Source organism: Lucilia sericata, unplaced genomic scaffold, assembly GCF_015586225.1.
Source record: "Lucilia sericata isolate MDLA Ls3-8-SP2 unplaced genomic scaffold, ASM1558622v1 Contig000677F_arrow, whole genome shotgun sequence".
In the NCBI taxonomy this organism is placed as follows: domain Eukaryota; kingdom Metazoa; phylum Arthropoda; class Insecta; order Diptera; family Calliphoridae; genus Lucilia; species Lucilia sericata.
In genome coordinates, this window is record NW_023994681.1 from 187,093 (window position 1) to 256,451 (window position 69,359).

Genomic DNA, 69,359 nt, shown 5'->3' on the forward strand with positions numbered 1-69,359 from the left:
ATTTCGTGTCTAGTGAACCAACTCAATTGATTTGGATAAAATTTTCACCAAGACTATTAGTAGGCCAGACACAAGTTTTAAGCACTATCGGTCAAGAACTGTCGGAGTTCGAAGGGGTCAAAGTTGGACATTTTAGTCATACAGGGTTTTTAAATGAGTCTAACATTTCACCTAACGACTTTAGAGAGCTATTTCTTCATTGTATTATTTATTCAAAATGGGTATTTTTTTAGCTCAAAAGAAAGCTAACACAATTTCCTTTAAGGGCTTTATAGTCGCTTAATGGGATTCGGGTGGGATATATATCAAAAAAATAATTTTTTAACTCTAGAATAAGATTTTTTCAATATTTGCAACTTAATTTTCCTCTATTTTTTTCAAAATGGTTTGATGATTTGCAAGCAAAATTAGCTTAATAGTCCTGCCCTTAAAAGGAAAAATGTCTTTGAATCTAAAATTAACCGATAAATGTTAACCCAATCGCAAAAATCAAAAGCGCTAGTAGTAGTCGGCAAGAGGAAAACAATTTTAGAAGGCGAAAATAGACTGAAAATAAAAAAACGAAAAGTTATAAACTTACTTGGCAAAGTAGTTTTCTATTAAGTTAGTTCTGGCCGTTGATTTACAATTGCTTAAAATGTTGTTTTGATCTATGACGTTATTTGATAACGATTCTTCTGGAGATTCCAATAATTCTTCTATGTATGAAAGTGGGTCTTTAGCAATAATAGTAATATTGTACTGCACAAGCCACAATGACAGCCATTTTAGTCTTGTTTGTCAATTTGTCGAATTTGAGACTCGTAATTTTGAAAATGACCGTCTTCCATACGAAATTTTAATCGACTATTTTTAAATATATTGCTATCGTGCTCTGATCCTGGCCACCTAGCAACCACCTAGCAAAAATCAATATATCCCTGGAAAATAATTTTTGATTGAAATCGTGATAATAGAATATGTAAAATAGTTGTTTAACAAGTGATGATACTTTCACATTCTTCTACAAATTTTAGCAAGAAAAAAGTTTAATTGTTCCCTTGTAAAAAAGTCTCTAGAAGGAATTCTTTATTCTAAAGATTTCTTGATATATGACAATTCAAATTATTTTAATAGGTATATTATAAAAGATCTTGTAAAGTTGACAAATTCCAATATGTATTCATAAAAATTTAAGTCCAAATATAAAGCTTAATTTTAAGTTTAAATTCTAATTATGGCCCGTCTTCAGAAAGAAGAATCTAATATGTCATTTACACCTAATCAAAAACTAGTTGGTTTTCGAAAAACAAAATTTTAAAAACCAATACGTTTATACCGAGAGTTTTTGATTATTTCTGACGTTCACTTAACTATACATACACAAAATAATGTTATTTTTATGTTAAAGATGCACTTTTTATAACCTTCACCTTCGTGAGAAGGGTATATATAGTATAAGTTTGTCATTCCGTTTGTAATTTCTATAATATAATTTTCTGACCCTATAAAGTATACATATTCTGGTTCCTTATAGATAGCGGCCATTTAGCCATGTCCGTCTGTCTGTCAGTCTGTGTGTATGTTGAAATCAGTTTTCAGAAGAACCCAGATATCTGCGAGATCCGAATTTTCAATAATTCTATCGGAAATACGATCGAATAGAACGATATTTAAAATAAATTGACTAGAAACATGAAATTAAGTATGTAGAGCCTGGATTAGGTTTGGTACTTTTTCGTTCTACAAAAGGTACTTTTTGAATTTTCTATAATATTGAACCTAGAAACATAGAAACATGAAATTTACCATGTGGGACCTTGACTAGGTAAGAAAGAAAAAGGGACTTTTTGGTACTTTTTCGTTCTACAAAAGGTACTTTTTGAATTTTCTATAATATTGAACATAGAAACATGAAATTTAGCATGTAGGGCCTTGACTAGGTAAGAACCTATAAAATTGAACCTAGAAACATGAAATTTAGCATATAGGGCCTGACTAGGTAAGAACCTATAAAAGGGGACTTTTTGGTAATTTAAGATTAAGTTAGAGCGTATAATGGGACTTTTTGGCACGTTTTCAGTCTTTAAAAGGCCTTTCCGTTTTAAATTGGTATTTTTTGATTTTATGTAAAAAAAAATCATACTGACTGTTTTTTAATACATCATGGTGAAGGGTATATAAGATTCGGCACTGCCGAATATAGAACTCTTACTTGTTATTACTACTGTATTCCACATAGGCATCTACAAAAACTTAAACCTACAAGTCTTCTTTAAATTTTACTCAAAAATGTTTTTGTAATGAGCAAAAAAAATCAGGAAACGTTTGCGAGAATGTTTCGCTCAAAACTTTTAATGAACATGATGTGCTCAAAAGCAAAAACAATACAAAACCAAATGAGAAAGTCGATTTTTCCAATCGGATTTTAAGCCATTCGCCAGCTGCAATGTTTTCTAAAACTGCGAGCTTCGACCCAGCGCTTCAGAATGCCGAACAGCATCTCTAAGGGACTTGAGTCAGGAGATTCTGATGGACAATCAAAGAATTTGGGTCCCATTACTCGATAGCTACTCTTAGATCAACTTTGCCAAAGGTTTTGGTTCATTATCATGCTGAAAACCGCAATAAAATAAGTTGTTCTGTTCGGTGTATAAAAGTGCCAACAACAAACACAGCAAAAAAACACCAATGCATCTACTAAAATTTAGTAGATGCATTGGTGTTTTTAGTAACTAAATTAAGAAATGAGCAAAAATCTGAGCTTGTTTGAATGAATTAAGTATACAGCTAAAAATGTAGCATACTGTTAGGCATACTAAAAATTACTAAAAGGATTTTTCCATAAATTTTTGAAGCGAAAAAAATAAAGAAACAGTTAAAAGTCGGTTAACTGTTTTTGTTGGGGTTTTTAAGGGAATATTCTTTGAGAGAATTTCTCAAAATTTTTTGTAAAAGAAATAAAAAATTTGAAAAATTCAAAAATTTTGTTGTGAGGTGAATAATAATTTTATTCACTACACTTTCTGTTATTCGATACAAAATCACAATATTACCGGTAGTCTGCATTGCCATTATATTAGAACTACCTTGCCGACAAAATACCGCATTATCTATATTAGACAATTATTTTTTATTCATCAATGGAAAAAACATTTCACACCACTCTAGACAGTTTTCAAATGAGAAATTGAATGTTTTATTGTTAAAATTTATGAAATGTTAATAAATTAAAAAAATATTTGCATTATCTTTTTTTAAATGATAACAAGTATTTGTTTGGTTTTATATGCTCTATTTTTAACGTTTTTCAACACTGTTAACAAAACGACGGCCAGAGTTGTTAATTTAAGTACTAAGATATTATACAAAATAATTTAGTTTTAATGAAAAAATATGATAAATTACAGTTAATTTACAATAGTAAAATAGTTTGATTTACATAATTTATTTTTTTGTAGTTTTTCAGTATTTTGATTTGCTTTTATTCTTTTTTTAGTACTACCTACCAGATGCAACCCTGTATGAGAAAATTAACTCGGCGGCGGCGGCGCAACCATTTTAGGTCGGCGACGGCGGCTTATTATAGAAAATGGCGGCGGCTAAATTGTCGGCTCAACTTAACTTTTTCTTCAGAAATTGACCTTATACGCGTTTATTATAGTGAAAAATCTCTGTATAATAGTCTGTTATATAGAAACCTGTCTCTATATAAGTTTTTTCTGTATAAAATGGACATTATTATAGTAGTTTTCATTTATTTAATGTTAGCACAATGTTGTGTGGCAACTCTTTTCAATTTGCATAAGAATTTAAAATGGTGGAAACTCCGCTCAAATTGGTGAAATTATTTCTGAAATACATGTGCGATTCCAATCTTTATCAGCGGCTAGGTGGAAACTCCGCTCAAATTGGTGAAATTATTTTCTGAAATACATGTGCGATTCCAATCTTTATCAGCGGCTAGGTTTAAGCAGGCTTAGCTTTTGAGTCGATAGAATTCGGCGGCGGCGCAGCTTGCAAAATATTACCGGCGGCCAGCCGCCGTCGATTTGAGCCGTCTCGGCTTGTATCTCTGTGTTTATTTTTTTATTCCGCAATTGCGATTATTCATTCTGCTGCATTCGTGACCGACAGACTTTCTGAGAAGTTTGGAAAAGAAGTAATTAGTGTTTTTATAAAGTAAATTAATTTCCTATAGTTTTTTCAAGTGTTTGTTAATTAAGGATATTTTAAGGAAGGAATTGAGTAAATAATTAAAAAATGAAACAATTTAATAATGGCCTTTGTGCCATCGTAGCTGCATTTGCAGTTATTGGTAAGTAAAAAAAATTAAATGAATTGCAATAAAAGATACAAGCCAACAACAGAATAATTATACTAATTATAAAATAGGAAAGAAATATAGATATTTGTTTGTGTGTTTGTTTTAGCAATTTGTTTTATTGTGTGTTAACAGAAAAAACGAATAGCAATTTGCGTTTTAACAAAAAATTGAAAAAATATGAAACGAAAATTTAATAAAGAAAGTAAACAAGATACTTTTTCTTTTGTTAAAATTATTTCTTTTAGGTTTGGGTATTGTTGATTCATCACCCCTTAACCAAAATCGTATGTTAGGTGCTGAAAAATGCACCTGGGGTCCCTCCTATTGGTGCAGTAATATAACGTAAGTAATAAAACAACTTCTATTATTCATTTGCACTAATTTGTAGTCAATCTAGGTACTAAGGAATATAAAGAAAACTATATTAATTAACTTACACTTATTAACTTAATTTCCTCCTAAAAATATTTTAAAGCCTCCTAACAAACATTAAAAGAAAAGTAGAAAAAAATTGCATTGTCATTTTTGCAGTAAGTAGTGTAGTGCCCCCGACCGACTCGTATGGTCATTGGCTGTAATTTCTATATTTCTTGTGCAACAGCATTTTTCTTGGTCGTTTCTAGTTGTGTGTGGCTAAAAAAAGTTTCAACTAATTTCCAGAAAATGTTCGTTGCACTAAGAACTAACAAACAATTGTAAGTCAGCCAGCAAACACTTGTTGAAAAAAAATACGAATTACTGCCACAAATTATAAAAAATTAAATAAAACAAATTTTTTGTTTGCAGTTTACGTACAGTTGTTTTGTCAAAAACATTTTATTATTATTAGTGTTGTTAAAAAGTCGTATTTTCTTTGTTTGGACGTAACTATTAAGTAAAACAGCAACAATAGTATGAATTTGTTGATAAGCGGCTCGTCATCGATTCATAATCGTTCAATTTGTTTTTGTTTCCATTTCTACAAATACAAATTGAAAACAATAACAATCAAATAAATACACTCGAAAAATTATAAACAACAAACACATCAACAACCTAATGGTGCCAGATGTGTGTACGCTGCTTGTATTAGCGGTTTTACGCGACAGCATTTTCTATTTGTATAAGTGTTTTGGATAAAAATATCAAAAAATTTTAATAGTATAAATGTTATATATGTGGTATAAATACCTACTATACCTATTCGAACTCACAAAAAGAAGAAAGGTTGGTGACCTATTAGAAGGTTTAAAAGGGGGAACAGTCGAGTGGTAAAAAGGAAGCAGTTATGTCTGTTTAAGGAATTCGACTTATGAAAATATTGTCAATAACTTGTTCAAAATTATTTTTACTTATTTACTGTTTGGTGATGCGCCACTACTTTTTATACCATATACCACTATAGTGGGGAGGGTATTATACTTTTGTGCTGATGTTTGTAACGCATAAAAATATTGGTCCTAAACCTTAAACCTTAAAGTATACCGTTCGACTCAGAATTACATTCTGAGTCGTTTAAGACATGTCCGTCTGTCCTGCTGGCTGGCTGTCCATGTAAACCTTGTGCTACAGGCCACAATTTTCAAGATATTTTAATAAAATGTGGACCATACGAGCACTAGGACGATGCCTATTTAAAATGGTTGATGGTTGGTCCATTATTTCACCTATCCCCCGTACAACCTGACCTTTTGATTTCGTATTTGTAACTTATAACTACCTAAAATGTACTACTATCTCATTTATATATTTTATATAGGCATAAATGACCATGCCAATTTTTACAATGATCGGGCGTCGTTTGACCCTAGTCCCCATACAAACCCCCCTTAGTATCGCGATGAAATTCAGCATAACTAACCTTTATATAAAAATACATCCCTCTTCCCAATTTGTTGAGGATCGGCGCATATTTGACTCTAACTCCCATATAAAGCCTCTTTTATAGGTTTTGTTTTTCATCAATAAATTGTTTAAATACATCGGAATTAAGGTAATATTCAACATAAAGGTTTCTTTATGAAAAATATATACTTTTTAAAATATACCCATGGTGTAGGTTATCATATAGTCGGTCATGTCCGATTATACTTTCCTACTTGTTTATATTAAAATTTGTCATATTGGTAAACATATTGGGCTTTATTCTGGACACTTGAGAGATGAAGTTTGATAAATTTGTGGTGCGTGAACTCTCTTTGCACCGATTAACAATCGATCTCAATTCTGCGGCCCATATTCAGTATTTGGGAAGAAATTTTTTATATAGAAACACTTAAAAAATATTTTAAATTAAAAAGACAAAGAGATTCCGTCCAATATACTGAAGTTGGTTCTCACGTTCACCCTTGAACACAACAACAACAAATTAACGTCTGAGCGGCTTTTATGTGTTGGTAGCTGGTAATACAACTATTTGTCTGTCTACTCCTACTTTGTATTAGCTTTGAAAATGTATAATTTATTTAATAGTCGTCCACTATTATACGATTTAGCTATGATTGTTTGGACCTCTGGTTGGTTCTTCTAAGTTTTTATTTGGCTCTAAGATCTGTTTCATTATGAGCAATTGATATGAGCAAGTTTTCTGCCTAATTAATATGTATTAAGTCAAATGTTTGTTGCATAGTTTTTTATTGTAATTATTTTGGAAAGAAATTAGTATTAATAATAATTTTTTTGCATAAACATAAATATCTCGTTTATTACATCTTATACGTGACCGAAAACTAATTTCCTTATCAAATAGTGATAACATAGTAATTCTTTAAAAACAGGCGTTTTAAAACTTTAATCGTCACCTTTATATCGTCACCTAAAACGCAATCGGTCCTATCTATCATTTTTAAAATTTTAGGAGAAGCAAAAAACTATTGAAATTGAAAAGTTTGTTTCTATCAACGCGATTTATTTGTAGTAAATAAACAAATTGTTTAATAGTGAAACCTATCAGTTGTTATGATAGTTAACAATGGCGTATATAAAAATGAATAAATTGGACTTTTTACCTTTAATATTTAAATGTTTTTGTAGATAGGGCCTTTTGTTTTTTGTTAATAAAATCGCTCATTTTGGTCGGAGGAGTCCAATTTTTTATGTGGACATTTGTTTTGATGCAATACATTATAATCAATAAAATCTATTTTGAATTTTTTGAATTGGTTATTTAGGGCCGTTTGCGTTTCAGGTGACGATATGTACATATATACATTATAGTTATTTTTGATAGTTAATAGTGATTTTAAAACAGTTGCTTTCGTGGGTAAATTCTCTTATTAAAGAGCTTGTAACTACTTTTAAAAAAATTTGTATCTCAATTCAATTCTTTAAAATTTTGTGGTAGAAAGATTTTGCTGGTGGTAATTTTTGTAAAAATTGGAACCGCTTAAAAACTAAAACATAAACAAACGCATTATATTATTTAGCACATTTTTGTTTTTGCAAAAATGAGAAAGAAAAAAAGACATGGTACATTTTAATAACTGATCAAGCAGATAAACGTTGATGTGAATTTTTCTATTCGATTATTATTTTACCAACAAAACAATAGCAAAATATTAGCACAATTGGGATTAATGGCTTTTGTGATAACCTCCATAATGATTTAACTATAATAGTGTTTATATTTTTATATATTATGTTGTTTTTTTTTTACTATAAAAATACCATTACTCTTCTTAAGCCGCTATATAAAAAATATTTTTGATGTAAAAACATTATTTGAATAATAAGAAATAATACAAGTTGGACCATGGCTAGCCTGACGGTTCATTGTTTTTTAGTTTAGTTTATTTAATTTAATTGTTTTGCTTTATTTTACTTTATATTGTTAGTGTGTACCTTCTCATGCTCATGACTAATAAAGTTCAAATTAAATTGTCGGGACAAGAGAGGAGGTTGTTTGTTCTGTTTTATTTTTTTAATTTTCTGATAATTTTTCTTAAAACAAATGCAATTTTTGGTTGCTGCGGGTGCATTTTATTGTTTGTTTTTATCATTAATATTATATTCCCCGCGGACCAAAAAACTGGAAAAAAAAAAAAAAACAAATATGGAAAATAAAAATAAAAAGATAAAAGTTACGGTGCAGGGCCTAAATAACCCAGTACCGGCGGCAAGTGTTGATCTACTCGCGAGTCACGTGTCGTCGTCATCCTGCAATCGTGAGCAGAATACTACTACGGAGGTGGGTACCTTGGCCTCCGTGGCGGACAATGCGTCAAGTGTACAGCATGCCGCTGGCAAAAATATAGGGGTGAAAGAGAAGGATGTACTCGGAGAGAGCTCTAAGCTACCTCAGCCTTTAAATATAGGTGAGGGTTCCGACTCTGAATCCTCAGATGATAATAATAATAATACCATTATAGCAAATCCCAAAAAGGATGAAGTAGAGCAAATGGTGAAAGAGGTGAGTGATAGCATAGCTAAACTACCTATTACTAAGAAAAGACTTTCTGGAGCACAGAGGAGGAAGTTGAAAAAGATGCTTCAGGAAATCATAGTTAGTCAATCCCACGACACTCCAAAGGAAAAATCGGACTCTCTCACAAGATCTGAGGCAAAAAGGATCAGGTCTCCCGAGGAGTTGACAACTGAGAATAAGCCTAAGAAGAAAAAGAGCTCCCCGTCTTCTAATACACAGTCGAAGCCAAGCCATACTTCACTCAAAGGAATCTCAAGTGAGAATCCTGCGAGTAAGGGTGACAACGCCAAGCCAGATATTCCGAAGACGAACACGTCGGCGAAATCAACCTCGAAGGTAAGGGAATCTCAAAAGAAGCCCCGAAAAACGAGGAAGGAGAAGCTAGACGGAGGAAAAGGTAAAGAGCCGCCATCTTACGCCAAAGTTGCCAGAAGTAGGCACCGGGACGATCTCTGCTATGCAGTTTACGATGCCGGTAATCCGACAGGCAAAATTCCAATAGACCAACAGAGTAAAATAGAAGACCTGGTCAACAATAAGATAGTGGACCATGCAATAGCTTCAAAGGGCAAACAACCAATAGAGAGCGAGAGCTGCGAGTTCAGCATGGGCGTGATGTTGATGAGGTTGGCATCTCACCAATGTGTTAGCACCCTAAAGAACTTGGTGGAAAGTATCCCTCCTCCCTGGGACGGCGCTAGGCTGGGACTGGCAAAGAAGAGCGAGCTTCCGGTGCTCCTAAAGTCCACTGTCTACATAAAAGGATGGGGCAGTAAACTGGCTAATGAACGTATACTGGAAATTCTTGGAGGTCAAAATGCTGAGCTGGCCGTGGAAAAATGGGATGTCTTTTACAGGAAAGAAGAACCTGAGGGAACTTTATTTGTAATAGGTATCGACCAGAAATCCATGGCTAGTCTTGCCAAGAATAAAGGTAGGGCTTACTTCGCCTCTAAATCTGTCATATTGAAAATTGGGAAGGTGCCGATTGGAAGGGCTGTTACAACAAGCCTCGAAAAGGACACTAAAAAACCTAAGACCACAGTATCCACTACTGATAACGTTGAGGAGTCAAATCCTAAAATCGAGGAATTTACCATTAACTCGCCAGAAGAAAGTGTAGTTGCCCTTTCCAAAATTGGGAAGGCGCCGATTGAAAGGGCTGTCAAAACCGGCCCCGACAAGGACACTAAAACACCTAAGACAGTACCCAAAGCATCATTAGCAAGTACTAGCAATGTTGAGGAGTCAAATCCTAAAAGCGAGGAGGAAATCACTCACCCGCCAGAAGACAGAACAGCAATGCTCTCCAGAATTGGGAATGTGTCTATTAAAAATACTGCTATTCCTATGCCTGATAAGGACACCGCAGTGCCATCAACAGTACTCACTGCATTAATAGCCACTTCAGGCTATCCGGAGGAGTCAAATCCAAAGAGCGAGGAGGTGACCACCAACTCGCTGGAAGACAGTTTAATGGATGACCATGATTGAGGTTATCCAAATAAACCTCCATCGGAGCGAGACAGCTACCAACGCTCTGATGGCTAAAATCAACACAGGTAAAATACATATAGCTTTAATCCAGGAACCTTGGACGATTCGCAACAAGGTTTCTGGATTAAATCACGTAAATTTCCAACTTTTCTACGCTGATACAGGATCTCGCCCGAGAACATGTATCTTATGTCACAAGAACTTATGTTTTCTCCTCTCAACAGGATTATCAACATCGGATGCAACGGTGCTGAAGCAAGGTCGAGGCAACATATTCCTTGCATCTATTTACCTGCCTTTCGATTCTCCGACCCTACCACCAACGTCGGATCTGATGAAACTGGTTGAAGAGGCACAAAGGAAAAATAAGAAAATTGTAATAGGTTGTGATGCCAACTCGCATCATGTAGCTTGGGGTAGTACAAACACCAATCGCAGGGGACAAGCCCTCATGGATTTCTTTAATACTAAAGACTTGATAACATTGAACTTAGGTAATAAAGCTACCTTCGTCAATAGAATCAGAGAAGAAGTATTAGATATAACTATATGTTCAGAAGAGCTTATAAACGAAATTCAGGATTGGAGAGTTTCGGACGAGCACTCCTTTTCTGATCATCGGTACATAAGATTCAAAATACTAAGGCCACCACCAAAGCCGATAAAGTTTCGGAATAAGTCTAAAACTAATTGGACAATGTTCGGGGCCTTACTAAAGAACCGTTTAGGTCAGGATACTTTTCAATGTCGAAATAAAGAGGATATAGATGCCAAAGTGGAAACGTTCACAAGTGCCCTGGTTGAATCGTTCGAGGACAGCTGCCCTCTGCGAGAGCGGAGATCTGCCCAGGAAAAACCCTGGGTAACTGGGGAGATCCGGAACCTTGGGAAGACTCTTCGCAAACTATTTAACCGGGCACGGCGTAAAAAGACCGCAGTATACTGGGATGAGTATCGTAATAAACTTGGTGAATATAAGAAAATCGTTCGAAAAGCCAAACGAGACTCCTGGAAACTTTTCTGTGAACAGGTAGATAGCGTAAATGACGTATCGAAGATAAAAAAATTCCTATCCAAAACTCATGTCCAACCGGAATCTATGATCGATGACACGGGCAGGAGGCTTGAGGATATGGAGGAGACAATGAAACTCCTAATGGATTCTCATTTCCCACCCGGTATATCGAATAACATAGATGAACCGATATTGGAGGAAGGGGAGGGTAACACGGAAATAGTTATTACAACTGACATGGTTAAAGGGGCAATCAAGAGCTTTGCTCCCTATAAAGCTGCAGGGCCGGATGGAATTTTCCCGGCACTTTTGCAGATGGAGGCGGGACTGGTTTCCGTACATCTGTCACAGATATTCACTGCATGCTTAAAATTCGCATATACCCCAGTTAAATGGCAGGATGCAAAGGTAATATTTATACCCAAACCAGGGAAACCTAGCTATGCGACACCTAAGTCCTATCGACCGATAAGTCTTACGTCCTTCCTACTTAAAACCTTGGAACGGATAGTCGATAGCATGGTTAAAAGCAGCATACCATACAATGACCTTAAATATAAGCAGCATGCTTATGTAAAGGGACGATCGGTGGAAACCGCTTTAAATGAAGTTGTCCACTACATAAGTGAATCTTTCGATAGCAAACTGTATACACTGGCAGTATGCATTGACATCGAAGGCGCTTTCAATAACGTGCACACTGATACCCTTATCCAATCCCTAGACCAGTTTTATGTTGACCGGGTGCTCCGTAACTGGATCAACTACATGCTAAGGAACAGATGGATAAGCTGCGAGATGTACGATATAACTATCAGGAAAAAGGTATTTCGCGGTATACCACAGGGTGGCATTTTGTCACCTTTACTCTGGGTCACCACGATTAATAGCCTCCTAAGGACCCTAACCGAGAAAGGACTTAGACCTGTCTGCTATGCAGACGATGTCGTAATACTTTTAAAGGGAAAGGATCCAAATTACTTGTGTAGAAGAGCTGAGGAGGCTCTGAATACGGCCTTGAGCTGGGCTCAACCGAGAGGCCTCAATGTTAACCCGGCGAAGACGGAAATCTGTCTTTTCACAAGAAAGACAAAAATTTCTACATATACTGAACCTTGCTTCTTGGGCAAGAAGATACCGGTGACAGACAAAGTTAAGTACTTAGGTGTAATACTTGACCGGAAATTAAAATGGAGACACCACATAGAGGATAGGATCAACAAGGCACATCGGTGCTGGGCGATATGTAGGAGAACCATAGGCATGAAATGGGGTCTTAGTCCTACTATGACAAACTGGCTTTATAAAAGTGTAATTAGACCAATTCTAGCTTATGCTTCAATAATTTGGTGGAGTGCTTTGGACAAAAAGTGTAATATCAAACTACTGCAGGGAGTTCAGCGTACATGCTGCTTGGGTATAAGTGGTGCCATGTGTACTACTTCAACCAAGGCTCTGGAAACGTTGCTAGATATTCCACCCATTGAAACATATATAAGATATGAGGCGGCGCTTACAGCCGAACGGCTCTTTACTTTAGGCGAACTGGCCAAAAACGGTTATAGGACACGTCATCAATGTATACTGGACACATTGGAAGGTTATACACATTCATCGGACGTGCCTGATCGCATACCAGACACTGAATATGTCGGAAACTTTGAAACGCTAATCCCAGATAGAATGTCTTGGTCAAGCGGAACATTAGAGCAAATACCAGTAGGAATCCGTTGCTACACGGATGGCTCTAAATTAGGGGACAAAGTGGGTCTGGGGTTCTATATTGAAGACCCAGAAACAGAAATATACCACCGTTTACCTAATCATAACACAAGCTTCCAGGCAGAAGTACGAGCAATAACGGAATGTGTAAATTGGATTAGAATAAATATGGCGCCCACAGGGCTTAATATATTTACCGACAGCCAGAAGGCAATTTGTGCGATATCAGGTGATAGAATTAAATCTAAGACTGTATTGGATTGTAAGAAAGCTTTAACTGAATACTCTCCCAGAGGTAAGGTTCACATCATATGGGTACCAGGCCACTCGGGAGTAGTCGGCAACGAAAGGGCGAATGTAATAGCTTTAAAGGGAAGGGAGCTCGATGTAGTTAACCTGACAAACGCAAAACCATTCGACGCAACAAAAGCTGAATTAAAAATATGGATGAGAGAATCCCATAAGGCCTCTTGGAATAATGAAACGGTGGGTAGAACCACAAAGATTCTATGGGGTGACCCTGATGAGAGCAAGACGAGAAATCTTCTCAAAATGAGCAAGTCTGAGGTTAGTATGATGGTACGTATTCTCAGTGGACACACAGGATTACGAGCACATCTATACAAAATTGGACGTGCGAATTCAGACGAATGTAGAGCATGTGGAGAGGACAGTGAAACTCTGGAGCACTGTCTTTGCCATTGTCAGGCATTCGTCGAAGTTAGATCCAAGTATCTTGGAAGTGATGTTATTCCAGAAATAACATTCTTAACCAACACCGATTGGAAGATTCTTAGGAATTACGTCCAGGAAACTGAGTTTCTGAACATGGAAAAATAATACATTCAGTGAACAATTTTTTTTTTTTTTTTTTTTTTTTTTTTTTTTTTTTTTTTTTCTTGAATTGGAGCGCACAACAGGCCCGATAGTGGCCTAGGTGTATTTCTTCGGATTTGATGTAGTATACATCCTCCTATCAACCTACCTACCTACCTACCTATCATTAATATGTATGTATATTTAGTTATTTTCTGTTTGTTTTTCATTAGTTTTGCTTTGTTTTTTGAGTCACAAAGAAAACTACGAATTGAAATTGTTTTGTGTGTTTAATAATATTACCCGGCTTAATTCTGAGAAGGGTGTAACCCATACCAGACTTATTGCTAAATACATATTTTGTGATAGCAACAGCACTTTACATGTTTGTGGCTTTAAAATGTATTTATCAAATATTTTAAAATATTTCGTATTCGTGTTCGTTTATTTACATGACCTTTGTGTATTTGAAACCCAATTCTAAACAGATTTTAAATATTTTTTATAAACAATTTTATTTCTTTGTGGGAATATTTTTCTAATAGTGTGAATATAAATGATAGAATTGGTTTTGAGAAATAATTACAGAAAATTGTTTGAATAAAAGTTTAGTAAATTAAATAAAATAATCTGAAGTAATATAATAGAAAGTTTTAATTTTCTTGTAAAATTTTTGTATAAAACACATATCAAAGTTAAGTGTTTACCCACAAAAGATACTTACAACCTTAGCCTTAGATAAATTAAATTTTATACGTCCATTATAATCAAACATGTAAATTATAATCGATGAATATCTGTATTAAGAACCAATAAGTTTCTTAATTAAGAGGGAAACTTGCTCGGAACTATTTAGGGAATACTTACTTAGGATTTGACATTCCTATAATCTATCCATTCAAATATGAAGAATATTCCTAAAAATATCTACCGATTCTGAAATCATCAAAAAGATTTTATGTACAAATTCATAAAGACTTCATAAAATATTTCCGTTAAATTAAAATAAAAATTTCTGATTAAAAACAAGTTTAGGTCAAAGTTTTATGAATAATATTCAAATTATGTATGTCTACTGATAAAATTTTACAATTAAATCAAAATTTAAAGTGTACAACAAGCTCATGCCATTTTTTAAGCAAAAAGTTAAAGGCGTGGGCAATGCATGTCTTTGATAAAAGAATTTAACTTCAAATTGATAACATTTTGCAATAATGAAAAAAATTAAAAAGTCGTACAGTTTAACTCCACTTAAAACTTAGACATAATTTTGTTTTATCATTAATATTTCAAGAAATATGTATTTCTATATTATCATGCGGCAACAACATAAAGTCAAATCTTTACTTTGCCTTTAAAAATATAAAAGAAACTTAAATAATGCTTCCATATGCATAATTGTTCACACAAATCAAAGTCCACTGAGGATTTAATTACAAGGCAATTAAATGTTAAGAAGAATGCACTAAATTAATGGCATAATAAAAAAAACTATTTTTAAAATATTGATGACTAAATATATTATGGTTTGTTCATATTTTTTCGTTTAAGTTTTCAAGTTTAAAGTAATAATAGTATTTGCTGATTAGTTATTTTGAAAATAAATATGCATGTTAAATTAATTGTTTGTTGACATTTTTATAGTTGCATTTTTGTTTTCAGAAATAAATTATCATTTTCATTCATATTAAAAAATAATACTTGACAACAATTCTAAGGAATTAATGTATTGTCTGTCAGTCTGTTCAAATGCGGGTCATTTGAGCTTGGTTTAATTTTGATTAAACATAAAACAATAATATCCACTATTTTGTTTATCATAATAGCATTTGTACTTTGATTTGTTTTTATATTAAGTAAACTTTCTATAATTGTAATATTATGCCGTATTTATACTTCTGTATGTATGGAAAATCGAATATGTAGATTTGTTTGTTTAGAACTTTACCCTGTAGGAAATCGAACTATTTTTAAAGTAACTTTAAACTGGTTTTTTAATAAGCACATCTAGTGGTTAATGTGACGTTTTTTCTTGTCGCCGACAAATTATTTTAACATAGGCATGTCATAGGCGGTAGTCAATTGACTATCACTGCATGACTTTTAAATTGTAGTTAAATTCTTATTAACTTAAAAAAAAACACTTTTTTAAATTCGATTTAAAAAAATTTTATATAAGTTAATTTTTGTCAAAATATATTGTTATTATTAAGTGCCTTTTCCTATACATTATTTATTTTAATGAACTTTTTTGTAAAAAACAATATCACCTCTTTTAATTTTAACACAAACTTTTAATATTTGACTGTTTTTTCTTGTTATTTTTATTAAAATTGAGCACCACCTAAAAGACTTTGTTCGCTTTGATTGCCATTTGATTTCATGGCATACTTCTTTTGTTTTCATATCTTTTTTTTTTTATTTTCTTTTTTTGCTTTTATTTCTTTCTTAAGTTTATTTCTAAGCAATATGTTTGGTTGATATCTGCATGAGATTTAAACCAATTTGAAATCATTTGCAAAATAGTTAATTTATAATTAAGGTTTTTATCAACCTACTATTTTATTTCCTACAGGGTTGATTTTCAAAGAAATTGAATTCTATAAAAAACTATAATAATCTTAGCTTAAAATGTATACATAGCTAAATATAATTATTCTTCAAACTAAAACAACATTTTGGTATTTATTACCTAATTTTGCACAACAAACGTCTCTATTACAATTCCAAAACTCTAGATTATATGTAAATACTTTTGAATGACAAAAAATATGTATAATTTTTAAAGAACATCAAATAACTGGATACAAATTTTAACAATTTGAGACAAAAAATACTTTAAGGATTTCAATAGATAAAGTTTTTTTTTTTTTGTACATAACAACCAAAATTTTCTAAATAAATATGCCTGAATCGATAAAATTCCTAAAAAATAACAAAATTGAAATTCAATAACTTTACTTCTGATGTGGCTTTTTGTCCGATCGGAATGTTTTTAATTTCGTAGTTATTATTCCGATCGATTTAGTTATTTATTATTATTAATTAAAACAGCAAAATGCGAAAATAATTTAAACATCGCAGTATAAAATATACCTTTGCAAAAAACCGCGATGCATCGCCACGAAGTGAGGGATATAGAACCCACGACATCAGACCGGATGTCGTGGGTTCAATTCCCACCTGAGACACTGTGCGACGAGCGCACAATAGGCCCGGTGGAGGCCTTATTCAATTCAAAAAATACGTAAACTGGATATTGAGGCTTAGTTTTAACACGCCTCAAGTAATAAAAACATCGCACAAAAGGGAAATAATTTTCAAAAATTCAAAGACTTTTTTATAAAAATGTGCCAAAAATAGTTTTTCGTTGAATTCTAAAAAAACAAAAATTTTAAATAAAATGTCTATTTATGAATATTTTTGAAAGTGAAATTTGTTATCACGAATCTCTCAATTCCCAAAAAAAAGTTTTGAAAAATTATTAAAATTGATTTTTTTAGTTTTTTGGCCATAATATCTATGACTGTGCGTCGTTAAATGGCAATGAGGGCATCAGTTACAAAGTTGTTGATTTAACACTTAATTTTTAAATGAATTATAATTTGGAAAAAACAATCAGCTTATTTAGTAAAAAATATTACATCACCTACATTTCATAATGTCAAAATTAATCAAAGAGCATCTAATAAAATGAAATCATTTCAACGGTTAATTATTTATTTGTTCATGAAAATTTACCGCGAAGTTTTCAAACTTCATATAAATTCTCGCGCAAAACAGAATCTACAGAACTTGTATATAAAATATATAACGATTTCGAGCCAAAATGAAATGACTTAACCTTGTATTCGATATACACTCAAACCTCGTTTTATGCGAATTTATTTTATGCGAATTTGAATTAGTGCGGTTTCAAAATTCTAAAATTTTTCATTGCAAAAATGATTTTGTATTTCAAAGTCATCCAGATTGTTGCAAAGTAAGAAATTTTGAAAGTCTTCAACTTTGAAGGATCCAAATTATATAAATGTATGTATTTAGTTTTTTCATGCCTTGCGATTGTTGCAAAATTGTATTTTTTGCTTTTTGGGTCTTGAGCCCACTCTTTCATCATATCAAGTCTAGAAAACTTCCAAGTTTTTTATTCTTAAGGATAATTTCTAATACATATTATGAATTGGAACTTTTCAACAATTTTATTCAATTGTTATATTTTCTCTGTTAACAAAACAATAAATGGTTATAAATGAAAAAGTTTTTATTTACTCTAGATTTAGATAAATACGCATTTTTGGATTGTTGCAAATTCCTATCAATTTATCAAATCAATTTTGCTTTTAATAAAATGTTTACTTTTTTAGCTAACAAAAAACTTTCTTTGTTGTTTTCTTTTAAAATAAAAAACAAATTTTTATCTAATCATTATTTGTATTTATACTTGTTTTACTTTTGTTTTATTAATCTTATCGTCCATTTATATTAATTGTTTTACCTTCTTTGTAAAATATATTTTTATTTTTATAATTCTAATTTTAGTTTTAATAACAAAAGCATATTTTATACTCTTTATATTTTTCTTACATATTTTACAGCAATGCTAAAGGTTGTAATGCTGTTCGTCATTGCATACAAACCGTTTGGGAAAATCATCAAGTGCCCGTTGATAATGATTCGATTTGTCAAATTTGCAAAGATATGGTCACCCAGGCCCGCGATCAATTGCGCAGCAATGAAACTATGGAAGAATTGAAAGAAGTATTTGAGGGTTCCTGCAATCTTATTCCAATTAAGGTTGTGAAAAAGGAATGCTGCAAATTGGCTGATAATTTTATACCCGAATTGGTGGAGGCTTTGTCATCACAAATGAATCCCGATGTAAGTTTTAATAGACTGCAAATGTTGACCTATAAGTTAATTTTTAATCACAAAAATTCTTTTAATTTGTTAACACATTTTAGCAAGTTTGTTCCGTTGCTGGTCTTTGTAACAATGCTGAAATCGATAGATTACTATCCAAACACTATGCTTCCGCCTTGGCTGGTACCCTTAAGGAGGAAGACGATGTTAGTGATGAGGAAATTATTGTACCCACACATGCAAAACAAGTGTCGGTTGAAGCTCCCAAAAAGCCTCTCTTAAGCTGTGGCAATTGTTACAACATGGCCACCTTAATGACCAACAAATTCCAGTCAACCAATCGTGATGATGTTCTAGAGAATATTCTTCATATGTGTGGTGAAATGTCTTCATTTTCGGATGCTTGTGCCAATATTGCTCTCACCTATTTCAATGATATTTACGATCATATTAAGGAAAATCTACAGCCAGCTGGTGTGTGTCATATTTCTGGTGTATGTGCTGCTAAATATCATCAACATCCCGAAGATCCTAAAGAGGAAGAACCTGTTGATTTAATGGCAGCCGGTAATGATGATATACCTTGCGAGTTGTGTCAACAATTGGTTCGTCATTTGCGTGATGTTTTAGTGGCCAATACCACAGAGACCGAATTCAAACAAGTGATGGAAGGTTTGTGCAACCAAACCAAAGGTTTCCGTACCGAATGTTTGAGTATTGTCGATCAATATTATGACTTGATTTATCAAAGTTTGGTTAATAATTTGGATGCCAATGGCGCTTGCTTCCTAATTGGTGTGTGTCCCAAGGGTTCGGATACCATGTTCAAAGGTGATATTATGCCACTTTTGCCTGTACTTCCACCAGCTGAAATCAAAGTAACCATACGCAAGAAGTTGGGTGCAAATGAACCTAAATTTACACAAGAAGATCTCAAAGCCATGACATTGCCCATTGACCATCTAATGGGTGCTGCTAATCCGGGACAGCTTGTAGAAGGTGGCGAACTTTGCACTATTTGTGAATATTTGTTGCATTTCATTCAAGAATCCTTGGCTACACCCTCAACTGAAGATGAAATCAAACGTGCTGTCAATAATATTTGCGATAAATTCCCCAACAGTGTTAAGGGTCAATGTCACAATTTCATTGATATGTATGGTGATGCGGTTATTGCTCTTTTGATTCAAGGTTTAGATCCTCGTGAAGTTTGCCCAAAAATGCAAATGTGTCCTCCTAACCATGAAAATCATAACGATATGGAAGTATTTGATCCTCAACCATCTGATGAACAAGATAAACCCACCTGTCCCTTATGTTTGTTTGCCGTCGAACAGGCCCAGGAAAAAATCAAAAATGATAAATCAAAGGTATTTAATAACAATTAAAATTTCTATTTCTTAATTTTTTTACATTTTTGTTATATTCCAGAAAAATATTGAAAACGTTTTGAGTCACTTATGCAATCATTTACCACAAAAACTACAAACCGAATGTGTGGACTTTGTCCAAACCTATTCATCCGAATTAATCGATATGTTGATAACCGACTTCAAAGCTCAAGAAATTTGTGTGGCTTTGAAACTGTGCCCCAAGTCCAAAAACTATTTAGATGATATGGGTATTAGTTTAGAAAATGAAAGCGATGAAGTCGAAGATTTAGGTTTGTGTTATTTTTTTTTTGTATTATATTTCTTGGCAGAGTTTAATTGTTGATTTTATTTCTCTTTAGCTTTTAACGAAATCGGCGATAGCGAAGAAGAAATGCCTGTTGAAATTGTATTCCAACAACATAACGAGGGCAGTTCACCAAATTGTATTTTATGCATCGAAATTGTAAAATTGGCTGAGAAACGTTTAAACAAACATACCACCAAAGTGAGTATTAGGGGCGTTTTTATTATTCTTTTCTTATCTGTTTAAAATATAAATTTTTATAAACGATGACTGTCGTAGTAGAAACAGATCAAAGTTTTTAAGCGGAATCGAACCCACGATCCCCATAAGGAACTTATTTCTATTTGTAACCTTTTAATTGCCCTAGCTGAGAAATGAAAGAGGTTGTAAAATATTTCCCCAAAAATTTTCTGTCTTTGTACCGTCGAAATAATACGAATTTTGACCGACATAGAGTCATGATTCATGAAGATTAGCAAGATATAGATTGTGGCACGTGGCACGTCTATTTAATCATGAATTTATGAATTCGATAAACGCTTGTCTGCCATAAAGATATTTGGCGATCCAGCGTTTGTTATACGTTTTATTTAGTTTGTTTTGTGTATACCGTTAACTTTGTTTTTCCTTAAGTTGTGCTGTAAAATTATAAGAAAAAACCTTTTATTTTCTACTATGTAATCACTAATGTTTCTTATGATTTTTGCAGGACGACATCAAGAAAGCTTTAGAACAATCATGCCTTAAATTACGCAAAAATTTGCAGCCAAAATGTCATCAATATGTTGATAAATACGGTGATAAAATTGCCGAATTACTATTGAAAGAAATGGAACCCAAATTGATTTGTGCTGAATTAGGCTTGTGTCTATTCAGCGAACAAGAAGATTGTAAGTAGAAAGATTTGGAAATTATTATAAAGTGAATATATTTTCAAACCAATTTACAAATTGCAGTGGAAATTGATGAAGCTTTGAAATACGATGTCATTGCTATGCCAAACGATAATGCCGTATGGATTAAAAATGATCGTTTTGTGGGTATTGATGAAGCCATGACCCTACAGGAACCACCCACCTGTGTTTTGTGCGAATTTGTAATGACTAAAATGGAAATGGAATTGAAAAATAAAACCGAACAAGAAGAAATTAAACGTACCATAAAGAACATTTGTAATCACATGCCCAAGACAGTGGCTAAAAGTTGTGACAAGTTTGTGGAACAATATGCCAATGCCATTATAACTTTGGTAGGCAGTGTACCACCCAAGGAAATTTGTCAGAAATTGCAATTATGCTTTGCTGGTTTAAGTGAAGTGATTAATGGTGAGTAAAATGAGTACAAAAATAAAAAATATTTACTTAAAAAATATTTGTTCCTTTAGATGAAGTTATTGAATGTGGTGTTTGCCATGGAGCTACAATGGCCTTGTTACCTTATTTAAGAAAACACACCGAACACGATACAATTGGTGCCATTGATATGATAGATGTGGGTTGTGATAATTTGCCTGCTAAATATTATCAAATTGTAAGTGGTTTTTTGTTAAGGATTTAGTATATATTTTTCATAATTTGATTTTTTCTTTATTTCTAGTGCTCTGAAATGATACGCATATATGGCAAGAGTATTATGCATTTGTCCGAACGCATTGTTGTAGACGAGTCTCACATTTGTAGCGATATTGGCAAATGTTTCGAAAATGAAAAATCTAATTTGGCTTTTGCCAGAATTTCAGGTATTTATTTTACTTTAACATTAATATTTCAATATTAATAATGCTTTCGTTTTATTTAATTGCAGTTTAATTTCAATCATAAATTTTTAAACATCGAAGGAGTAGAGTGATTGTGAAGTGAGTTTTAATAGGAGATATAAGAAAAGGCGGGTGAATTCTCTTAATTTTATTGTGATGCGTATTGATAAATATTAATTTCTTTTTTATACACTTTCATCTATTTGAAAGAAAAAACAAATACTTAAAACACGAAAAAAAGCCTTTGAATTATGTAATTACAAACATTACCAAAAACAAAAAATATATCAAAATATCACAAGATTTAAATTAATAAATAAAAAATACAAGTTGAAAATGGGAATGAATATCGATGTAATAATACAAATTATAATCTTTATATTCTAAATAATATTTTTATAAAACTGTTTGTTAGTTGATCTTCAATCACATTAAATGCGTTTCTTTTATTTTTCTTCTTCTTTTATTCAAATCCTTATAGTTTTAGTTCTGCAAACACTTGTATTTTATTTTTTCTAGTTAACTAAGATACTGTGTGAAAAATATTTTAAATAAAATAAAAAAATTATGAAAAAAAAAAAAAATAAAAAGAATATCATGTTCCAGGACACATTGTTAATTATTAAACCTGATTATTTGGCAAAACGTAAAGCTCTTCTATTACATTTGTTGCAACAAGGATTCTTTATAAAGGGTCAACGTAAAATATGCTTCTCGCCGGAATTGGCTGCTGAATTTTATCAAGATCTGGCTGAAGATCGCGGTTTTATGATTCAAGTGATCTTATTGTCGAAAGGAAATTCGGAAGCTTTTATTTTAGCTAAAGAATGTGCGGTAGAGGATTTAATCAATGATATGGTGTGTTATTTGTAAGTAAGATTTTCATAATATTTTAAAAGTAGTGTTGAAAGATAGAATCGAAACACAAAAGCCAATTCGACACTGTTATAAAAATATATTTCCAGAGAAAGTAAAATTTTTGCTTGTTTACTTCTTCAGATTAAGAGTAAAGCGATATTTTTCGATATAAAAACAATTTTGGGTTTTGAAAAGTTATTAAAATATTGAGTTATATTCGGCTATGACGAAGTTTATACCCACCATCAAAGCAGTAGTAAATTAAGAGTGAATTTTGAAAGGCGGACCTATATATCGATCCATTTACTTACATTTATCTTATACATATCGATATTATATTGAACGTGGAGAGCATTTCGGAAGAAATCTTATGGGGCCTTAGGACAATTATAAACTGAACTTTACAAAATGTTCAATACCAAACATACCTTATCAATTAAGAATATTTGTGGAACAAGCGTTTAACTGTTGCACCGCAACACCCACCTACAAATCCCCAGAAGAAGACTTTCCCTAAATAACTCTAACGACATACTGCTTGTGTACTTCTTTCCTTTGCGGTAAATGACTCTTGATATCTCTGTTTAATCATAGGCCAGAGATTTCTTGCTCTATCCTACTTTCTTCGCCTGGTGTTCACAATAGCTCTTAGCCGATTAAAATTGGAAACTTTAGCACCATGTGAAAAGCCTTATTCCGATCGGCCCTTTTGGTTCTACTGTTCTCGTTAGTAGGAGGCGACACCACTGCTGTCTAAGCAGAGCAGATGTCACGCTGATGTTATGCTCCATCAGAGTACAGAGCCATCTTCTGATTGGTGTTCGAAGATAGTCGCAGAAAACCATCCACATCCGGTTCTCTCACCTGTTCTTTATGTTCCATAATCCTGACATAAATTTCAATGAACTGTCCATTATCCTTCCTTAGATTGCGCGTTGTGTCTGAAAGCAGAAGTGTCGATCCTTACTTTGCTTTCATTAATACTTCTATTAGTCCTGCCTCTCCCTCCTCCAGCCTTTTCTCTTAATTTTGGCTCAATTTGTTATCTGAAGAGTGTGTTCGTAAACAACGCAACATCTCATTTCATGCCTGGAATAAACAACTGCATTAAAACCGCTTATAACCCTGAATTTGAGGGGAGCTGATAGCTTTGAAAATGCGCCGAAACTCATAAGGAAATGAGAGTTAGATCACAGAGTCTATTTAAGGAAATTTACAACTTATTTAATTTGACCCTGCGACCAATTTTTGACTCAAGATATAAACAGACATATTGACCTTTCAAATTGTTAATATTTTTTACAGTAATACTTCAACAGAAATGGAACAAAATATCCATGTTACCAAATGTCTTGCCAACGTTCGAAGAGAAATTAGTTATATTTTTCCCAATTGTAAGTTTTTTAATTATAGATATCGGATTCGAAAATAATTTCTTTATTTCTCAGACATTCACGAACCCATTTACTGTCCAGAACAAATTAAATTCTGTGATAACAATCCTCTTGTTGAGTCTACAATAAATACACTATATGATATTGTAACTAATTCCGCAAAAGATCCACACAAAAGTTGGAAAGAGAAATTAGCGGAATCTTTAATTTCGACAAATACAACTTTACCACACATTTCCAATCAATGTTGTCACAATTTAAATCTAAATGCACAAGATACTGCTCAACAAACTAAAATCACTTGCTTTAAACATGAAAAGGTAGAGAGAAAAGGGTCTCTGTCATCCGATTTAGACATTAGTAGAGATTGTAGCTCACTTAATGTTACGACAAGTTCTTGTGTGTCCTGTTCGGCATTTGATAGTGATGCTGATTGTATACAACAGACTTTTGAACAGCCATTTACAGCAATAATTAAAGCTCGAACAGCGTCTTTGAAGGTGCAAGAATCGTCTAGCAGTTCTACATTAAAATCGGAACAAGAAGGTGCTTTAGAAGATTGGATAACAGAAGAACATACAGTTGGTGTAGTTGTTAATGAAATAGAAGAAGATAAAATTGTAGATGAAGATTTTAAGGATGGAGCTGACAAAGATAATTTTGTAGCATTAGATGTTCCAACAACTGAACATATGGAGGCTAATGAAATGCCTGAAATGGAATCACTTCAATCAACCAAACCAGAAGAAAATGCAATTCATGTTGCAGATGAAGATACAAATCAACAGGCTGAAGAAGACAACTTACAATCGCCTAAGGAAAACGCAGTTTCTACTGTAGACGACGAGCAATCCGGTGGAGAATTCTCAGCACCAATAAAGGAAAATGATCATGATGCTGCAGAAGATGTTATTCCAACAATATGATAGATTTAATCAATATATATATACTATATTTAGGAAATTTTCTGTTTTCATAAAAATTAACAATATAACCATACATAAAATCTAAAAATATTACCATGTTAAAGAGGAGGACCTATATTTATAATTTATCAAGTAGTTCCACAACGCAAGCATACATATATCCTAAACTCATTCAACATCAACTTTTAAAATAGGTGTGTGGAAGTGTTGCAGAGTCGAAAGTCGTTCCATATTTTTTGAAATTATCATCCTCGGAACTAGGTCTATAGAAGATTTTTAGTCCAAGTGCACCATTTTAGGAACAGTGATTTTTGTCTGAAATTTTAAAGATTAGATGAGAACCAGTTGAAGGTATTTTATCATTTATTCGATTCAGATAAATGGGCAATGCATATTGAAAAATATGAAAATAAAATTCAACTAATTATTTTATATAATAAGTGATATCAATTGAAAAATAATTACAAAAATTGCTTTGAAATTTATATTTAAATATTCCGCGATTAAAAACTATTTGTTATATTGTGCTAGTGAATAATCTTTAGGAAAGCATACTTTATAATCACAACATTATTTCAGACAAGTATGTAATGGCAAAGTTACTAGTTCTAAGTTTTCGATTCAAGATTCTGAATTGGTTCTGTGTGCATTGGTTTTTGAACTAGTTATATAACGAGTTTATATATTATATTTGATAGAATATTTAAAATTAAAATACCATTAGAACAGACGCTCGGTTTGAGAATTTTATCGGTTAAATCTACACTTTTTTCTCTCAGTTTCTCAAAGTATAGTTATTTCTTTGGAAAATACGGAACTGTAATCTACCACTAGCTCCTGTAAAATATTCTCTTTACACAGAAATTTAGTAATTTACTATATGGTTATTCATTAAGAATGAAGCATTTTGTTTTTGGCAGTTAAAAGGGCTTGTGGATTAGTTTTAGAAATGATTATTATTCCGATACGCTGTGCCAAATTTTCATGACTACAAGACACAAATCGACCTAATTACCAAAGATTTTGCGTTAGATGTAGGTCACTTCTAACACTAGCTTACTGGCCGAACGAAAAAAGTGTAAAAAGATAAAACTGCGCGTTCGTCTGATGTCTCTGGCGGTTTTGTTAACCGAATTTGACAACGAGAACTTGATAACAAAAGTTAATAAATTGCAAACGTTCTCAAACAGTGAATGCTGGCTAAATTACAAACTGACCACGTAATCCAAACTTATCTGATTTTAGCTAGTAAGGTCAGGTAAGGTAATAGCCGAATGCTCTTCAAGTTGGTAAGCTCTGTATCATGATTCATGAGGCTACCATGCCACTCGGGAATATTTGCAAAGAAACAGCGAATATACTACTATAAAGGGAACTTAACGAGTTAACCTGACGAATGCAAAGCCGTTCGATGCAACAAGGGCTGAATTAAAAACATTGGCGATAGAATCCCATATGGCCACTTAGAATAATAGAACGGGAGGTAGGACAACAAATTTGGTATGGGGTGACACCAACGAGAGGAGGACAAGAATAAGTAAGTCCGATTTCTAATACACTCGACGATATTGGACGAAGGATTCAGACAAATGTAGAGCATGAGGAGAGGACAGTGAAACGCAGGATATCGTTGAAATTTTATCTTTTTATAGTAGGAGTAATGTTATTCCAGATGTTAAATTCCTCAGAATACAGGTTGGAAAATCTAAGAAACAAAAGGAAATGTAGTTTATAAAAATCTTACGATAATAAGTTCTTTCACATAACCGTCATTATTTTCCATGTAATTGAGCTCAACAGACCTAATAGCGGCCAAGGGGTACATCTACAGGTTCGAAAAGAATACTACCCAATACATACCCGAAATTTTTTGGACCTTGATTTAAACTACATCAAATTCGAAGACACCTGACCACTTTTGGGACTGTTGTTCGCTCCTTTTCTTAGAAATGTTTTCTTGGTGAAAACATGTCCGATGTTCAGAAAATCGGTTTTCTGGTTATTATTCCTAAGAACTTTCCAATTAGTTTTCGTGAGGGATGTAATGTTCGGAATGATATCACGTCCAAGATATTTGGATCTAATTTCGACGAAAGATTGGCAATGACAAACGATTTTAAATAGACTGATTTGAAAGGGTCCCAGCAAAAAATAATTGATGTCATACTTTACAAACGACATCTTAATCACATCTAAAAATGCGATTGCATATTTTTCGCTTCTATAAACCAAATATTTCCTTACAAATAAAAACCGAGTTAAAAGTGAGGAAAGAGATGTTGAAAAGTCACTACAAATAACATTTTCGAAGTACATCAAATTTTGGTGAAAATCCAATGAAATTTACATAAGCGTGTCATTGAAAGAATGTGGTTTATTTTTGACATCCAAATATCGGATTTTTACTGCATCTATGAATAAGATTAGATGTAGTTCAAAGTTGTCAAAAATGAACAACATCCCTCCAATGACACGCTAATGTAAAATTCATAGGTTTTTCACCAAAATTGGAAGTACTTCAAGTATGTTATTTGTGGTGAAAATTCTACTTCTTTTTCCTCACTTTTTTTTTTCTGGGGTATGATAATTTTCGATCAAGGAATGCTTTATTATTTTCATGAAAAAGCATTTCCGAGTCTTTACACAATTCTATTAAATATGGAAGTCTCTTGCTACTTAAAACGACAACCTGTTGGTTCGTTAATTAACATAATCTGTAGAGTACAACATTAAAAAAACGGTATTAATCTATCTTAATTCATACATATAAATCAAAAATTAATATATTTAAATATTAATAGTATATGATACTGATGTTGTTGTTGTAATTATTATTTAATAATTTGGAGGTATTTGAAATCAAAAAACAAAAACTTCCTGTATTTTTGGGAAAGCGCATACGCGGAAATCAAGAGAATGGAAAATAGATGCACACACAAGAAAGAGACTTTACCGGAAAATGTATGAAAACAGACGAAAGTGTATGGGATCGTGTGTTTGTGTGGTCATTAGAGGCTTGCAACATGTGTTAAGCTGCATGAGGTGTAAAAGAACAACAACAAGCGCATTAAATATGACGAAGAAGAAATGCAATACCAACAGTTATAGTTGTTGCTGTTGTTGCATAGTTGCAATGCCAGTGACAGCAGCAGTAGTCGTGGTAGTATTAGTAGTTGTGGTAGTGTTGCATGGTGTAACGTAGTCAAGTGTTGGCCAATAACGGTAGTAGTGAACTTCGGTCGTGCTGTATGGGTCATACAGTTTTTATTTTCGTTTTATTCCGATACAGAAAAAATCACAAATTGAAAATAGAAAAAAAATTGAAATAAAAATTAATGTGCGGTGGGCATTATAGAAAAATATGTGCCATCAAAATAGACAAATTCCCACACACAATCGGGCACACAAACAAATACATAGACACACACACACAGATACACATATATTGGTGCATATAATTGCGGTTAAATGTGAAGTGAATAATTGCAATGTAATTTATTATTAATCGAATGGAAAAAATTAAGAATATTTTATTTTCGCAATTGCAAGTACTTTGTTTAGCAAAAAATAAAATTTTAATTTTGAATGTTTTCTAATTTAATTATAAAAGGAAAATTCTATAGAAAGAAGATGGGAAAATAATGTTTGTCTTATTTAGTTTTTATATAACAGAGATTAATAGTTTTTGCAATTGTTTAAACAATCGTTAAAAATTAATTTTATTAATTCTTGTTGGTATTGGTTGCAGTATCGATTTTTCCCAAGGTTAGTGGGTGGTCAGTTTAATGCAAACATTCTTCGCTTGTTTCGCTATTATTTTCCGCGAAAATACAGATTTTCCATTTTCCGGAAAACTGTTGTTTTCCTTTTTGCATTCGACTTCATTTTTCTCTTCGTTACGACTAACACACTCTCATAGTCATTTAAATGCAAATTGTCAGAGTTGCCATTATTTAAAATACATACATATACTTCAAGTACTTCAATTAGATCTGAATCACTAATATATAGTAGAGTATAGTGTTACTCAATCCATTCTTATAGAGTATAGTCGGACGGAAACGGAGCCCGATAGTTGCTTAGTAGGTATTTCTAACTATTATTAGTAGCCTACTGTAACTATTATGGCCATCTGTTACAGAGGAAGCTTCCTGATTTAACATTATCATCATGATTTTGAAAATAGAGTCATGATATCGAAAATTTCATCCTTTCAAAGGAGAACTCAACTATGCTGCTAATTATACCATTTTATTTTAGTGTTATTGAATTAAGAAATGTAGCTTAACTTTGTGTTATTTAAAATAGGTTTCAAATGAATTTCAAAATTGTAATTTTTAGGGACTAGTCTTATTATATTAGGGTATAAATTAGGCCTTTAAATCACTGTCCACTGTCGGTTCTTTTGTGCTCTCCTTTTGGTGGAAAACTTAATCGATTTCATGACTATTAAGTCGTTTCCAGAAGAAGATTTTATATGGGGGCCTTGGCCAACCAAGTGATTTTGAGTTGATCGGTATTTTTTAAAATGTATGCTGGTCGAATATTTTATAGCGTTATAATGATCATCAGCGCAAACTTATAATACTGTCCCCAATATAGTGGTATAAGATATAAAAATCCATACATTTAGACTTAAATGTGTGGTGTGTTAATACCGAAAATGAACTTTTACCATATTACACAAATACTGGATTAAAAATAATCAAAACAGAATTACACATCAAAAAGTCATGTTATAAATCAATTAAGAAATTATAGTCGGGCAAGGCCATGTAATACCCTACACCACTTTGGAGAATAAAATGTGTTTTACTGTTTTATAATAAAGCATTTAAGTTAAATTGTACCATATCTTCAATATATTAACGCAATTTATTGTTGAAAAACTATTATTTTGAAAAAGGATTTATATGTATGTGGGTTGGGGGAAATATGGAATTAATTAATAAAATTTGGTAGATGGATAACGACATTAGTCTTTTTATGTAATTTTCTTAAGGGCGCTTTGTTTGGGTGCTAAGGTCACACGAGGCCCGATCATTATAAAAATCATCAAGGTCATCAAGGCTAGTTAGAGTATATTAAATATAATTATGAGCACAAAAGCCCTATTTGGAAGATCAGTTGTATAGGGGCTAGGTGAAATAATCGGTCGATATTAACCATATCAAGTTTTGCAACGGACACTCAGAAAATGATACACTCAGAAAATGACTCTAAGCCGATACTTAAAGGTGCACAGAGGGAAAAATAAATATACACGCCTGGTATCAAATTAACACCAAATTGTTCAATAACATCCATTGTCAAGTATATACATACATACAACAACAACATGCAACTTTGTCAACATTGCAACAATTCGTTGTCACAGTCTAAACTTTATGCACATACGTTGTCTAAATGTTAACAAACGTGGCAAGCTCACTATTGGCAACGCATTTTGAGCTTACCACGTTTGTTAACTTTAAGACAACGGATGTGCATAAAGTTTAGATTGCGACAACGATTTGTTGCAATGTTGACAAAGTTGCGTGGTCTACATTACATGTTGTTGTATGTATGTATGTATATACTTGACAATGGATGTTATTGAAAAAATGTGTGTCAAGTTCGTACCAAGTGTCAAGTTCCCCTCTGTGTGGGTATAGGATCAATAGTATTGTGTGTTACAAACATTAGCACAAATCCAATACTACACTCCTCACTAAAGTGGTGTAGGGCATAAATACGGTTGACTATTGTAATTTTCCTATTTCACCTTAAATGGGAACATATGTATAAATATGTATAATAGTTATTATGGCAACACTGTTGACAATATGTATTCCAAAATTTGTTTCTTCTCTAACCCCGAATAATGCAATTGTTTACGATGTTGTTGTTATTATTTTGACGAATGTTTATTATTTACACTTGTTCTTTCTCTCTTTAAGTGTGAGAATATTTGAAAGCACTATTGTAAACTCATTATTTGTCTATTTACTATTTATGAGCTCTTATTTGTTTGTCAATTGAATTGAATAATGTTAATGAACTTTTAATTGAAATATATTTTAAAGTTAATTAATTTTTCGTTTCCTCTATAAGGAATTTTTCCCTTTGTTTTTAAAAGGAACGTTGAAAGGAAATTAGTTCAATACATTTCATAATTAAGACATTAATGTGAATATGAACATAACTAAATAAAATTTAAATACCGGAACTTATACCTATAAAAACAAAATTCAACAAATTTTAAAAATATCTTCAATTTGACCACAAAATATAGATTTTTGGCAAGTTATTATTGAAATTGAAAATTAAACGATTGCATGTATAAAATATTTATTTATGTTTTCTTAAATAATAATTACGTTTCCTGTTGAATTTAGTATTTAACTTTTCATATTAATTTGAAACTTCCTACTTTTTCTTTAAAATTTCAGTTAGAAAAATATTGTGATATAATTCAATTTATTATGAAACTAAATCAATGAAAGTCCATGTAATAATTTAAACAAAAACTTTGTAAATCTTAAATTAAACAAATTAAAAACCAAAACAAAACAAAATCAAAAAGACTGTGATTCAAAACTAGTTAAATTTTTTTTATAACAATTAAACAACAAGTTTTAAACGTTAGTCAATGCCGGAAAAATAGTGTAATAAATTTTGAAATCAAAATTTAAAAATAAACGAATTAGTTATGTTGAATACCGGTAATCAACAGCATCAACAACAACAGCAGCAGCATCATACACAACAACAGCAGCAACATCAGACACAACAGCAGCAGCAACATCAAACTCAACAGCAACAACACCATCATCAACAACAGCAGCAGCAACAATCACAACAACAGACCAACAATACACAATCTTTAACACACCTTCTCAATCTCAACACCCATCATTGTGATGCAAATTTAAATTTCACTTCATTTGCCGAATTATGCCGTCTATGTTCGATACGTAATGGTCCCACCAAAATTCATTTGTTCGAAAAGGAAGCTGAACAACGTAATCTTATCTACAAATTACGTTCTCTAATGCCGGTTAATGTAAGTGATTATGAAGATTATCAATATTTAATTATGTTATTAATTACACTGTTTTACAAAATGTAACGTGATATTATATATTAGGGTTTTAACTTTTTAATATTTTTGGAATATATTAAATTTTATTCAAAGTTCTATAACAAAATACTAAAAATATACTATAACAAAATACAAAATAATGTACTTACCCAGGAAAAACCTTGGTTGGTTATCGTGGTAGGTAGTTCACTACCCGCGAACTGTCAAGTAGAATCGAATTCATAGAGGAATTGGAAGACCGTTTCTTCCTTTTCCCTGCGACAGTGATCATTGAAAGGGAGCCCAAGTCGACTTGCATGTCTGCCAATTACTCAGTGTCCTGTTATTACTGCTATCAATAATATTTCAGCCTGAAAGACACTACAGTTGTTGGGAAGACGGTGGTATATACTTACCACAACTTCTTCATAGAAGACACGAGAACCAATACCGCGGTTAATTTTAGAACCACCTGTAAAGATTCGGGTGGTATATTCTCTCGGTAGGTTGCCTCTACAGGAAAAACCAACATTTAAAAGTCATAAATTAAAAAGCTAATAAAACCATTATCTCTTACTTATTCATTGGCAATTTAAGTCATTTAACAGGGCGATGACAATGGACGTTTCTGATTATATTTATGTAAGTCATTATAAGTGTACTTAATAGTAATGCAGACGGTACGGTAGTAGTAGTCATTGAAAAGAAAGTTGTTGATATTTTGTCGATCAATGATTCTTGCAATAAACGTTAATTTTTAAATTCTTGAGCATTTGTACATCATTTCTTAGACAATATTTATATCAAATGAAAGGTCTCCGAAATCATTACAAAAAACACACAATCCAAGAGATATAAAATATAGAGATATTCATTGCTTTTTCCGTAATTGTCATCTTATCTTCTACATACATATATAAATTTTGTTGGTTTTAAAAAGAAAATTTTTCGAAAACATGTTTGATGGAATAGTCTAAGATTTGGATTTAGAAAATATCGGAGGCTTCCATCTTTATTTCAACAAATATACGGTATTTTTAAGTCAGTTATTAGGGTACTAGGACCACTTATGGCCCAATTTTTATACCCTACACCACTATAGTGGGGAGGGCATTATACGTTTGTACCAGTGATGCCAGGAGAATTTTTTCAGAAATCCCTACGCTTATGAGAAAAAATCCCTTTTTTCCCTACACCCACTTTTTATTTTCCCTACATTTTTCCCTACACTACTTTTTAAAATTTTTTTCCAAGTTTATTAAAAAAATACAAAAATAACATAAAAAACTAAAATATTAGCTGTTTTATAATATACATATATATATATATATATATATATATATATATATATATATATATATATATATATATATATATATATATATATATATATTCTAGAATTTAAATTTTAAATTTTTTACTTTCAATTTTACATCATACAAATCTTCCAACCCTGACTCATCAGTTAAGATTAGAAAAAAAACAAGACAATTGAGAGATTTATAGCAGTATCACGATTGGATGTTATAAATGTATTTTATGTGCTCCCAACAAAAAAATTTCATAAAATTTAATATAATTATTTTAAATAAGGTTTACTTTTGCGTTTACTTTTTGCGGTTTACTTTTATAAATTCTCAGAACATGAAATTATTTTTTTCAATCCTGAGTTACTGCATTAAGCCCCCGACTACTCTATCTATAAGGAGTCAGAATATATCGCCCTACAGGATTGGCATAATCCAAAAAAGTAGTTTCAAGAAAAATGGATATGAATATTTAATGACATTTAACTATTTTCTTTGATAACTTTTAAACAAATTAAGGGATTTTAAAAATCCAAATTCAGATAGTTGAGGTTAATATGTTTCTCATCTAAATTGAAATTCAATTTTTAGTTGTCTAATATTCACGAAAACGTGGGTTTTAGTTTTTACGTTTACAAAAAATCGTTTTCACATCGAAAATAATAGACATATTAGAAATTTGATAAATCTATATGAAAGATTTTAGTATGTCGCATGTTTTGTAGACCTCAGTTCAAGAAACCCGAATTTTGGATTATGCCAGGCTTAAAGCGATATGTAGGTACACATATTGTAGAAATTACAAGCGGAATTTTTACTAACGATACACTTAAAATTGATTTCATTTTTAATTTTAAAGTTTAATACATGAAAGAGTATATTTTTAGTTGATAAAAACTATGAAATTGAAAAAATCCCTACAACTTGACAATAGTAAGAAATCTTTCCCTTTTTCCCTACACGTGAAATTTTTGAAAAAAATCCCTACAAAAAGGGAAAAATCCCTACACTTGGCATCACTGGTTTGTACTGCAAAAAAAATATTGGTCATAGAATCATTTTCTGAGTCGATTAAGCTATGTCCGTCCGTCTGCCCTTCGTCCGTTCATGTAAACTAAGTAATCAAAGTACAGGCCTAGATTTTAAAGAAAATTCAATGAATTTGGTACGAGTAATGCTTTTGGACCAAGGACGAATCATATTGATTTTGGTTCAAATCGGTTCAATATTTTAAATAGCCTCCATACAACCGGAACCTACGATTTGGGCTTTTTAGCTCATATTTACGTTTAATATACTCGTATATCGATAAGACATTTTGTAATGATCGGGCCTCATTTGACCCTAGCCCCCATCACAAAATGACTTAAATGTCCACAATTCGTTTAAAAATTATTATGAATGATAAATCACATTTTATTCTTATAACTGTTTTTGTTTACAGATTGCTAAAGAGGATTTTCTGCCCAAAAATATTTGTGAAAATTGTGTCCAAAAGGTGGAGGGTTTGTACGAGTGGCGTCAGTCAAGCTTACAAAACGAACATATTCTACGAAATTATGCCGAATCGATGAGAGCCGTTACAGCAACTATAAATTTTGAGGTATGTCAGTTATTATTTTAAATAAATTAATGCAACTTTTTTAATGACGAACAAATTATGTATAATGACCTATATATTGATGCCAATTCATTAAAAAAAAATAAGAATAAGCATTATTGAATGCAGAATACTTTTGAACCGATATTCACGGTTATTTGAATTAAGTTGGCGTGCTTTTGCTGAATTTTATGAGGTACACTTTCTAAGAAAAGATATAATCCATAGTTCTTGAATGCCTAAAAACCTTATGTGATATTTTAATAATTTTTATATATAAATTTATATCGAAGGATATTATGACATTTTCATCTTAAACGTTTGAATAGTGATTGATCTCAAGTGCCAGTTGTTTACTTAATGACATGCCCATAAATCTTTGACATTAAACTATATACCTTTTAATGTTTCTATTTCACATTGTTTCACCTTATTTGCTTTGTTTACAAACATTGTATGTACTTTGACATTTCATTCATTTCATAAAAACAAAGATATGCTCTAAGTGAGAGTATTTTATTTAATCCTGAAACAAAAGTTAAAAACAACAATGAAGAAAACTACTCCAATTTAAAATGACTTTACTTTTAGTACACAAATGACAACAAAATTGAAAGGACTTTCTCGCTTGATGGCCTCTCGAGTTTTTCTTAATTGCTAACATTTTTTATTTCCGATTTAATTTGTTGTGCTCACGCATATGCGGGTACATCAAGTAGACATGAGTGTGTGAGAATAAACAGTGGGATAGCGTTTGTGTTATAAAATTTAAATTTGTTTTCATATGAATTAAAATTTAATTTAAAAAAATTAAAAATATGTAAAAAATAGCAAATGTGCTTTCACTTTAATTAATTAAATGAAATTTGTGAAGTGTATGAATAATGGAACACCTTGTAAGTATATTCTAATGCAAACGGATTATAAACTTTATATGCAAGACAACGTTATTAAAATAGTTTTATTAAATTTGATCAAATATTCGAAAAATTTTAAAATATATTTAACGTTTTTATAAACTTTAATAAATGTTGACAAGAAATAACCATTATAAAGTTCCACCGTGTATAACTACCTAGTATCTGTGTGTCTGAATGCCGAAGTTACACAAAGTACTACCACACTACGATTTATGTTTGGCATCCAACAAGGGTATGGGCACGAGTGTTCTGTAATGTTTCATTCTCATTTGTTCCATCCTTCACAAAATTCCAATGCCAGCAGGTTATATTAGTGCGTGTGAGTGAGTGTTTGTTAGAGAGAAAGTGTATGAATAGAATTGGAACACCCCCATCAACAAATCAAATATAAATTCAATACAATTGTGTACGCAGTCCGACACAACAAAAACAACAAGAGCACATACAGTTTGTCGACGCCGTTTAGTCGTTTTTTACTTGGGGACTCTGGCAATAACAAAAAAGAACCCCCTGTTATACAATTACAGACATACAAACTAACTGATATTAATTTCTCAAATGTAAAATAAAAATCAAGCGCAGTTGAAATTAAAACATATACAATTCATGCCAGAAATGCCGCAATTGTACGTTTTTTGGTACTATTTAAATATGCCAATATATCGCTTTCTTACAGCAGGGAACTCACTGTGATGGGTCAGGTATGAACAGAGTAAACCTCTAAACATACTCGAACAAAAAAAGGCAACTTTATCGATAACACAAGGACAAGAATACTGAACATATATCACAATTCAAAACTTCCACTCAGACCTTTCATCCTATACATTCATTTGGAATTAATTTAATCATGCATTAGTCTTTAAACCAACATTCCCTTAAGGTATTTTCAGACTACAATACTGAGTATTAATACTTGTCAAGAATATTTGTATCATAATACAATTTACTAGTCTAAATATAATTTGTAATTTGATTTTCAAAAATATTACTTATTTTTTTGGCATACGGTCAGTGTTCATAAATTTTTTAAAACAATTCAAAAACTTTTTATTTTCAAACGTATTCGGTATGTAAGTGTAAAATACATTAAAAATAAGAACGAAAAGTGCATAAATAATTGAAAATTGGATAAAAAATATTACAAATGTTATAGTGTAAACATAAAATGTATTTTTCGGATTGATTTTTTGAAAATGCGAATTATTTTCATAATATTTTTAATTTGAAGTGTGTTAATACTCAGTATTGTAGTCTGAAAATACCTTTACTGCGATTTCGGTTTCAATCAAAATTATTAGGAGTTTCACTAAGGAACTTCGATTTCAGAATTTCATGAGTGTGTTCGGAAAACATTTATCTACATATTAGGCCTGATTTCTTTAATGAAATCCTGACTTGGCAGCGCCTGTTCCCTATGTCAAGGGCGGCTACTTTGCCTCAAAAACCCCTGTTAAAGGCAGTTAGATGGTGTGCTTTCGGTTTGGTATGCGAATAACTCTTATTGGACGGCATCACAGTTTTGGAGGTACCTATTACAAATCCATGATGCGTTTTCCACTTATTGAGCGCCATCCGGGCCTGCGTCTGATTCCAGAGGAGTGGTAGTTCCACTAAATCTGTTGTGACCACGACTAACAAGAGGGATTCCCAGGGTTTGGTAGTCGAAACTGTTACTGTATTAGGTATGCAAAGATCAAAACTTTAAGAGATCAACATGGAGTCGTTCATAACTCCTAGATCGCTAAATATAGGAAAAACTAATCGAGCTTTGAAAACTATCTGAAGAGGGAATGGAAAACACTGGCGAACTACAAGCGCTCTCTTTGTTATATGATGAAGCACGTTTTAGAGATCCGGCGTCTTTGAGGTACCATCGCATACGGAATTATGTGGAAGAAATGCTGAATATTACTGTCCATCCATCCAAACAGAGAATGTTCGACCGTACATTATCATCATGTTCGACCGTAGTCAAGCTGAGGGTAAAATTCTTGCGAGCGCTAATTGGCGAACTCGCAATTAGTAAGATTAATTAAAAGTGCCAAGATCATCGTCAAAGAAAATGTACTAGCCTTTCTTGAAAACTGCATTCGAGGAGTAGGTTAACTCTGGCCCATCAATCGTGTCCCTTTGAATAAGATCCTATAACTTTCATGGACATATAAAAAACTACCTTTAACATGCAATAAAAAAAAATTTAATGTTAATCAGTTACAAAGTTGGTACAATAAGAGTCAACAAAAGTACATTTTATAAACATAATTCCGTGTAACTTCCCAGATTCGTTAAAATATTATTTGTTTTTGTTGCTGTTGTTATTTGCGATTATTGTTGTGCTGGTAATGTTGCTGTTGTTGTAATACAATAAAAACGAAATACAACAAAAGCAACAACAAAACGATAGAATAGAAAAAAGCAACATCGTCGTCTGACTAACGACAGACAGACGAAACGATATGAGTAGCAAATCAGTTTCGCAATACATACACAAACAAAAGGTGCTGAAAATTTTCAAACGTAGCATACTTTGCGGTGCATTTAAAGAGTAAAAATAAAGTCTAACAATAAAAAATTAATTAAAAAAGGGATTTCTATTACAACACAAATTATTATTTAATAACTCCTACTAAAATAATAAACTTAAAAAAAGTCATGAGTTTATCGATAACTTAAATCGTTCTTTAACAACATCAAGTATATATATAATATATATAATGGATTATATCATATAGAAATCGTTCCTAGATTACACCATTCAATTTTTTCATACAGTAAATGTCTGTGGATGTGCGTGTGTTTGTAAGTGTTTGTGTGCGAGTGTATTTGAATGCTTAATATAAAATGTTTAATACAGCGCGAAAAATCGATTAAAAGTGTGTGTAAATTGAATATAAAGAAAGCGAAAAAATAATACAAATATCATCGAAAGACTCTTTTTAAGACTGTGTATAAATAGAAAATATTTAATAAAATAAATAATTCCAAAAGAACTGAAAATACTTAAACTGATTGAAAGTACCCATTTTCAAATATATAATAAATGTTAAACAATGTATCTTTAAATGTCTACAGTGGATTATTACTTTAAGGATATAGTGGTAAAAATAAATTATTTAAAAGAATTGCTAATACCTTGTTAAAAAAACTTCCAATTTTATTTTAAACAAATATATTTTTAACAATGTTGTATCTAGAAATAATAAGACAATCACGCAATGTTAATTGTTAATAAGAAAAATTATGACGTTTTTTATACCAGTACAAAATGATTCAAATGAAGATTTTTTTGTTCTTTAAAATAATGCACAGTAGAATGTCTAGTAATATTTTCATGGTGAATTACATACATGTGTTTAAAAAACGTCATTCAAATAAGATACGATTTACAGTTCCTTTTTAAGAAGTTATTTGACATCGATAATTAAAAAAATTTTGGAAAATAGCCTTATAGAGAATTTGATAGAGTGAAAGATTCATGAGTGAATTCTGAAAAATGTAAAACGACTTTCTAACCCATGTTCCAAAAGATACATATTGGGTCCAGATATAGGATATTTATATTTATGTTGGGCCAAAGTTTGAATACTCTTTTGTTGTAGGGTGTTTTGCGATACACAATATTTAGGGATTTCGGTTGGGTTTAACAAAGAGAGCTGAATGTCAATGCAGCGAAGACAGAAATATGACTTTTCAAAAGAAAGATAAAAGACTATACTGAGCCCGGTTCATGATAGGGACCATATCAGTGATCGACAGGCTTAAATACCTAGGCGTTGTCATTTATCAGAAACTAAAAGGTAATTAGAACGATTTTAACTTACGTTTTTATAATCTGGTAAACTTCATTGGACGAAAAGTGTAACATAATACCACTACAGGGAGTGGTTTTGCTTGAATATAAGTGGGGCCATAAACACTAAGCCGACCAAGTATAGGTGTTATCATTTATCCGGACTTCATTGGACGAAGACATAAGGTGGTGTAGTCGATTGACTGATATCTCTAGGCGAATAAATAGAACGCGGATATATGATGCGTCATCAGTGTGTACCGATTGGAAGATTGTATACAAACATATTAAAGAAAGTACTTCTGCAGCTACACGAATGGCTCTAAGCGGGGAAATAACAAAAGTATGGGGATCCATAAACCCAGATCACGCTTTCTAGATCACAACACTTGCCTCCAGGTGTAGGGCTTCCAGATGGACTGTCACTGTTAAGTGTACCATTAGATCTAAAACTTAGACCTGCAGCTACACGAAAACCCAGATTACGTTTTCCTGGTCTCAACACTAGCTTCCAGGTGGAAGGGCAATAAAGGCGTTATCTGATTACAATGTTAAATCTGCAGTACACTGTAAGAATAAACGAATTTTCTTCTAGTGTTTTTTATTTTAAGATTAATGGTATCCTACGGTGATTCAAGGAAAATCCCCCATTCTTCCTAAAGGAGGTTGGAAACTTCGAACACTAAGATAATTTTTTATGGTACTTAATTATTAAAAGTTCCCCACCAGTACAAAGCCTGAGTATTCTACTGTGACGCTGGAGTTGATCCCCGACATAGTCTTGTATTACAACTGTCTTCTAGTATTATGGTCTATTAATGGCAAATAACTTGAGGGACTTAGGAAATTAAAAAATTTGAAATTAGTGGGAATAAGACTGTTAGTATGTATCTTGATTTCACACACAGAACTACGCTAAATGGACGAGCGGGATTTGACGAATGCAGATAATGCGGCAAGGTAACCATTGCCAAACCTTTAGCGATCATAGCAGGCTTGGGAAGTAACGATTACATTTTAAATTACAATTAATTAAAGTTTTGCCAATTAAAATTATTTATAAATGTAATTGAAAAATTTCGAAATAAAAATTTCGAAATTACAAGTAATTGCAATTGGTTATTGCTCAATTACACATTACTAGTAATTGTAATTGAATATGTAATGAATTACTTTGAATTACTAGGTTTTTATAGACATCATTATAACATCATATTTTTCAACATAACGAGGGAATATATATATATTCAATAGTCGCTATCTGTAATTTGCATAAAAAAACTCAAAACTCTCTATCTATTCCAAAAATTGCTTTAAACTCTATCCCTTTGGATAATTTTATATTGCAAAACAAGTTTTCTTACTAATTTGGACATGCTGAACACAAATAACTGAAATCGGCTTAATAGTTTCCGAGATATCGCTCATTATGACACTAATTAGTTTAATTTTACTATCGTGTTTAACCATATATCGTTGATTATGGGCCAAAGCATTATAATCTGGTGCTTTTTCTAAAATTGAAATTAATACATTTTATATTAATTAGTATGTATCTTTGTTGCAATTTGCCCACTGTATAATAGATCATTTATGTTTTAAGTAAAGAATCAAAATATTTCATTCTTTCAACTTTATCTTTTTTCGTATATTTTATGACATTTTGACTTTCCATTCCACTGTGACTAATTCGCCATAAAATACACACTTGAACCTCAAACCATGCACATTGAAACCGGCACATACACTTTCAAAGACACAGCACAGACACAAACGCACACATGTGTTTTTTTATACAATAAAAAAAGAAAAGTAAAATTTTGTATTTGCAAAAATGTTTCAAGAATTTGCGCGTAAAGGACAATTTTAAACAAGGACCAACAATTTTCGCAAAAAGGACTAAAAATGTTTCAAATGTGTGAGAAAGTCAATGAGAGCGTTGTAAGAAATTGAATGAAACATTTGCCGCTTAAAATTAAACAAAAGCCACGCATTCTCTCGCTCTCTACAGGAATTTCAATGAAAGAAATTTGTAATTTAGCGGTAAATGTTATTCTCATGAAAGGAATAAAACTGTTTTTTTCATACCACAACGTTCCAGGAAAATAAACGAAAGGAAAAACGGAAATGTATGAATGAGAGCGGAATGAAACAAACAAACAAAAAAATTCTACAACATTTAACTGGGGTTGATATGGGTCCATAAGAGTAATCGTCTTGTTCTTACTTTTTTTGGTTTTAAAAGTTTGTTTACATTTACAATAGATTTGTATTGTAGTTTTCAATTATTTATATTTTTTCCGTTTCACTTTTATTTAAAGGACGGCACAGTGAATATGGATAAAATGACGGTGGCCCAAAAGAATGCGTATCTCGAGGCACACATGGCAGTACAACAACAAATGGCACAGGCGGCTATACAATTTAAGCAACAACAACAGCAGCAACAACAACAGCAGCAACAACAACAACAGCAAACGTCCAATAATAATCAAACACAACAACAACAGCAGCAGCAACAACAACAAAATTCACCAAATAGCAACAATAACAATAGTAGTAATAATAACAATAACACAAATCAACAATTACAACAGCAGCAGCAACAACAACAACAGCAGCAGCAACAACAACATTATGCCAGCACCATAAAAGTGCCACAAATAAGTTCCTCTAGTTCAGCCGGCAACGAAAGTACTTTCACCGTTCCGGACGATGTAGGCATGGGATTTGAGGGCGGCGTTCGAGTGCTACAAAGTTTGGGCACTTGGTCGTCGGACAATATAACGTACAATATACCGAAACCGAATTTGATACCATTTACCGAGCCCTATGTCGAGGGTGGTTCCATGCATCCAGCCAGTCGCCTAAAAGCTTTACAACAAGTTCAGCAGGCTTCGTCGGGTGTACGCAAAACTAATCCTTCAAAACGTGAGTTAATATTAAAATATGTATTAGATTTTAATGAACATGATCTCTCATATCTTTTTCCTCAATTTCAGCCACCAATAAAGCATTTGAGTGCAGCGTGTGCGGCAAAGGTTTGGCCCGCAAAGATAAACTAACCATTCACATGCGTATCCATACGGGAGAGAAGCCTTATATTTGTGAAGTATAATTTTATAGCAGATTCCATTGAGAAACCTTCAGCATTTTATTAATTGTCTTCATTCTTTTCCAAACAGGTGTGTAATAAAGCTTTCGCCCGTCGTGATAAATTAGTCATACATATGAACAAGTTCAAACATGTTACGCCCACAAACATAGCACCGCTTGGGAAACGTCTGAATAATCTAGTGAAGAAAAAAGAACCCGAACCTGAAGACAATAAACAGAATCTTGAGTTACAACTACAACAGCAAGCAGTACAAGTAGCAACTCAAAATATTATTGTTCAGACTACGAGTGCCCAGCATACTGGTGGCCAGAGTACAGCTATACCGGGTATTATTATACCACATCATCATGCCCAACAGCAGTTGTCGTGGACTTGTGAACTGTGTGGTCGTATGTTCTCCAATCGGGATGAGTGGACATTGCATGCCAAAAGCCATTTGGAGGTGAGAAAAATGTCGGTGGTGTGTATTTTATAAAATTATTTTCCATGCTAAATAACTATGGCATATTAGAGTTATAAAGGTTTTCCAACTTTCAACTCTCTCAGTTAAAATTATTCTTTATATCCATTTTGTATGTTAGGTTTATGTACAGAATATGGCATGAAATTTTTGAAAATGAAAGTGGCTACTAATGCTTTTGCTTATTTTTTTGACATTAGAATATTGGTCGTAACTTCCAAAAACATACATATATTCTGGGTCATTATACTATTCTCGTTACGCAATATTCTGTCATGATATGATCTGTACTAGAAGGATAAAATTTTTTATATTTTCTCTTAATTAATTAACAACATTGGAAGTGGGCAAAATACGTTTTATCCTTTCTGTCTAATCGATAGACATAAACAATAAAAGTTTGTTGACATTTCGATCAAAATGCGTAAAAACTGTATCTGTTACATCTGTTCTCAGTTTTTTTTCTGTTTATTCATAGTATATTTATACCACTATAGTGGGGAGGGTATTATACGTTTGTGCAGATGTTTGTAACACATAAAAATATTCGTCCTACACCCACCTTAAAGTATACCGATCGATTCAGAATCATTTTTTGAGTCGATTAAGACATGTCCGTCCGTCTGTCCGGTTGGCTGGCTGGCTGTCCATGTAAACCTTGTGCGCAAGGTAGAGGCCGCAATTTTCAAGATAATTTGATGAAATTTGGACCAAGCATGTTCGGTCCATTATTTCACCTAGTACAACCCAGTACAACCGTACCTCCCGATTTGGGCTTTTTATGCCATAATTACGTCAAATATACTATTATCTCTCTAAAAGTTGGCACAAATAAGTTTTATATAAGTATAAATGACACTGCATATTTTCGTAATGATCGGAACATATTTGACCCTAGCCCCCATACAAACCCCCCTTCAAAAAATGTCTTAAACGTCTAAAATTGACTTCGTATCGCGATGAAATTCAACAAAACTAACTGTTATTTAAAAATATATCCTTTTCCCAAATTTAAAGAGGATCGGCCCTATACTCCTATATATTGTTTTTTATCAATAAATTGCTTAAATACGTTGGAATTAAGGTAAAATTCTACATAAAAGTTTCTTTATGAAAAATAAAAATTTAAAAAATATACTCATGGTGTAGGGTATCATATGGTCGGCCATGCCCGACTATACTTTCCTACTTGTTTATTATTATTATTATTATTATTATTATTATTATTATTATTATTATTATTATTATTATTATTATTATTATTATGTATCGAAATTAATATAGGCCTGAAAGTGATTCATAATAGGGCCTTTAATGTCAATTATGGACCGAGTTCTACAGAATTAAAAAAAGTTACTAATTTCTTAAAATTATAAACGTTTGTCGGAAATTATGGTATTAAACGTTATATGAGGGATAGAGTCAATTATGGACGGATTCTAATAAAATTTTCTGGAGGGGACCTTATATGGGTGTAGGATCAATTATGAACCGATCGCCACAAAATTTGGTAGTAAGATTATTTTCCTATAACTCGTTTGTGTTAAGGGGATCTTATACGAGGGGAAGGTTCAATTATCAATCGATCCATATAAAATTTAGTAGAGAGATTTTTGTTTGTGTAATTTTCTGAATTGTTTATATTGAATTTCGTCGCTATACTGCTAATACAAAGCCAGTTATGAGCGTGAATGGTTACTTGTATGGGAGGTAGGGTTAATTTTGGTCCGCCATACATCATAAACATAATTTCCTTAATTATATATATGATGCTTTTTGAAGCCCACAGATGGGATAGGGGCTGAAACTTGGCATAGATGTATTAAAATACCTAGGACAAATCCTAACATAGATGGATTTTTGATTTTTAGCCTGTGAGCGGAGAAATGTCGAATGGTTTTGCGTTTGTCAGGTTAACTGCCACGAGCTACTATCCCCTTAAAGCTATTATATTCGCCCTTTCGTTGCCGACTACTCCCGAGTGGGCTGGTACCCATATGATGTAAACCTTACCTCTGGGAGAGTGTTCAGTTAAAGTTTTCTTACAATTCCATACGATCTTAGATTTAGTTCTATCACCTGATATCGCCCTATTTGCCTTCTGGATGTCGCTGTGGGTGCCATATTTATTCTAATCCCATTTAGGCATTCTGTTATTGCTCGTACTTCTGCCTGGAAGCTTGTGTTATGATTTGGTAAATGGTGGTATATTTCTGTTTCTGGGTCTTCAATAAAGAACCCCAGCCCCACTTTGTCGTGTGGTTCACTATCTTATTGTTCACCAGATCTTCTACCTTGCTGTGCTGGTCTATTGGAATTTTGCTTGTCGGATTACCGGCATCGTAAACTGCATAGCAGAGATCGTCCCGGTTTCTTCTTCTGGCAACTTTGGCGTAAGATGGCGGCTCTTTTCCTTTTTCACCGTCTAGCTGCTCCTTTCTAGTTTTTTGGGACTTCTTTTGAGATACCTTTACCTTCGAGGTTGGTTTCGCCGACGTGTTCGTCTTCGAAATATTTGGCTTGGCGTTGTCAACCTTACTCGCAGTATTCTGACTTGAAGTTCCTTTGATTGTGTGGCTTGGTTTCGATTGCGCATTAGAAAACGGGGAGCTCTTTTTCTTCTTAGGTTTATTCTTAGTTGTCAACTCTTCGGGAGACCTGATCCTCTTTGTCTCAGATCTTGTGAGAGAGTCCGATTTTTCCTTTGGAGTGTCGTGGGATTGACTAACTATGATATCCTGAAGCATCTTTTTCAATATCCTCCTCAGTGCTCTTTTCTTAGTAATAAGTAGTTTAGCTATGCTATCACTTACCTCTTTCACCATTTGCTCTACTTCATCCTTCTTGGGATTTGCTATGATGGTGTTGTTATTATCATCTGAGTTAGCTGAGGTAGCTTAGAGCTCCCTCCGAGTACATCCATCTCTTTCACCCCTATATGTTTGCCAATGGCATGCTGTACACTAGACGCATTGTCTGCCGCAGAGGCCAAGGTACCCACCTCCGTAGTAGTTTTTTGCTTATGATTCCTGGATGACTACGACACGTGACTCGCGAGTGGATCAACACTTACCGCCGGTACTGGGTTATTTAGGCCCTGTACCGTAACTTTCTCTTAAAATGTATAAGTATTTGAGTTTGTGTAATATTTATAGAGCAGATTTTCTGTTAAGGAAATTGAAATTATATTATGCTTTAATTACAATAATTTTTTATGTTTAACGATCATTTATGAAGATAGTTGGGTGAGCAATTACTAAACTAAGTCTAAATAATTCAAATTAATGATTAAAATCTGATAACAAAATGCACAGCAATCGAAATATGATTGTATATAAATTTATTTTGTAATTATTTTTCGCGCAGTCGGAAGATTAAAAACTTTTTTCTGTATTATTGTGTTTGACATAAAAATTACTCAGAAAAGTCTCAAAAATTACTAAAATATGATTAGAAAAATACTCTAAAACGACCAATAATTCGACTCATTAATGACTCAAAAAAGATTAAAAAATGAGTTAAAACTAATCAGAAGTGGGGCTCATGAAAGACTCTTTTAGAAGAGTCGCGGTTAGAGTGCTATTTTCTCCCAACGAAAGTATTATTTATGATAAGAAAATAAGTGCATATATGATAATTTTAATCGTGCACAAGAATCATAAATGATTCGAATGTGATCAAAAATTAAAAAAAAAAAAAAATGTTAGCTGGAATGTAGTATGTATAGTTTGAAAATATTTCGGTATATCGTGAAATTTTACGCTGAGGAGATTTGAAGTTGATTTACAGTTGTTCGGCTTTCAATGTGGTATCACGACCAGTTGGCGGTTTCTAAATTGGTCACCATGGATCAACATTTTTTAAAGAATTGCAAAAAATTAGAATATGTTCAGAATAGCACTAAATTTCAATTATTCTTTATCAGATCTACAAAATTTCGCTAAGGTGTTAAGTTTATCTTATGATATACATATAGATGGAAATATCACTTTTTCATAATTTGCCTCATTATGTTTGAATATTTTGTTGATATCGTTATCAGTTAACATTAATAGAATTCTTCTAGTTGGTTTTGTCATAAATAACCCGGCAAAAATAAAACGAAGTACTTCGAAAAGAATAACATTTATCACCACTTCCAAAGTAGCACTAAGTGAATTTTTTTAGCTTCTGTGGAAGTGATGTTTAATGACTTCTGAAGAAGCAAAAATAATTATATATTATCAATGCTGAAGATATACATATTTTGTGTTAATTTTTATGAGTTAAAAAATTGTATTTTTGGGCTTTTATTTTAAATGTGTCTATTTCCCTATATGATTTAAGTCGAATTAATTGTATTCTATAATGATACAATTTTACTTCCAAATAAACTCCAAAAAATAAAATAATTACTTCTTGAGAATAACTTCAGAAGTTGTGAATTTGGAATCAAATAAAAAGGACATCCCTCCTATGACAAGTCTGTGTTAAAATCATCACTTCTGCAGGTCTTTAAGGTACTTTCATAGAGTAAATTCCACTTCTTTTTCGCTTCTTTGGGATTTCTAGTTTTGCTGGAAAAATTTGCTGAAAAATATAAAATATTTAAATGGAATTAGAAATATCCTTCTTTATTATGATAAATGCATTTGAAAAACTTGATCCACGACTTTGAATATTTTAACACCAATCGTAGTAGCAAAATCAAGCACTACATCACACAAAAAAAGGAACCACTTGTGTATATTAATTATTGAAACTTTAAATTCAATTTCCACAAAAAATATTTGGGAATACGTGAAGATAATTCCGGGGCGACGATATAGTGAAAAATTAGATAACTTTGGTAACTTCTTAACATAATTATTCTAGACCTTTTTCCTTTCGAAAGACACTTTCATATGATTAGATACATACGACAATTGTTTCTTAAAAGTTTTAAATAAAAATTTATTATTAAGTGATTATCTATATTTTAAATGATTTTTTAATCTGATGTTAATATTTTTCACTGGTATCTTTTGCAGTATTGACATCAGGAACAGGAAACAACGGAAATTGTTAAAACAGCCAAAATGGCTGCAAATACAAATCAACGTAACTATCAAATGGAAACAAATACGAACATCAACAACAACAACAATAATAACAATAATGGCAGCATGGATGAAATGTCACAGCGTAAAGAAAAGATAATCATACAAAATCAAATGTTTATCAATGTGCAACAGCAACAGCAACAGCAGCAACAACAACAACAATCGCAACAGCAACATGTGGTTAAGAGAGCACCAAAAAAACTAACACAACCACCAGCCATATTTAGTACGACAACAACAACTGCTGCTGCTGCAGCCACAATGGCAGCAACAGCCACAAATGATAATAACGATGGCAACAATCACACTAACAACAGCAATAATCAAGATGTAAATATGACAAAATAAAATAAACTAAAAAATAAACACAAACAAATAGACAAGCAAACTTTAAAACAATTACAGGAAACTCAAAGTTAAGAACACGCCAACGTAACGCTTATGTAATTTTTTCCATTACACTCTTACTTGCAACACTTTTGTTTTCAGTTTTTTTATTTGATCAAAATTCAAAGACTAATGAACATTCCCTTGTTTAGATTGCCAACTTTATTGCAAATTCTCCTACGGCTGCCAGTTATGTACAGGCCCAACTAAACAACATCAATGGCCTCAATATAACAACGACTACAACTGCAGATCAGCAACACCATCAACAGCAGCAACAACAACAACAGCACCATCATCAGTTAACAGCAAATGTAGTGGCAGCATCTGCTGCACCAACAGCCACGGCCACTGTGAGTGGCTTGCCAATAGTCACCTACAATGGGAATCAATATTGTGTCATCACGCATACGGGCGATATCACGTCATCGGCAACTGGCGAAAAACCTGATTTGTTGCAAGTAACCACCGATAAAGAGGGAAAAACCAATTTTATTTTAATGCAGTCTTCATCATCCATACAACCGAATGCTGGTGACATAGTGAATAATTGAAACTCATCGTTAATGTTTGGATTTTAAATTGTGTTGCAAACTGTTTTCAATTGTGTGTTTCTTTTCTGCATCATTTCTGTTTTCGTATTTTTCAAATTAAATAAGGAGTTGCAACATGCGGTTTCTTGTTTTTGGGTTTTTGTTAATGATTTTTTAAGTTTTTTTGGCGTTGACAATAATATCTTAAGAATATGTAATTATTAAAATTTCATGGGAAAAGCTATTTGTTCTCTAATCAGATTTTAGATAAATAAATGGCCTGATCTTAGAGTGATCTTTAAAATCTCGATATCGGTGTTCTCTTATGAAGAAGTCTTGTATTAGCATTTATAGTAAAATTCTTCTCGATTTAATTCTCAATCAATTTCATTTTGTTAAATCGTTAAAAAAAGATCCAATTGTTCCTGGAACTGTTAAAACTTTTTTATTCCAAAAGAGAATTAAGTGAGTATTGTTTATCGATATTTTGATTTTATGAATAGTGAACTGCAAATGAGATGACTAATCTCGAAATGTTTACGGAAATAGCAAAACCTTTAATATGTTTCTGATTAAAACTTTTCTAATCTTTATTTTTAGAGCCAAGTCTTGCCAGAATTTGAATTTCAGTTACAAGATCTTTATTAGAGGTCGTCAAAAGAATGATTGAAAGCTTTTTTCTATTTTTTTTCGGGTTATAATTAGGATGGCGGTGCATCAAGCTCTCATATTACCAGGTTATCACACGTGTGTCCGGAGAAACCCCACCAAACGACCTATACCTTCATATAGGAAGTTAGACACCCAACTTAGTTAAATCAAAAGTATTATTTGTTCTCCACCAGTATATATTTGAGTTTAAATGGTCTCCACCAGATTATATTGTGAGTATTTTATGGTCTCAACCAGTTAAAAACATTACCTCGCTCTGACGTAAAACGAAAGCACGCGTTTAGGAAGTAATGCATTAAATTAGTTCGGGGTGAGAAGTAGCTCTTTCGAAAGCTCGGCAACAAGCACAAGCCTGACCGTTCTTAAGATATGAAAAACGATGACGCGATAGTTGTTCCCCAACTCAAACCTGAATTACAACTGTGATTGAAATCTTTATATATCTATATCTGATTAAAACAGGTGTTTAAAAATTACCTTTATGTGAACTATGGTGATTAAAGATCGATCCTCTTAGAATTTATTACCACATTTTACTTATTTATTATTAGTTTGATTTTTGGAAGGGAGATTTATATGGGGGCTATATTTCAATCTTAGAACAAATCATGTTCGTCGAATATAGATATAAATAGATATTCTTTAGGAAATATTGCACTTATTAATGTCAAATTTCATCACTATACTGGTATTTTAATCTTATATGGAGACTAAACTAAATTCCGGGGATCCAGAAATCTCTCAAATCGTGGACCAACATCTCACTTATTCAATACAAAACAAATAAAGGATATTTTTGAAAATATTTAAATCTCCAGATCTTCCTGTTTGGGCCTAACGATTTCTGTCAACAGTCAGGAATGTCAGACAGACATAGCCAGATTTTAATATGGACTCAGATGTTTTACAAATGGTGTAATAAAATGTACATGTGATGCAGAGTTTACTGCAAAGTATTAAGTGATATCTCTCTTACAGCCTAATACGGTCCTAGATTTCACCTTATCAGCTTATATTGCCCTAATTAGCTTTTGGTTGTCAGAAAATATGATAACTTCTGTTGGTTTCTGTGAATTTTTTTAATTTGTCCGATAGTTCGCATTGTAATTGCCTCCAAACCTCTGCTCCGATCACTTTAAAATTTGAGAGATGACCAGGATCGCAATCAGCTAGAAAGAAACAAACATAGAAGCAGAAGTATGAATTAATTACATTTATAATAAATAGATCACTCGAAATAATTCAGGAAAATAATTACTTTCTTTGTCCGTCCAACTACAAGAAATATTTAAATTAAAATGCAACACTTTTTTTTTAATTTCCAAACACAAAATGACTTCAATTATTTGAAATGTTACATACATTGCAATTTTGTAAAACATAAAAATGTCAAGACAATTGTAAATAGACCATAATTATTAAAAACCAAGTAACAGAAAAATGAGAAACTTAAAATCACTGAACGATTAATTCGAAATGTAATAGAATTTTAATAACAAAAAAATACAAAAATTAATAAAACAAAAACTTAATTTTTTTATCATTGATTTGCTTCAAATGTAGATTTGAGTGTAACGCTTCTTTTAACAAATGAAAACTCCAACTAAGAAAACCTGTAAAATATTTAAAAAAATATTAGATTAAAATCAGATAAATAAAATTGAAAAATGAAACAAATTTACATATCCGGATAAAAAAGTGTTAAAACTAAAACAAAATTTAATTTCTCTTAAAAATAATAAAATACAAATAATAATGAAATAATGTGCAATTTTAATTGATTATTAATTTTTTTAATTTCAATTAATATTTTATGTTCTATAGAAAAACACTCCAAGAAAAGCGCCAATTGTCGTTTTTTTAAACAATAGAAATTGGAAAGAAAACTAACTTAAATAAATATGAGAAATTATATTCGAAAATTGATTTTAATACATTATTACTAATAATAATTATTTATTAACATAGAATGTATAATTGTATTTGTAAGATGAATTAAATGTGTATTTGGAAATTCAGAATGATAGATGAAAAGTACATTACAAAAGGGAAAAGGGAAAAAAAAGAAAACCCCAGGGAGGGGGAAAACGACAAAAAAGAAAAGGTAAGAGGAAAGAGGGAAAGAAAAAGGAAAAGAAGAGAGGGAAACGAGAAAGGAAAAAACAAAGAAAAAGAGGCAAGAAAAAGGGCCAAACGAAGAAAAACAAAAAGAGGGGGAGGGGGAAGGGGGGGCAGAGGGGGGGGAGAAAAACGCAGGGCGACGGAAGAGGGGCGCGGGAGGGGAGGACCAAGAGGGCAGCAAGACAAAAGGGAGGGGAGCCAGGGGGAGCGCAACAGAGCGAGCGAGCGAGCGAGCGAGCGAGCGAGCGAGCGAGCAGCGAGCGAGCGAGCGAGCGAGCGAGCGAGCGAGCGAGGAGCGAGAGAGAGCGAGCGAGCGAGCGAGCGAGCGAGCGAGCGAGCGAGCGAGCGAGCGAGCGAGCGAGCGGAGCGAGAGAGCGAGCGAGCGAGCGCGAGCGAGCGAGCGAGCGAGCGAGAGAGCGAGCGACGAGAGAGGCGAGCTAGCTAGCTGGCGAGAAGCGAGCGATGAGAGACGACAGCAGCGACGAGCGAGCGAGCGATGGAGCGAGCGAGCTAGCGAGCGAGCCGAGCGAGCGGAGCGAGCTATCGAGCGAGCGAGCAGAGCGAGCGACGAGCGAGCGAGCGAGCGAGCGAGCGAGAGAGGAGCGAGAGAGAGAGCGAGCGGGCGAGCGAGCGACTAGCGATCGAGCGATGCGAGCTAGCTAGCGAGCGAGCGAGCGAGCTGCGAGCGAGCTATCGGCGAGCGAGCTAGCTAGCGAGCGAGCGAGCGAGCATCGATCGAGACAGCCAGGCGCAGCTAGAGAGCGAGCGAGCGAGCATCGAGCGAGCGAGGAGCGAGCGAGCTAGCTAGCATAGCGATCGAGTATCTATCTATCGATCTTCTATCTATCTAGCTATCTATCTATCTATCTATCTATCTATCTATCTATCTATCTATCTATCTAATCTATCTATCTATCTATCTATCTATCTATCTATCTATCTATCTATCTATCTATCTATCTATCTATCTATCTATCTATCTATCTATCTATCTATCTATCTATCTATCTATCTATCTATCTATCTATTTAGTTGTATTTAATTCATATGGGAGGTGCCAAGCCCCCAATTGAAAGTCCGCCCGTTGTTATCTAAATGTTCACATGAATGTCAAAGTTCTTCATGTAAAATTTGAAGATTCTAGCTCTTATAGTTTTCAGATATACACATTTTTCTATTTAATTCGTATGGTGACTCCAAGAACCAAAATGAAAGTCCGCCTTTTTCCTAAATGTTCAGATGAATATTAAAGTTCTTCGTGCAAAATTTGAAGAATCTAGTTATATGAGTTTCCCAGATAAGCCAAATTTTGTATTTAATTCATATGGGAGGTGGCAAGCACCCCATTGAAAGTCCGCCCGTTATTAAATGTTCAGATGAATGTCAAAGTTCTTCATGTAAAATTTGAAGATTCTAACCCTAATAGTTTCTCAGATATACGAATTTTTGTATTTAATTTATATGGGGGCTCCAAGCCCCTCCAGATGAAAGTTCTAATTGTTTTTTTTACAAAAAGTTCAGATGAATATTAAAGTTTTTCGTGCAAAATTTCAAGATTCTAGTTGTAATAGTTTCCAAGATAAACTAATTTGTGTAGGTGCCACGCCTTCTGCTGCTAGTCCCCCTACTTTTTATCCTAAATAATCATGTTGACTCTAAAGTGGCTCCGACAAAATTTGAGGACTCTAACTGTTATATTATCTAAGATTTACTGATTTAATATTTTTTTAATAAGGGCGTGGCTAATCGCCCACTTGAAATTTCGAAATAAAAAGTATACTATAACCTCTTCCGGATATACAGGGATACACTGTTCAAATTTCAAGTAATCTATAAACTTTAAATATACAAACATACAAACTGTTTGTATTCATTCATTTAAATATATATATAGTATATATATATAGATTCTTAAACTACATAGCTATACCCGTTTAGTTAATCTGTTATCTTGAGTACAATCAAAACTTACAAGATCTCTTTTGACTCAATTAACTTTCAACACTTTGTGCTCAATATAACAGGTTGTCTACGCGTCTTATGCACTTGGATCGGATTACATGAGACAACAACCATTATTAACTATTATTACGACTACAACAATAAGTACTATTCATAGATACTTTTGTATCTACATAAATGTGTATTTGTTTGAACAAATTTATGAACTTTACTAAATTTTAAAACGAATTTTAACCAAGAAAATAACAAAATATTTTAAGAAAAACAACAATTTGTTTTAAAAGTTTTACAGCAGCAATAAGCCATAGTACGCTCGTCAGCAGCGTCAACAAAAACAACATTATTGTACTACTGACCATATTAAGCAACTTGAAGTTGGGGCGCGCAATACAAAAACCCAAACCAAATTGAAAAACTCAAATCGAAAAGTGGAAAAAATACGAAAAAATAAAAACAAATAAAGAATAAATTATATGTTGTCTTGAATGCCGCTCATATATTTTATAGTTAATTTTTTTGTTGCTGACTTGTTTTAACCATTTACCATAATATTGCAAATCAAATTTAAAATATAAACACAGTGGGACAATGTGTGGTAGTAATACGTATGATTAAATATTTTTAATAATTTTGTTGAAATATTTTGGACATTTTGTTAACTTTTTAATGAATGTTAATTTTTTATCGGATAAAAAATTGTATCTATAAGTTTTGAGATTATACATATAATTTTGAGGATTTCTTCTTAGAAAATTGTCAGTCCCAGTCAGTTGTTCAGCTCCCTGATTCTGATAAATAAAGTATAGTGTTCTGATTTAGTTTAGAACAATCGAAACTAGTGCGAACTAGACCCCGACTTTTCTATACAAATTCAGCTTAACAAAGGCTGCAACTTTTCTATTCTTAATATCATATTAATAGACTAAGCTAATTGATGTTCAAAAAGAGAGAAAAAGTTCAATAATAACAAGTAAGAGTGTTATATTCGGCTATGCCGAATCTTATATAACCACCATCAAAGCTCGTTTGACTCGAATGAAACTTACTTATGTCGAATTTCATCTATATACTCGTATTTTTTAGGCCAGTTATAAGCGTTAAAGTAATTTTCTGAAGGGGACCTTATATAGGGGGGTAGGGTCAATTATGGGTCGATCCTCATAAAATTTGGTAGACAGAATTTGGTTCGTATTAAATTTATTTGTGTCGCATTTCATCGCTACACTCGTATTTTTAAGCCATTAATGAGCGTTAAAGTCATTTTCTGAAGGGGACCTTATATGGGGGGTAGGGTCAATTATGGACCGATCCTCATAAAATTTTGCATAGTGATTTTGGATCATAAGAAACTTACTTATGTCGCTATATTCATCGCTATATTCGTATTTTTAAACAAGTTATGGCTGTTAAAGCTGCTTTTCGAGGGGCCACTTGTATTGGGGCTATCCGAAAACGTGGACCGATATTGCCCATTTTCAATACCAAACAAACCTTACCTATAAGAAATGTTTATGTTAAATTTCAACCCTCTAGTTCTTTCCATTGGGACTCTATCGTGCTTTCAACAGACAGACATTGCTAGATCGTCTTAGAATTTAATGAGGACCCAGAATGTGTATACTTTTGTGGGTCTATGACTAATATTTCGATGAGTTACAAACGGAATGACAAAATCAATATACCCCCCATCTTTTTTGATTGTGGGTATAAAAAGAGATAACATAACCAATGTGAAATCTGAACTTATCTGCTATTCCCTCGTTCAGATAGGGTAGGTGACGATGTTGCAGTAGTGGTAACTGGCATTCACCTTGAGACTTAATCTCAAAGTTTAGAGGAAGCTCTTAAGCTCATTGAGTATAAACTGTAGTCGTCATGTAAATCCTGGAAAAACGGAACTTGTATTGTTCCTTGCAAATGCAAAACAATCCAGTTCTCTTAACGCAGAGATTCTAGCGGTGTCGTGTAGCGTAAAATACTTAGGAGTTATCCTTGATATAAATTTATCCAGGAGGTTAAATATAGAAAGGTTATTGGCATGCGCTTGGGTATAATCCAATAACGTCAAATGGCTATATAATATATGGTGGCATGAACTTGACAAAATCATCAACAGGTATTCTCTGACGAACGTTATGAGATCATCAGTTCTTCTTATAACTGGTGCTCTTAGAACAACTCCCTGCAAGGGGTTGTTTGCTATGTTTAACGGGCTACCTGTTGACGAATGCCAGATTGAGTATTACTGGCAAGTGGAACTTCCAGGAGGCATGCGAACATTGTAGATCTGCTTAAAAATCCCTATATGCTATAGAATAGTGTGTTCAATCACAAAAATGTTCCGGTATCATATCACCACGGATTACTCTGAATCTCCCGCTATTTTCGATTTCAAAACAAAAAATGCACTTTAGTACCACTGTACTTGACACTGTTTGTAAACAACAAACTGCTGCTGTTGTTGCTGCTAAGAAAAGATCGCTGCTTAAGACGCCTACAATGTCAACAACAAAACACAACGACATTTTTCTGAAATCACGATTAATGAATGAGAACTAAATTGTATTGATTTCAGTTGAGCTTGATATTTCAAACGAACCAGGCTGGTTGCTGACTAAAACGGGTTGAAAAGTTATAAACGTACAGAAGAAAAATGTTGAATGGAAAATTCTTTACTGGTTTACCACCCAAAATGATTGATCGTGGTGGTACTGGTGGTCGTAATCGTATGGAATCACATTTCTTTTGGCCCGATGATACTAAAGTGGACACGGCTGTTGAAAGTCGCATCAAACGGAGAAATAGTCTACAATTGGCAAACACTGAAAGACCTTTGTATGAAAAACAAACATCTGTGGCTGATATTGATGTGGATACTAAGAAAAGATTTAGCAAGGAATTTTCGCAATCTTCTATACAATTCTACGACAATTTGAATGACAATCGTTCAAACTCAAGACGTCCAATGCAAAGAAATTCAGTGGGCAACAAGAGAACGGAAATAACTGAAAAGCCAACTAAAACAAAACTGGAACTGCCTGAAAGTATAGTGGATGAAGCCTATACTACTGCCAAGAAAAAACAAGCCTATACATCGAAAATAGAGTTTTACGATTACGTCAACGACAGAGAGGAACCACAAAATAATCGCAATAATTTGCGAAAACCAAAAATGGATATGAATGATAAACGAGAAATGGAATTGAACACAAAGAACAGTCCTAAATTACAAGTAAAACGTGATGTCAGAAGTTTAAGCGAAGAAAAAGAACAACGCAAAATTAATAATCGGGAAGTTAGTGCTGTGGAACGACCTGCAAACGATTATTATAATCAAAGGGAAAGAGATATGATTCTCAATAATGAAGAGCGTTATTTACAAAGCAGACGATCGGTTGAACCCAGAATGAACGTAAGTCCTAAGAGAGGTTTGGCAAAAACCACTAATAATTATCTACAACGTTATTCTAGCGAGAGGGACATTTATAGAGAACCCTCGTATGAGAGACGTAAACCAGCATATTATGAAAATCCCAAGGAAATAAGAGACTATAGAAGAGATGCTGCAACACCAGAACGATATGAAAATCGTAGATTTTCACAAAGAGATGAAATTTTAGAAGATAATTCGTATTACAGAAGAGAAAGAGAGGAACCCAAAAGAGTTAATAGACAATATTATGACACCCCCGAGGAAAGAGATTTTGAATACCAACATGAAGAGGAAATAAGAAGTAGAATGCGAAATGTACATTTAAAATCCCCACCACTACGAAAACAATATTTTCCACCAGAGGAGTATTACGATGACGAACCACAACAGCATTATTATCGCCACAATGACCAAATTAAAACACCCACTATTCGCGGAAGTTCTCATCAGCGTTTTGACTATAACGATCGAGAAGACAATGAAGTTGATTTGCCATATGAGAACAATAATTCCAACAAAAGATTTAACAACAACAATTCAGCCATTAATAAAATAAATAATCAAATTCAACAGAGACCACAACCAGCACCAACATCTCCTCCACCCAGCGATGCTGAATCAATGAGTGCAACAAAGTCTCAAAAACATTTGCGCAGCAGCCTTTGTTTTAATAATGGAGAAATTATTGGCAGTGTTTACTTTTACTAATATATTAGTCAGCATTTGCCGCAAAATACACATTTTTATCACTAGTCATACTAAAAATATTTAAACTTTTTCAGATTTAAAAAACATTGCTACTAAATATTGCCGTTCTGTTTTTATGTTTAACTAGAAAAATTGCGACGTTACACTGCAATCTCTAGCAGCAGGAATGAACAGTATTAATCTCTTGTTTTTGTACAAGAAAAAAATATATTTTTGTGCTATAGCAGCGCACACTCACATCTGTTAAACTAATATGGCTAGTATTGATGATATTTTTATTTGCGCTGAGTTTTTCCTAGCAGCAATTAAATTTTGTTTTGCAACTGCTAGCTGCAAATTTATTTATTGTTTTTTTTTATATTTTATTTTATGAATAAACAGTTATACCAGTGTTACCACAATCTCTAATTAAGGATAATTATTTTTCGCAACATAAAAAATAGTTTGTAAAATATACATAGTGGCACCTCCCATATGAATTAAATACAGAAATCGTTTTTCTCGGAAACTATTAGAGTCAGAATCTTCTAATTTTGACGAAAAACTTTAACTTCATTATGAACATTGGGAAAAAATGAGCAGACTTTTATTAGGGGGCTTGGAACCTCTATATGAATTAAATAAATATGTATATGTTATTGAAAATATGGCTACCCCATAAAACACAACTCAAATTAAAAGCGTTCTTTAGATGTTTTTATTATTTTGTTCTAATGAATAAACATTTTTGAGCAATGTAGTTGTAAGATAATATGCTTATACTTATAACAATTTTATAACCAAATGATAGTTTTAAATATTTTTTGTTGTAGAAATTAATAAATTTATAATCACCTTGTATAAAACAGGGTAAACACACATAATTAAAATATTTTTCGTTGAATTCTAATGAGCTTACTTTACAAATTATTCAAATCACACTGTTAAAATGTGGAAGATTATTATATAATTTTTTTTTGAAGAAATGTAGTTAATATTATTGTGTAATACATTAAGGAAAAAAACAAACAAATATCAAGGTAGTATTTTCTGTATTATACATACATACATACATACATAAATACATACATACATACATACATACATACATACATACATACATACATACATACATACATACATACATACATACATACATACATACATACATACATACATACATACATACATACATACATACATACATACATACATACATACATACATACATACATACATACATACATACATACATACATACATACATACATACATGCGTACAAATGTGAAGTGAAATACTGAATTTAAGCTCATGAAATGTCATAAAACTGTCAGTGTACTTACATATATATCAAAAAAATAATAAATAAAACTACAACTGGCAGTAGCAAAACTAAAAAGTTACATTGCTGCTAGGAAAAACTAAACGCAAACAAAAATAACATCAATACTCGCCATATTAATTTAACAAATTTGAGTGTGCGCTGCTAAAGCACAAAAATATATTTGTGTTGGCCTGCAATTATGTCTGCCTGCTACTAGAAATTGCAAACACGAGTTGCAATTTTTATATTAATACGAATATATATGACTGCAATTTTTAGTAGCAAAGTGATACAAAAATGATAAACTTTCATATTTATTTTATAGTCATATACAAGAGAGGTGGTGCTAGTGCTGCATATTTAAACGCTGATTATTGGAGCAAATGATGCGACCCAGTCGCCCACATCATCATCAGCATCACCGCAGTATCCAACACAAAGACGAAATGCTCGCAGTTCGGCAACTCAACGCGTCAGTGTAGGTTTACCAGATTGATCGCAAGTCCGCAAACAACAACAACAATAAAAACCCCACTTAAAAAAATGTAAATATTTATGTGTTTTTTTCGTTGTTAAGAAAGCGGCTAGAACAACAATAATAAAGAGCAACGAAACTAATTGAATTTGAAACAACTGTTTGGATCGATGGTGTCATTTGAATAACAAGTGTGTGGTGCGGCGGTTTCACTACCAACCATTTGTACGATCACTTACTGGGTCGTTTGTAAGTTGGCGTCTCAGCGTGACAAGTGTTGCCAATTTTAGACATTAGAATTATTTTTATTTGATTTTTTTCTTCTGGTGCCTATTTTTTCACGATCAATGTATTAATTTAAGTTTTATTTATACATATATTTTTTTTTTGTTATAAAAAGAGAACAAATTCGTGCATAATAGTGAGAATTATTAATAATATATTTGTAACACCCACTCCTAAAAAATAAATGAAACTTTTTGTTTTTAATATCATTTTGCAAATAAATTTAAAAAAATATCCATAATGGTCTAAGTATTATTGTTTGCAAAACGAAATTACAATTTTTGTAAATAATTTTTTTTTCTGTGCAATATAATAAAAATAAAACAATATATTAATTAACCAAGACACGTGTTTGATTCAATTACCAACTTGGGTCATAAAAAAAGTTTGAATTTTGTTTGCAATTTCGAATAAATTATTTTAATTCATTTGATTTAAACAAATCAGTTTGCTATTTCCGTTTGTTGAATAAATTGTTAATTCAAATTAACATCTGTTAATTGTTTTAAGTTTATTATAGTTTTTGTTTGAACGCTTTTGTTTAGTTTCTTTGGCAAAGGTCAACGTAACTTTGTTTCATTCGAATAGAAGCCGTAAAGAAAGAAAGCAGTTAACAGTAATACACCAAAATTTTATTACATATCTCATTCTTGGTCATAAAGTGAATTGAGTTATAGAACTACCAAATTAGTTTAGAAATGTCAAAGAATATACATTTACATTATAAATGCTAGAGCGCACAGTGGGTTAAAATAACAGATAAAAGAAAGAAAAAAATTAAGAAATTTGCAAATAATATGTATTTGAAAAAATAAGTAGGAAAGTATAGTCGGGCATGGGCGACACCATGAGTATATTTTAAAAATTTTTATACCCTACACCACTTTAGTGGGGAGGGCATATTGGATTTGTGCTGATGCTTGTTACATGCAAAAATATTCGTCCTAGACCCACCTTAAAGTATAGAATCGTTTTCTGAGTCGATTAAGCTATGTCCGTCCGTCTGGCTGGCTGCCCATGTAAACCTTGTGCGCAAGGTACAAGATAATTGGATGAAATTTGGCACGCACGTTTTATTTGATCCAAGGACGAAGCCTATTGAAAGTGGTTAAAATCGGTCCATTATTTCACCTAGCCCCCATAGAACAGAACCCCCCGAAAAGGGCTTCTGAGCTCATAATTATGTTAAATATACAGATATATCGATAAAATACGGCACAACTAAGTTTTATAGAAGTCTTGATGACCCTGCCAAATTTCATAAAGATCGGGCCCCATTTGACCCTAGCTCCCATACAAAGTCCCCTTCAGAAAATTACTTGAATGTCCAAAATGAACTTATAAACACAAATATCGCGATGAAATTCAGCACAATTAAATATTATGTAAATATAAATATATTCACAAAATTTTATCCGGCTTGGTCCCTAGCCCCCATATAAAGCCTCTTTCAGAAAATTAGTTTTTCATCCATAAATTGCTTAAATGTATCGGAACAAGGGAATATTGAAGAATACTTTATTATGAAGAATAAATCGCATTTAATATTCATAACTGGTGTAGGGTATCATATAGTCAGCCATGCCCGACTATACTTTCTTACTTGTTATTTTTATAAAGAAACTTTTATGTTGAATTTTACGTTAATTCCAAAGTATTTAAGCAGTTTATTGATAAAAAATAAATTTTCTAAATGAGGCTTTATATAGGAGTATAGGTCAAATATGGGCCGATCCTCATTAAATTTGGGAAAAGGATCTATTTTTAAATAACAGTTAGTTTTGTTTAGATTCATTGCGATACAAATGGTTACAAGTCAATTTTAAACGTTTAAAACATTTTTTGAAAGGGCCATACAAACCCCCTTTCAAAAAATGTTTTAAACGTTTAAAATTGACTTGTAACCATTTGTATCGCAATGAATCTAAACAAAACTAACTGTTATTTAAAAATAGATCCTTTTCCCAAATTTAATGAGGATCGGCCCATATTTGACCTATACTAGGGCTAGGGTCAAATAAGGGCCGATCATTACGAAAATCTGCAGTGTCATTTATACTTTTATAAAACTTATATAAAACTTGCGCACAATGTTTACATTTACAGCCAGCCAGCCAGCCGGACGGATGGACATGTATTAATCGACTCAAAAAATGATTCTGAATCGATCGGTATACTTTAAGGTGGGTGTAGGACCAATATTTTTTTGTGTTACAAACATCAGCACAAACGTATAATACCCTCCCCAGTATAGTGGTGTAGGGTATAATTAGGGTAACAACTTTTATACAATTTTTGAAAATTTAATAGCGGTCCAACCCTTTCCACATATAGTATAACAAAACACGATTAGAATATATATTTTCTTCAAGCTAAATTTTAAATTTATTGATATAAAATCAGAATTTTTTTTATAAAAACAAGTGTCATTCTTTGACCCACAAAGGTATATATGTGTATTCTGGGCCTTTAATACATTCTAACATGATCTAGCCATGCTCGTTATTCTATCTGTTAAAAGCACGTTAGGGTCCGAACAAAAAGAATTTTGGGAAGAAATTTTCATTTCCCTTGATGGGGGAGAACTATAGAGCCATGACTATGAACTTTTTTGGTTGAAATGAAAGATATGAACTTGGATACTCTATACTTTTAAAAAGGCATTGACTCCCTTTTTCTTGGAAAAATTTAGGCGTCTTCTGATAAAATTTGGAGTGCTCAGATTTCGTCCGAACCACTTTGATATCAATAAGAATATTTAAGACAAATATGGGCGGACTAGAAAGAGGGGTCGTGGTGCTCCCATATGTATTAAATACAAAAATTCGTATACCGGGAAAACTATTGGAGCTTAAATGCTCAAATTTTGCACAAATACTTTTTACATCCATGTAAGTATTTCCCTAATAAATTGGCGGATTACAAGGGCATGGTCCCTCCTATATGAATTAAATAAAAAAACGTATATTGGAAAAACTATTGGAGCTAGAATGATAAAATTTTGCACGAACAATTTTGACATACGCGTAAACAATTGTCTAATAAGCTGGCGGGGGGATTGCGTTGAAATCCATATGAACATTTGGAAAAAATGGCTAAACTATAAATAGCGGGCGTTGCATCAACCAAATGAATTAAACCAAAGAATATTAATTACAATAATGCGCACCTCGACGTGCGGGTTGTTATGATTTACACGTATTCTTTATGTATTACGATCCTTTATTGAAAATTTCTCTTGTATGAGACGCACATACATATTATGTATTAAATATTCTTTGATTAAACATAGATTACCACTTTATTAATTCTGCAACAGGTTTCAGTAGAAACGGTTCCTTTCGAAGGGGTTCTACTGGAATCGTTTTATAACAAACAATTGAGAGTGTTATATTCGGCTGTGCCGAATCTCATATACCCACCATCAAACCGTATGCCTTAAAAGGAATACTCCGCTATAAACATCAGGGTGATATTACTCATCAAATTAAATGAAGAGGACCTTATATGAGAGACCAATTTATAGACCAATTTTGGTTCATAAGTCAGCAAAGATCGTTAAAGTAATTTTCTTATGGACCGATCCTCAATACATTTGGTAGAGAGGTTTTAACTCGTATAAAAAATATGTGTGTGGAATTTCATCGCTTTTCTGTATTCTGTATTTTTAAGCCAGTAATGATCTTTTAAGTAAGGACACCTTATATGGGAAGTAGGGCCAATAATGGATCGATCCACATAAAGTTTGATAGATAGATTTTGGCTTCATTGAAACTTATGTGTGTCGAATTTCATCACTATACTCGTATTTTTAAGAAAGTAATGAGCGTTAAAGTCATTCTGAAGGGGACCTTATATGGGGGGTAGGGACCGATCAACATAAAATCAGGTAGGGAGATTTTGGATCATATGAAACATATGTGTGTTAAATTTTATCACTATACTCGTATTTTTAAGCCAGTAATGAGCGTTAAAGTCATTTTTTGAAGGGGACCTTATATGGGGGGTAGGGTTAATTATGAACCTATCAACATAAAATTTGGTAGAGAAGTTTTGGATCATAAAAGACTTATGTCAAATTTCATTGTTATACAACCGGTTTCATGTTATACATAGGATAATTTTGTGAATTCAATTCTTTAACAGGTTCCTTTGGAAACACTTCCTCTAGAATCATTACCACTAGAATCGATTATTTTTACGACCAAAAAAAAAAATATCATGGATTACTTCAATAATGCAAAAGGTTCCACTAGTACCAGTTTCTCTAGAAGCAGTTCTACTAGAATAGATAATTTTTTGGCAAAAGAGTAATGCGCACGACAATTTCGTGATCATTTCCTACTTTATCAATTCCATTACAAGTTTAATTAGAATCTTAGTGTGTTTATAAAAATCAGTGTTAACGAAACATTTGACTTTTGGCAGAATGAATCAATTTCTGAAAAAACCGTTTGCCGACTGGAGAAATGGTTAGTTAGTTAGTTAGTTAATATTAGTTAGTTAGTTAGTAATTAGTTATTAGTTAGTAGTTAGTTCGTTAGTAGTTAGTTAGTAGTTAGTTTAGTAGTGTAGTTAGTTAGTTAGTTAGTTAGTTAGTTAGTTAGTTTAGTTAGTTAGTTAGTTAGTTAGTTAGTTAGTTAGTTAGTAGTTAGTTAGTTAGTTAGGTGGTAGTTAGTAGTTAGTTAGTTAGTTAGTTAGTTAGTTAGTTAGTTAGTTAGTTAGTAGTAGTTAGTTAGTGTTAGTCTAGTTAGTTAGTTAGTTAGTTAGCTAGTTAGTTAGTGAGTTAGTTAGTTAGTTAGTTAGTTAGTTAGTTAGTTAGTTTAGTTAGTTAGTTAGGTAGTTATTTAGGTTAGTTAGTAGTAGTTAGTTAGTTAGTTAGTTAGTTAGTTAGTTAGTTAGTTAGTTAGTAGTTAGTTAGTTAGTTAGTTAGTTAGTTAGTTAGTTAGTTAGTTAGTTAGTTAGTTAGTAGTTAGTTAGTTAGTTAGTTAGTTAGTTAGTTAGTTAGTTAGTTAGTTAGTTAGTTAGTTAGTTAGTTAGTAGTTAGTTAGTTAGTTAGTTAGTTAGTTAGTTAGTTAGTAGTTAGTTAGTTAGTTAGTTAGTTAGTTAGTTAGTTAGTTAGTTAGTTAGTTAGTAGTTAGTAGTAGTTAGTTAGTTAGTTAGTTAGTTAGTTAGTTAGTTAGTTAGTTAGTTAGTTAGTTAGTTAGTTAGTTAGTAGTTAGTTAGTTAGTTAGTTAGTTAGTAGTTAGTTAGTTAGTAGTTAGTTAGTTAGTTAGTTAGTTAGTAGTTAGTTAGTTAGTTAGTTAGTAGTTAGTAGTTAGTTAGTTAGTTAGTTAGTTAGTTAGTTAGTTAGTTAGTTAGTTAGTTAGTTAGTTAGTTAGTTAGTTAGTTAGTTAGTTAGTTAGTTAGTTAGTTAGTTAGTTAGTTAGTTAGTTAGTTAGTTAGTTAGTTAGTTAGTTAGTTAGTTAGTAGTTAGTTAGTTAGTTAGTTAGTTAGTTAGTTAGTTAGTAGTTAGTTAGTTAGTTAGTTAGTTAGTTTAGTTAGTTAGTTAGTTAGTAGTTAGTTAGTTAGTTAGTTAGTTAGTTAGTTAGTTAGTTAGTTAGTTAGTTAGTTAGTTAGTTAGTAGTAGTTAGTTAGTTAGTTAGTTAGTTAGTTAGTTAGTAGTTAGTTAGTTAGTTAGTTAGTTAGTTAGTAGTTAGTAGTTAGTAGTTAGTTAGTTAGTTAGTTAGTTAGTTAGTTAGTTAGTTAGTTAGTTTAGTTAGTTAGTTAGTTAGTTAGTTAGTTAGTTAGTTAGTAGTAGTAGTTAGTTAGTTAGTTAGTTAGTTAGTTAGTTAGTTAGTTAGTTAGTTAGTTAGTTAGTAGTTAGTTAGTTAGTTAGTTAGTTAGTTAGTTAGTTAGTTAGTTAGTTAGTTAGTTAGTTAGTTAGTTAGTTAGTTAGTTAGTTAGTTAGTTAGTTAGTTAGTTAGTTAGTTAGTTAGTTAGTTAGTTAGTTAGTTAGTTAGTTAGTTAGTTAGTTAGTTAGTTAGTTAGTTAGTTAGTTAGTTAGTTAGTTAGTTAGTTAGTTAGTTAGTTAGTTTAGGTTAGTTAGTTAGTTAGTTAGTTAGTTAGTTAGTGTAGTTAGTTAGTTAGTTAGTTAGTTAGTTAGTTAGTTAGTTAGTTAGTTAGTTAGTTAGTTAGTTAGTTAGTAGTAGTTAGTTAGTAGTTAGTTAGTTAGTTAGTTAGTTAGTTAGTTAGTAGTAGTTAGTTAGTTAGTTAGTTAGTTAGTTAGTTAGTTAGTTAGTTAGTTAGTAGTAGTTAGTTAGTTAGTTAGTAGTTAGTTAGTTAGTTAGTTAGTTAGTTAGTTAGTTAGTTAGTTAGTAGTTAGTTAGTTAGTTAGTTAGTTAGTTAGTTAGTTAGTTAGTTAGTAGTTAGTTAGTTAGTTAGTTAGTTAGTTAGTTAGTTAGTAGTAGTTAGTTAGTTAGTTAGTTAGTTAGTTAGTTAGTTAGTTAGTTAGTTAGTTAGTTAGTTAGTTAGTTAGTTAGTTAGTTAGTTAGTTAGTTAGTTAGTTAGTTAGTTAGTTAGTTAGTTAGTTAGTAGTTAGTTAGTTAGTTAGTTAGTTAGTTAGTTAGTTAGTTAGTTAGTTAGTTAGTTAGTTAGTTAGTTAGTTAGTTAGTTAGTTAGTTAGTTAGTAGTTAGTTAGTTAGTTAGTTAGTTAGTTAGTTAGTTAGTAGTTAGTTAGTTAGTTAGTTAGTTAGTTAGTTAGTTAGTTAGTTAGTTAGTTAGTTAGTTAGTTAGTTAGTTAGTTAGTTAGTTAGTTAGTTAGTTAGTTAGTTAGTTAGTTAGTTAGTTAGTTAGTTAGTTAGTTAGTTAGTTAGTTAGTTAGTTAGTTAGTTAGTTAGTTAGTTAGTTAGTTAGTTAGTTAGTTAGTAGTTAGTTAGTTAGTTAGTTAGTTAGTTAGTTAGTTAGTTAGTTAGTTAGTTAGTTAGTTAGTTAGTTAGTTAGTTAGTTAGTTAGTTAGTTAGTTAGTTAGTTAGTAGTTAGTTAGTTAGTTAGTTAGTTAGTTAGTAGTTAGTTAGTTAGTTAGTTAGTTAGTTAGTTAGTTAGTTAGTTAGTTAGTAGTTAGTTAGTTAGTTAGTTAGTTAGTTAGTTAGTTAGTTAGTTAGTTAGTTAGTTAGTAGTTAGTTAGTTAGTTAGTTAGTTAGTTAGTTAGTTAGTTAGTTAGTTAGTTAGTTAGTAGTTAGTTAGTTAGTTAGTTAGTTAGTTAGTAGTTAGTTAGTTAGTTAGTTAGTTAGTTAGTTAGTTAGTTAGTTAGTTAGTTAGTTAGTAGTTAGTTAGTTAGTTAGTTAGTTAGTTAGTAGTTAGTAGTTAGTTAGTTAGTTAGTTAGTTAGTTAGTTAGTTAGTTAGTTAGTTAGTTAGTAGTTAGTTAGTTAGTTAGTAGTTAGTTAGTTAGTTAGTTAGTTAGTTAGTTAGTTAGTAGTTAGTTAGTTAGTTAGTTAGTTAGTTAGTTAGTTAGTTAGTTAGTTAGTTAGTTAGTTAGTTAGTTAGTTAGTTAGTTAGTTAGTTAGTTAGTTAGTAGTTAGTTAGTTAGTTAGTTAGTAGTTAGTTAGTAGTTAGTTAGTTAGTTAGTTAGTTAGTTAGTTAGTAGTTAGTTAGTTAGTTAGTTAGTTAGTTAGTTAGTTAGTTAGTTAGTTAGTTAGTTAGTTAGTTAGTTAGTTAGTTAGTTAGTTAGTTAGTTAGTTAGTTAGTTAGTTAGTTAGTTAGTTAGTTAGTTAGTTAGTAGTTAGTTAGTTAGTTAGTTAGTTAGTTAGTTAGTTAGTTAGTTAGTTAGTTAGTTAGTTAGTTAGTTAGTTAGTTAGTAGTAGTTAGTTAGTTAGTTAGTTAGTTAGTTAGTTAGTTAGTTAGTTAGTTAGTTAGTTAGTTAGTAGTTAGTTAGGTTAGTTAGTAGTTAGTTAGTTAGTTAGTTAGTTAGTTAGTTAGTTAGTTAGTTAGTAGTTAGTTAGTTAGTAGTTAGTTAGTTAGTTAGTTAGTTAGTTAGTTAGTTAGTAGTTAGTTAGTTAGTTAGTTAGTTAGTAGTTAGTTAGTTAGTAGTTAGTTAGTTAGTTAGTTAGTTAGTTAGTTAGTTAATATGATTTTATTTATTTTTCATAATAAAGCCCTTGTTCCGATACATTTAAGCAATTTATGGATGAAAAACTTTTTGTCTGAAATAGGCTTTATATGGGGGCTAGGGGCAAATATGGACCAAGCCAGATAAATTTTGTGAATATATTTATATTTTATTGTGCTGAATTTCATAGCGATATTTGTGTTTATAAGTTAATTTTGGACATTCAAATATGGCCCGATCTTTCTGAAGATCGGGCAAGACTTCTATAAAACTAGTTGTGCCGAATTTTATCGATATACCTGTATATTTAACATAATTATGAGCTCAGAAGCTCTTTTCGGGGGGTTCTGTTCTATGGGGGCTAGGTGAAATAATGGACCAATTTTAACTATTTTCAATAGTCCTTGGGCCAAATAAAATGTGCGTGCCAAATTTCATCCAATTATCTTGAAAATTTTGACCTGTACCTTGCGCACAAGGTTTACATGGACAGCCAGCCAGCCAGACGGACGGAACGAACATAGCTTAATCGACTCAGAAAACGATTCTAAGCCGACTTTTTGGTGGGTATTAGACGAATATTTTTGTATGTTACAAACATCAGCACAAACCCAATATACCCTTCCCACTAAAGTGGTTGTAGGGTATAAATATGTATGCATAAGAGCTGATCATACTTGTAGATTAACATTATATCTTAAGTGTCTAATAAAATTTCTGAAGAAAATGGAAATATTAAGATGGTTCATGATCCTCATTTATGTTGAAAAATACGAGTTTCGCAGCCCATTTTTAATCAATAAAATTTATTAAAAAATATA

General features: G+C 32.3%; 4 protein-coding genes across 14 annotated transcripts; all 4 read left to right on the forward strand.

Annotated features, from left to right (window-relative positions):
• Window positions 1–4,001: 4,001 nt before the first annotated feature.
• On the forward strand, window positions 4,002–22,641 carry LOC119607212. Its single transcript, XM_037961035.1, has 11 exons — window positions 4,002–4,297; window positions 4,552–4,648; window positions 18,354–18,636; window positions 18,720–19,988; window positions 20,050–20,281; window positions 20,351–20,496; window positions 21,005–21,185; window positions 21,252–21,620; window positions 21,680–21,825; window positions 21,892–22,033; window positions 22,099–22,641. Exons 1-11 carry the CDS (start codon window positions 4,243–4,245, stop codon window positions 22,101–22,103), a joined length of 2,925 nt encoding a protein of 974 aa, XP_037816963.1. The 5' UTR covers window positions 4,002–4,242; the 3' UTR covers window positions 22,104–22,641.
• LOC119607214 lies at window positions 22,575–25,304 on the forward strand. The gene is made up of 3 exons (XM_037961049.1): window positions 22,575–22,920; window positions 24,215–24,303; window positions 24,358–25,304. The coding sequence occupies exons 1-3, from the start codon at window positions 22,619–22,621 to the stop codon at window positions 25,227–25,229; spliced, it is 1,263 nt and encodes a 420-aa protein (XP_037816977.1). The 5' UTR covers window positions 22,575–22,618; the 3' UTR covers window positions 25,230–25,304.
• A 3,070-nt stretch (window positions 25,305–28,374) lies between these two features.
• On the forward strand, window positions 28,375–48,554 carry LOC119607213 (putative uncharacterized protein DDB_G0271606). 11 transcript variants are annotated; one of them, XM_037961038.1, is made up of 7 exons: window positions 28,375–28,451; window positions 31,661–32,274; window positions 35,044–35,202; window positions 42,234–42,843; window positions 42,915–43,024; window positions 43,098–43,472; window positions 48,500–48,554. In XM_037961038.1, the coding sequence occupies exons 2-7, from the start codon at window positions 31,921–31,923 to the stop codon at window positions 48,503–48,505; spliced, it is 1,614 nt and encodes a 537-aa protein (XP_037816966.1). In that variant the 5' UTR covers window positions 28,375–28,451; window positions 31,661–31,920; the 3' UTR covers window positions 48,506–48,554. The 11 variants fall into 11 exon arrangements, with proteins under 11 accessions (XP_037816966.1, XP_037816964.1, XP_037816965.1 ...); XM_037961036.1 differs by having other exon boundaries at window positions 28,414–28,719; XM_037961037.1 differs by having other exon boundaries at window positions 28,414–28,704.
• Window positions 48,555–56,826: 8,272 nt separating this feature from the next.
• LOC119607210 (histone-lysine N-methyltransferase, H3 lysine-79 specific) lies at window positions 56,827–60,287 on the forward strand. The gene is made up of 2 exons (XM_037961033.1): window positions 56,827–58,360; window positions 60,062–60,287. The coding sequence occupies exons 1-2, from the start codon at window positions 56,900–56,902 to the stop codon at window positions 60,185–60,187; spliced, it is 1,587 nt and encodes a 528-aa protein (XP_037816961.1). The 5' UTR covers window positions 56,827–56,899; the 3' UTR covers window positions 60,188–60,287.
• Window positions 60,288–69,359: the final 9,072 nt, after the last annotated feature.

Coding starts and splice junctions, on each gene's coding strand:
- LOC119607213 (XM_037961038.1), top strand. CDS start 31,921: ATGTTGAATACCGGTAATCAACAGCATCAACAACAACAGCAGCAGCAT. Junction 32,275..35,043: donor GTTCTCTAATGCCGGTTAAT/GTAAGTGATTAT, acceptor TTTTGTTTACAG/ATTGCTAAAGAGGATTTTCT. Junction 35,203..42,233: donor CAGCAACTATAAATTTTGAG/GTATGTCAGTTA, acceptor TTTTATTTAAAG/GACGGCACAGTGAATATGGA.
- LOC119607214 (XM_037961049.1), top strand. CDS start 22,619: ATGAAAAAAAAAAAAAATAAAAAGAATATCATGTTCCAGGACACATTG. Junction 22,921..24,214: donor AATGATATGGTGTGTTATTT/GTAAGTAAGATT, acceptor TATTTTTTACAG/TAATACTTCAACAGAAATGG. Junction 24,304..24,357: donor TAGTTATATTTTTCCCAATT/GTAAGTTTTTTA, acceptor TTTATTTCTCAG/ACATTCACGAACCCATTTAC.
- LOC119607212 (XM_037961035.1), top strand. CDS start 4,243: ATGAAACAATTTAATAATGGCCTTTGTGCCATCGTAGCTGCATTTGCA. Junction 4,298..4,551: donor AGCTGCATTTGCAGTTATTG/GTAAGTAAAAAA, acceptor TATTTCTTTTAG/GTTTGGGTATTGTTGATTCA. Junction 21,186..21,251: donor ATTCAGCGAACAAGAAGATT/GTAAGTAGAAAG, acceptor TACAAATTGCAG/TGGAAATTGATGAAGCTTTG.
- LOC119607210 (XM_037961033.1), top strand. CDS start 56,900: ATGTTGAATGGAAAATTCTTTACTGGTTTACCACCCAAAATGATTGAT. Junction 58,361..60,061: donor TTTGTTTTAATAATGGAGAA/ATTATTGGCAGT, acceptor ATTTAAACGCTG/ATTATTGGAGCAAATGATGC.